The sequence below is a fragment of the Argopecten irradians genome, chromosome 5, assembly GCF_041381155.1.
Source record: "Argopecten irradians isolate NY chromosome 5, Ai_NY, whole genome shotgun sequence".
Lineage (NCBI taxonomy): Eukaryota > Metazoa > Mollusca > Bivalvia > Pectinida > Pectinidae > Argopecten > Argopecten irradians.
This window is the reverse complement of record NC_091138.1, coordinates 862929-917746: the sequence shown is the minus strand read 5'-3', so window position 1 is coordinate 917746 and position 54818 is coordinate 862929. Positions and strand designations below refer to the sequence as shown.

Below are 54818 nucleotides of genomic sequence, written 5' to 3'. Positions count from 1 at the left end.
CATAATGCCATCTTGTGGAAAGGGTACACTAGAACAGGCCCTGCCCACAAGTGGCTAGGTGTTCGTGTAATGCCATCTTGTGGAAAGGGTACACTAGAACAGGCCCCTGCCCACAAGTGGCTAGGTGTTCATGTAATGCCATCTTGTGGAAAGGGTACACTAGAACAGGCCCTGCCCACAAGTGGTTAGGTGTTCGTGTAATGCCATCTTGTGGAAAGGGTACACTAGAACAGGCCCCAGCCCACAAGTGGCTAGGTGTTCGCTTAATGCCATCTTGTGGAAAGGGTACACTAGAACAGGCCCCTGCCCACAAGTGGCTAGGTGTTCGTGTAATGCCATTTGTGGAAAGGGTACACTAGAACAGGCCCCTGCCCACAAGTGGCTAGGTGTTCGTGTAATGCCATCTTGTGGAAAGGGTACACTAGAACAGGCCCCTGCCCACAAGTGGCTAGGTGTTCGTGTAATGCCATCTTGTGGAAAGGGTACACTAGAACAGGCCCCTGCCCACAAGTGGCTAGGTGTTCGCTTAATGCCATCTTGTGGAAAGGGTACACTAGAACAGGCCCTGCCCACAAGTGGCTAGGTGTTCGCTTAATGCCATCTTGTGGAAAGGGTACACTAGAACAGGCCCCAGCCCACAAGTGGCTAGGTGTTCGCTTAATGCCATCTTGTGGAAAGGGTACACTAGAACAGGCCCCTGCCCACAAGTGGCTAGTGTCGTTAATCCATCTTGTGGAAAGGGTGAACAGCCCGCCACAAGTGGCTAGGTGTCGTTAATGCCATCTTGTGGAAAGGGTACACTAGAACAGGCCCTGCCCACAAGTGGCTAGGTGTTCGTTAATGCCATCTTGTGGAAAGGGTACACTAGAACAGGCCCTGCCCACAAGTGGCTAGGTGTTCGTGTAATGCCATCTTGTGGAAAGGGTACACTAGAACAGGCCCCTGCCCACAAGTGGCTAGGTGTTCGTGTAATGCCATCTTGTGGAAAGGGTACACTAGAACAGGCCCTGCCCACAAGTGGCTAGGTGTCCGCTTAATGCCATCTTGTGGAAAGGGTACACTAGAACAGGCCCTGCCCACAAGTGGCTAGGTGTTCGTGTAATGCCATCTTGTGGAAAGGGTACACTAGAACAGGCCCCTGCCCACAAGTGGCTAGGTGTTCGTGTAATGCCATCTTGTGGAAAGGGTACACTAGAACAGGCCCTGCCCACAAGTGGCTAGGTGTCCGCTTAATGCCATCTTGTGGAAAGGGTACACTAGAACAGGCCCTGCCCACAAGTGGCTAGGTGTTCGTGTAATGCCATCTTGTGGAAAGGGTACACTAGAACAGGCCCTGCCCACAAGTGGCTAGGTGTTCGTGTAATGCCATCTTGTGGAAAGGGTACACTAGAACAGGCCCTGCCCACAAGTGGCTAGGTGTTCGCTTAATGCCATCTTGTGGAAAGGGTACACTAGAACAGGCCCTGCCCACAAGTGGCTAGGTGTCCGCTTAATGCCATCTTGTGGAAAGGGTACACTAGAACAGGCCCTGCCCACAAGTGCACTGTACAAAAACTCATCGCAGTTTTTTATCATCAGATCTTGAAAAATCATATCTTTCTTGTAAATACATAATTTTGACATTTGCTATTTTACCATCTACAGTTGAAACTTGTCAATCTGCATTAATTACATCTCCTATTTATTTGGTTCCTGACCAACATAACACCGAACACTCGGACACTTCAGATTTGTCAAAGTCCTAAAGAATAAATCATACCAACTTAAAAAGGTTCAATTGCATATATTTACTTTTATACATATAAATAAACATAACAATATTTAGCACTTTCTTAAATACCAGCTTGTATCAAATGCTTATTGCTGACAAGAGACTTCTTCATTTTAACATCTCTTTTCTTTCACTACGTGTTAACATTGATCTTTCACTACCTGTTAACATTAATCTTTTACCTTGATCTTTCACTACCTGTTAACTTTGATCTTTCACTACCTGTTAACATTAATCTTTTACCTTGATCTTTCACTACCTGTTAACATTGATCTTTCACTACCTGTTAACATTAATCTTTTACCTTGATCTTTCACTACCTGTTAACTTTGATCTTTCACTACCTGTTAACATTAATCTTTTACCTTGATCTTTCACTACCTGTTAACATTAATCTTTTACTTTGATCTTTCACTACCTGTTAACATTGATCTTTCACTACCTGTTAACATTAATCTTTTACCTTGATCTTTCACTACCTGTTAACATTAATCTTTTACCTTGATCTTTCACTACCTGTTAACATTGATCTTTCACTACCTGTTAACATTGATCTTTTACCTTGATCTTTCACTACCTGTTAACATTAATCTTTCACTACCTGTTAACATTGATCTTTTACCTTGATCTTTCACTACCTGTTAACATTGATCTTTCACTACCTGTTAACATTGATCTTTTACCTTGATCTTTCACTACCTGTTAACATTGATCTTTTACCTTGATCTTTCACTACCTGTTAACATTGATCTTTCACTACCTGTTAACATTGATCTTTTACCTTGATCTTTCACTACCTGTTAACATTAATCTTTTACCTTGATCTTTCACTACCTGTTAACATTGATCTTTCACTACCTGTTAACATTGATCTTTCACTACCTGTTAACTTTGATCTTTTACCTTGATCTTTCACTACCTGTTAACATTAATCTTTTACCTTGATCTTTCACTACCTGTTAACATTGATCTTTCACTACCTGTTAACATTGATCTTTCACTACCTGTTAACATTGATCTTTCACTACCTGTTAACATTAATCTTTTACCTTGATCTTTCACTACCTGTTAACTTTGATCTTTTACCTTGATCTTTCACTACCTGTTAACATTAATCTTTTACCTTGATCTTTCACTACCTGTTAACTTTGATTTTTCACTACCTGTTAACCTTCATCATTCACTACCTGTTAACTTTGATTTTTCACTACCTGTTAACCTTCATCATTCACTACCTGTTAACATTAATCTTTTACCTTGATCTTTCACTACCTGTTAACTTTGATCTTTCACTACCTGTTAACCTTCATCATTCACTACCTGTTAACTTTGATCTTTCACTACCTGTTAACCTTCATCTTTCCCCAACTTTTTAACCTTCATCTTTCACTACCTGTTAACTTTAATCTTTCACTACCTGTTAACCTTCATCTTTCCCCAACTTTTTAACCTTCATCTTTCACTACCTGTTAACTTTCATCTTTCACTACCTGTTAACCTTCATCTTTCACTACCTGTTAACTTTCATCTTTCACTACCTGTTAACCTTCATCTTTCACTACCTGTTAACTTTCATCTTCCACTACCTGTTAACCTTCATCTTTCACTACCTGTTAACTTTCATCTTTCACTACCTGTTAACCTTCATCTTTCACTACCTGTTAACTTTCATCTTCCACTACCTGTTAACCTTCATCTTTCACTACCTGTTAACTTTCATCTTTCACTACCTGTTAACCTTCATCTTTCACTACCTGTTAACCTTCATCTTTCACTACCTGTTAACTTTCATCTTTCACTACCTGTTAACCTTCATCTTTCACTACCTGTTAACTTTCATCTTTCACTACCTGTTAACCTTCATCTTTCACTACATGTTAACATTTATCTTTCCTATTCCGGTTTATTGTGTTAGTATAATGACAAGTATGAAGCAAGCATAAAAAGAGATTCCAGTGGATATGATACATATTTAAATTGTGCTACACAATAAAAAAGGACAGAGATATTGTCTAGCATCTCATTCAGTTAGCATTTTTATAAAAATTAGTGGTTTTTTTTTATATTTATTTTGTAGGTAGCAACAAATAGCATATTTTTTAAGACAAATACAGGGTACTAAATTTTATACTTAACTAAGAAAACAAAACAAAAAGAAAAGACATCACACATTAATTTTAAATGTGAAATGTTTAACAGTATTTTTTTAAAATCAAACAAAAATAACCTATTAATTTAAACCCTGGAGTATTCAATGTTAGATATCTTAAATTGATAGTATTAATGAAGATATATTTGGCTCAGTACTTACAATAATCTGAATACGCTATGTTGATTAATCACAATACATGTATGTAGAAAGGAGCCAACTTTGCCTTATTCAATACGACAGTTCTTCTATACACCTTGGTAAGATTACTCTATATTTAAGCATTGAATGTCTTTCAGTTATACATTTGATAAGAATTTTATGATGAAATCTGAAGAGATTTTTTTTTATAATGAATACATAATTTATTATCGTCAAAGACGGAACAACCATCTTCAGTGATCACTGGCACGACAATTGTGACGTCACGATGATAATGACGTCATAATAAGTCGATTGCAGTATATAGACTGATCAAAGCCAACTGAGCTTGGTAAGGTGACATAGTGGGACTGCAATGAAAATGTAAATATATTGCCATGAATGTACATAATACCAAAAAGAAAATGGCTATAAGATAAGATTTTGCAGCAATTTGTTTCTAAATATGACCTATATTCTAGAACAGAAAATAAAAATATAGTCTAAAAAAAGGACATAAAAGTTATGATATGTTATGCTAAACAAACCCTCATGTGTAGCTTACAGTTAGATATCCAGATTTTAGACCGAATAAACATCGCCCGAAATCTTTCATTCGACAGGTGAATATGATGCTGTTGTTTTGTTCTTATTTTTTCTTTAGAACAGTATTGAGAACTTCTTCGTATGGACAGTCATCTTCATCACGAATGTTGATGCTCACATCATTCCCCATGTCAACAGAAGTCTTTATTGCTTTCTCTGACGAGGAGTGTAACATCTTCGCCTTCACATTAAATTTATCCAGACACCTGCAACAGATAAAAAGACAAGCTCTCAGTTCTATCTTGTTACAGAAATTCAGTCATCCTAAAATCGGCTAACAGCTTCAATCAAGTGATCATCTCAAAAACATGTACTTCAATTGTGATTGGTTCTTTTATTGTTAAATGGATTAGGGACAATATCTCAATAGGGGACATTTTTCGTCCTCCATGTTTTTATCTTTAATTAAGTAAATCACACAATTAATCAATTAAGTAAAACTTTAAGATCAGTTTCAATAGTTAAGTCACACTAAATAATACAAGTTTTATTAAAAGAAGAAAACAACAAATTTATAAAAAGAGCCAAAAATCTGTAAAAGTAAAATGTCCAAAACTAATATACCAATTTCTCACAGGAAATATTTATAGAGATATTTCTTAAAATACTTGTGTAGAACATTTTTTGTTAGAAATATCTTTTAAGTTAACTATCTAATCTACATATTAAATTAATGTAATTTTTGCCCTTTTACATAGAAATAGTATATAGAGATTGCATGTCCGTTATCGTCAGTGAGCGCTAAAAATCCGGATATTTTCATTCCACCCACCAATTTTTGTATTTCGCACCTTTCAAACTTTTTAAAGATTTTGTTTTTAAATGCACAATATTAATGTAGAACATTGCAATACTGTATTAATTTTAGGAAATACAGCACTAGTGCTGTTCACATTCAGTATTTGTAAAGCTATCCTTGGTCCCAGGTGTTCATCACACTATCGCCTACTAACCCCTAGGACCATAGGCAGCATCCTCGTCCCAGGTGTTCGTCACACTATCACTTACTAACCCCTGGGACAATAGGCAGCATCCTCATCCAAGGTGTTCGTCACACTATAACTTACTAACCCATGGGACCATAGGCAGCATCCTCGTCCCAGGTGTTCGTCACACTATCGCTTACTAACCCCTGGGACCATAGGCAGATTCCTCATCCCAGGTGTTCGTCACACTATCACTTACTAACCCCTGGGACAATAGGCAGCATCCTCATCCCAGGTGTTCATCACACTATAACTTACTAACAGCTGGGACCATAGGCAGCATCCTCGTCCCAGGTGTTCGTCACACTATCACTTACTTACCCCTGGGACCATAGGCAGCATCCTCGTCCCAGGTGTTCGTCACACTATCACTTACTAACCCCTGGGACCATAGGCAGCATCCTCGTCCCAGGTGTTCGTCACACTATCACTTACTAACCCCTGGGACCATAGGCAGCATCCTCGTCCCAGGTGTTCGTCACACTATCACTTACTTACCCCGGACCATAGGCAGCATCCTCGTCCCAGGTGTTCGTCACACTATCACTTACTAACCCCTGGGACCATAGGCAGCATCCTCGTCCCAGATGTTCGTCACACTATCACTTACTAACCCCTAGGACCATAGGCAGCATCCTCGTCCCAGGTGTTCGTCACACTATCACTTACTAACCCCTACCATAGGCAGCATCCTCGTCCCAGGTGTTCGTCACACTATCACTTACTAACCCTGGACCATAGGCAGCATCCTCGTCCCAGGTGTTCGTCACACTATCACTTACTAACCCCTAGGACCATAGGCAGCATCCTCGTCCCAGGTGTTCGTCACACTATCACTTACTAACCCGGACCATAGCGCATCTCCCGGTGTTCGTCACACTATCACTTACTAACCCCTGGGACCATAGGCAGCATCCTCGTCCCAGGTGTTCGTCACACTATCACTTACTAACCCCTGGGACCATAGGCAGCATCCTCGTCCCAGGTGTTCGTCACACTATCACTTACTAACCCCTGGGACCATAGGCAGCATCCTCTTCCCTGGTGTTCGTCACACTATCACTTACTTACCCCTAGGACCATAGGCAGCATCCTCGTCCCAGGTGTTCGTCACACTATCACTTACTAACCCCTAGGACCATAGGCAGCATCCTTGTCCCAGGTGTTCGTCACACTATCACTTACTTACCCCTGGGACCATAGGCAGCATCCTCGTCCCAGGTGTTCGTTACACTATAACTTACTAACCCCTAGGACCATAGGCAGCATCCTCGTTCCAGGTGTTCGTCACACTATCACTTACTTACCCCTGGGACCATAGGCAGCATCCTCGTCCTAGGTGTTCGTCACACTATCACTTACTTACCCCTGGGACCATAGGCAGCATCCTCGTCCCAGGTGTTCGTCACACTATCACTTACTAACCCCTGGGACCATAGGCAGCATCCCTTTCCCAGGTGTTCGTCACACTATCACTTACTAACCCCTGGGACCATAGGCAGCATCCTCGTCCCAGGTGTTCGTCACACTATCACTTACTAACCCCAGGGACCATAGGCAGCATCCTCGTCCAAGGTGTTCATCACACTATCGCTTACTAACCCCTGGGACCATAGGCAGCATCCTCGTCTCAGGTGTTTGTCACACTATCACTTACTAACCCCTGGGACCATAGGCAGCATCCTCGTCCCAGGTGTTCGTCACACTATCACTTACTAACCCCTGGGACCATAGGCAGCATCCTCGTCCCAGGTGTTCGTCACACTATAACTTACTTACCCCTGGGACCATAGGCAGCATCCTCGTCCCAGGTGTTCATCACACTATCACTTACTAACCCCTGGGACCATAGGCAGCATCCCTTTCCCAGGTGTTCATCACACTATCACTTACTAACCCCTGGGACCATAGGCAGCATCCTCGTCCCAGGTGTTCGTCACACTATCAATTACTAACCCCTGGGACCATAGGCAGCATCCTTGTCCCAGGTGTTCGTCACACTATCACTTACTAACCCCTGGGACCATAGGCAGATTCCTCGTCCCAGGTGTTCGTCACACTATCACTTACTAACCCCTGGGACCATAGGCAGCATCCTCGTCCCAGGTGTTCGTCACACTATCACTTACTAACCCCTGGGACCATAGGCAGCATCCTCGTCCCAGGTGTTCGTCACACTATCACTTACTAACCCCTGGGACCATAGGCAGCATCCTCGTCCCAGGTGTTCGTCACACTATCACTTACTAACCCCTGGGACCATAGGCAGCATCCTCGTCCCAGGTGTTCGTCACACTATCACTTACTAACCCCTGGGACCATAGGCAGCATCCTCGTCCCAGGTGTTCGTCACACAACTATCACTTACTAACCCCTGGGACCATAGGCAGCATCCTCGTCCCAGGTGTTCGTCACACTATCACTTACTAACCCCTGGGACCATAGGCAGCATCCTCGTCCAAGGTGTTCGTCACACTATCACTTACTAACCCCTGGGACCATAGGCAGCATCCTCGTCCCAGGTGTTCATCACACTATCACTTACTAACCCCTGGGACCATAGGCAGCATCCTCGTCTCAAGTGTTCGTCACACTATCACTTACTAACCCCTGGGACCATAGGCAGCATCCTCGTCCCAGGTGTTCGTCACACTATCACTTACTAACCCCTGGGACCATAGGCAGCATCCTCGTCCCAGGTGTTCGTCACACTATCACTTACTAACCCCTGGGACCATAGGCAGCATCCTCGTCCCAGGTGTTCGTCACACTATCACTTACTAACCCCTGGGACCATAGGCAGCATCCTCGTCCCAGGTGTTCGTCACACTATCACTTACTAACCCCTGGGACCATAGGCAGCATCCTCGTCCAAGGTGTTCGTCACACTATCACTTACTAACCCCTGGGACCATAGGCAGATTCCTCGTCCCAGGTGTTCGTCACACTATCACTTACTAACCTCTGGGACCATAGGCAGCATCCTCGTCCTAGGTGTTCATCACACTATAACTTACTAACCCCTGGGACAATAGGCAGCATCCTTGTCCCAGGTGTTCGTCACACTATCGCTTACTAACCCCTGGGACCATAGGCAGCATCCTCGTCCCAGGTGTTCATCACACTATCGCTTACTAACCCCTGGGACCATAGGCAGCATCCTCGTCCCAGGTGTTCGTCACACTATCACTTACTAACCCCTGGGACCATAGGCAGCATCCTCGTCCCAGGTGTTCGTCACACTATCACTTACTAACCCCTGGGACCATAGGCAGCATCCTCGTCCCAGGTGTTCGTCACACTATCACTTACTAACCCCTAGGACCATAGGCAGCATCCTCGTCCCAGGTGTTCGTCACACTATTGCCTACTAACCCCTAGGACCATAGGCAGCATCCTCGTCCCAGGTGTTCGTCACATTATCGCTTACTAACCCCTGGGACCATAGGCAGCATCCTCATCCCAGGTGTTCATCACACTATAACTTACTAACCCCTAGGACCATAGGCAGCATCCTCGTCCCAGGTGTTCGTCACATTATCGCTTACTAACCCCTGGGACCATAGGCAGCATCCTCGTCCCAGGTGTTTGTCACACTATCACTTACTAACCCCTGGGACCATAGGCAGCATCCTCGTCCCAGGTGTTCGTCACATTATCGCTTACTAACCCCTGGGACAATAGGCCACATTTGTCATAGTTCTAATATGAATTCAAAAAATTGGCCACCAACGAACAAGCATATTCAAGTTATCTGTACACTTGTGTAAGTGGAACAATCAAACTAAAACGAAATGCAGCCTATGATCCCAGAGGTTAGTAAGCGATAGTGCGACGTACACCTGGGACCAAGAATGTTGCAATTCATATTTGGTCTTTACTGTTCATAGTTCGCTCCTTTCCTTTTATACCTGATTTTTGAAATAAAAATATTTTCTGATTTTTGAAATAAAAATATTTTCTCTATGTTCAGATTAATTAAGTAAATGAAAAGTTTAGATCTGCAAGGTTACATAGTGCTGTCAAATGTTTTAAGCCTATTAGAGATTAGAGAATTAACTCAGAATTAAGATATTAACAGTATGGTATGAATGAAGTGTGTCGAATGGATCCCCTCCTGTTAGAGGGCACAGTTGTGTAAGCCCGTTTTTGGAATAAAAAAAAAATAAAAAATTTCCTTGGATGAAGATGAGAAATGGTCACCATAGTATACATATAAAGTTAAATTTATGGGATAAACAAGTTCCTCAATGTGAGACTGTTCTTTGTCATGCTTATCTAAACTCTCATGAGTTAATTTTCAATATTTTAAAAGACACTCACTAAAGCTCATGTCTTTTCAAAATTTGAAAATTAACTCATTCGAGTTTGATACACATGATAAACAACATTCATGCGTTAGGGAAATTGAGCACAACTAGAGCTCTAGAATAACCAGCATAAAAAAGCTGAGACAGATTCCTTCAGTAATTTCAGAGAAATATTGGTGACAAACTTACACTGTCAAAATACAAGATGGAAGCCTGTCCCAAAATACAATATGCACAACTAGGGCCCTATGGGACCCTGCCTATGAAATTTGTAGTTTCTGAGAAATAGTGGTAACAAGAATTATGAATGGACGGAAGGACAAAATTGATCTCTGCAAAAATGTTTGAAATGGAAATCAAGAAATTTAATAGCTGTGAAAGAAAGATAGTTTACACTAGTCTACTTCCTCCCATAAAATTGTGCCAGGAGAAACACACACAGACAGACAACCTAATTAGTATAGGGCACCTGCATCTCCATGTATGGCCCTAATAATATCTTATAAATCTTACCAGTTCATTGTTACTATCTTATCTGGTATACAATATTGTATAAATCTTACCAGTTCATTGTAACTATCTTATTTGGTATACAATATCGTATAAATCTTACCAGTTCATTGTAACTATCTTATCTGGTATACAATATTGTATAAATCTTACCAGTTCATTGTTACTATCTTATCTGGTATACAATATCGTATAAATCTTACCAGTTCATTGTTACTATCTTATCTGGTATACAATATCGTATAAATCTTACCAGTTCATTGTTACTATCTTATCTGGTATACAATATCGTATAAATCTTACCAGTTCATTGTAACTATCTTATCTGGTATACAATATCATATAAATCTTACCAGTTCATTGTTACTATCTTATCTGGTATACAATATCGTATAAATCTTACCAGTTCATTGTAACTATCTTATCTGGTATACAATATCGTATAAATCTTACCAGTTCATTGTTACTATCTTATCTGGTATACAATATCGTATAAATCTTACCAGTTCATTGTTACAATCTTATCAGTATACTTGTCTCCTTTTTTGGACCTGACTTTGTAGTGAACTAAATGAGGCTTTTGGCAGGTTTTCAGCTTTGATCTGAAGGCATTATAATCTTCCTTTTCTAAATCTTCATCAACTGAAATAAAAGAACCATGAATAACTGTTATACTCTAGTCAAAAGAACCTGTAAAGCTCTTCAAAAGGTATTTACAATTATAAATGAGGCTGTATGACTCTCCTGGATTGTTACTACCAAAATTACACGTAATTATCTGTCCTGCATTTCCTGCTTTATATATGATATCAAATTCGGCAAAAAAAAAAAAAAAAAGAGGCCCATGGGCCTTAAGGGTCATCTGGTATTTGATACAAATTAGTTATGTAATTTACCAGCCAACTGATGTTTTTTTGTTCACGAAATAGGTGCACACATGTACATCTAATAGGTCATTAAGCTTGGTGCATATTTACTCACATTACTGGGTTCATAAGATTCAATATTTCTTATTGCAAAGGGCAATAATTCCGTGAATAAGTTAGAGTTGAATCAAGCTTATTTTCGAAAATGTTCGAGATATTTCCAATGTTAGTCTATATGCAAAGTTTCATTAAACTCGGATCATATTTACTCACATTACCGTGTTCACAAGGTTCATTATTCATTATTGCAAAGGGCAATCACTCCGTTAATAAGTTAGAGTTGAATCAAGCTTACTTTCAAAATTGTTTGACATATTTCCAATGTTAGTCTGCAAGAAAAGTTTCATTAAGCACGGTGCATATTTTCTCAAGTTATCATGCCCCAAAATTCAATAATTATAATTGCAAAGGGCAATAACTTTGTAAGTTACCATCTAAGCGGGTTGCTTTTCGAACCTGTTTGAGATCTTTCCAATTGTAGTCTAAATACAAAGTTTCATGAAGCTGGGTGCATATTTATTCAAGTTATTTTATTCACAAGGTCCAATAATAATTATTAGTGCAAAGGGCAATAACTCTGTAAATATATCGTCGAATCAAGCTGATTTTTTAACTTGTCCAAGATATTTCTAATGTTCATCTACATACAAAATTTAAAATCATCTCTTCATTCTTTGTCTCTATAGTGTTTTAATGGGTACATTGTGTATCTTAACCATGATTTAGTATAATATTGAATTGTTTTTCACTAAAATTGATATTTTTAGCCTAAAAGACATCAAATGGTTTAAATATTTCCTAAGTCCATGTATTCTCTTCAGATGCAAAGACCATGTTTCGATGCAAATGAATGAGATTAAACTTTGTCAAAGTCGACTTTAATACAAAATACTCAAAATTCTGGGTTTTAAACCTCAAGATACAAGAATCGGTTTAAATATTTGATGCAAAGACCATGTTTCAATTCATTATTAGTCTATACTTTTTCAAAGTCAATACTCAAGTTTTTAACCCCAAAATACCAGAATCAGTTTAGATATTTTTTCTCAATCTTTGTGAATATGTTGTAACTGAGGCAAGGTGTATTTTGGCCAAATTTCAGTTCAATAGTAGACTCACCTTCACTGAATATCGTCAAAGACAACACAAACATCTGTACATATGTACTTACCATCTTGTGGAAGCTCCTTACTTTCACAGTTCAATTCTTTGTCAAGGCAAAATGTTTTTTCATCATCAGCTATTTGTACAGCAATAAATCTTTTCTTGTCCTTCTTAAAGGATAACAATGAAGTTTTCACCTCTTCTTCCACTTTTACACCAGACTGAAATGAAATATTCAGAATATTTAAACAATCTTGATGAACTGTATCAAGACATATCGGTCTAGGTTAAAACATGGTGAAAATTCTAGGCAGACATGTTACCAATTTACTTCCAAGTCTTCCGCTTTTAACGCTGATCTATCGCCTACCACTTTCATATCCAAATATCCCCTATACGCAAAACATCATTTTCTAATTGTTAGTCTTACATTGACAATTGTTAGTCTTAAATTGACAATTGTTAGTCTTACATTGACAACAAGTACTCATTGTAATGGACACCATTACATAGTCCCCCAAACGCATCCCCAATTGCAACAAATCAAGAATGCAGTTGCACAGTGTATATGAACATCTTGGGAAAATTTTGATGTACTTTTATATAGGAATTCAGGTTCTCCTAAAATGTACATAACTACATAACCCGGTGATCATGACCCAGGACCTGGCCATGCCTTGTACCTGCGTATAGTGCGCACCAAAACTTTTCACTTGATAATTTATGAAAAAAAGTGTGCAGTATACGGTAATACATGCAAGGCTATTTTCAGAGGAATTAATTTGGCAGTTATCATGACTGTATGGCATCCCTTAAACTTTAAGTTAAAACTCCCATTTGTAATAGGACGGCTGTATGTAGTAATGTTTCATCCACGGTTCTTTTATGGATCTGAGGTTCCGTGTTGGTTTACTAATCATACAAATACGACTAAAACCGAAATACAAATTCAATAATTTTATTATAATTCAACAGATCTATATCCAAACAAAAAACAAATATTTTGAGGCAACGAAACAATTTACAGAGTTAATAAAAGCCACCCGTCCTTCCCGCTAGATAGCATAAATTCATTTAACCTCTAGAACATACTTTTATACTTTAATACTACATGGCTACAAGGCCTTATATCCAGCTATAGCTACCTAGGAAGTGACCCGGCCGACAATACCTTGTCTCAGTGCCAAAGTGACCGATACAGGCTAAAACACGGTCTTTTATACCTGTATCGGTAACTTGAATGGTTTACGCCGCTGCATTATAACAAAAAGTGGTACTGTCCTGGTACCCGTATGTCGTAAACAATATGACAGCAGACGAAATATTGATAATATTAACAACAAAATAATAACCAGTTATATACCCCATACATAAATTAACCACTCCTGCCACACATTTACCAATTTTCAATGAATTGCTGACGAAAAATTGAAAACAGGAAGTTGGCCCAGCGACAATCTTTCAAATTTTTATCATATTGATCAGCATCCCTTAATACCCCTATACGTTAATTTTTATTGAAATCAGAGACCAAAATATAACAAGAGGCCCATGGGCCTTAACGGTCATCTGACACATGGCAAAAAACAACAAAGTCACAGTTTAAAGTATTGGTTAACGATTAATATAAACAATACAAGGAACTCCTTTGTTGAATATGTAAGTTTCTGAAATAGGTAAATGTCATTTGTTGAACAAACTTGGTAGCCCTTCATCCATATATGGTTGTAACCCATTCAATGATTAATATGAAGAGGAGTCAGATTTTAAAGCCAAATTTCAGCAAAGCTCCCATTTTGGACCTCCGCCGTACTATCCCCAAGGGTCTTAGCTCGGTCCTTTATAAAATATGATTGTCCTCACCTAAAGTTCCCCCTTCTGAATCAATCAAAACCCATATAGACCAATTTTCATTGAGATCGGAGACTGAAACCTGAAAACAGGAAGTGGGCCAGTGGCCATCTTGGAATACCAAAATCTTTACGAAAATGTTTTCATGTTGTTCGGCATCAATTAAAACCCCTATAGACCAATTTTCATTGAGATCGGAGACTGAAACCTTAAAACAGGAAGTGGGCCAGCGGCCATCTTGGAATACCAAAAATCTTTACGAAAATGTTTGCATGTTGTTCGGCATCAATTAAAACCCTATAGACAAATTTTTCATTGAAATCAAAGACCGAAACCTGAAAACAGGAAGTGGGCCAGCTAAAATTAAGAAAATTTGCAATTTTGGGGCCCCACCCCTCTGCCCCTAGGGGTCGGACCAGACTCATTTATATAAAATAGATTGTCCTTCCCCGATGATGTTTCACACCAAATATGGATGAAATTCATCCAAGGATGAAGGAGGAGTAGGATTTTAAAGCTAAAATTAAGAAAATTTACCTTTTGGGGCCCCACCCCTAAGCCCCTAGGGGTCGGACCAGGCTCATTTATATGAAATATGATTGTCCATCACCAATGATGTTTCACACCAAATATGGATGAAATCCATCCAAGGATGAAGGAGGAGTAGGATTTTAAAGATAAAATTAAGAAAATTTGCACTTTTGGGGCCCCACCCCTCTGCCCCTAGGGGTCGGACCAGGCTCATTTATATAAAATATGATTATCCGTCCCCAATGAAGTTTCACACCAAATATGGATGAAATCCATCCAAGATGAAGGAGGAGTAGGATTTAAAAGCTTAAATTAAGAAAATTTGCCCTTTTTGGGCCCCGCCCCTCTGCCCCTAGGGGTCGGACCTATCTCATTTATATAAAATATGATTGTCCTTCCCCAAGGATGTTTCACACCAAATATGGATGTAATTCACTCAAGGGTTTAGGAGGAGTAGGCTTTTGTATAAATAGTTTTACGCACGACGGACGGCGGACGGCGCACGACGTCGGACAAAACATGATGACAATAGGTCATCCTGACCTTCGGTCCGATGACCTAAAAACAGGTAGTTAGCCCAGCGGCCATCTTGGAATACCAAAAATCTTTACGAAAATGTTTGCATGTTGTTCACCATCCCTTAAAACCCCTGTAGACCAATTTTCATTGAGATCGAAACCTGAAGAACAGGAAATGAGCCAGCAGCCATCTTGGAATACCGAAATCTTTACAAAAATGTTTGCATGTTGTTCACCATCCCTTACAACCTCTAAAGACCAATTTACTTTGAGATCGGAGACCGAAATCTGAAAACAGGAAATGGGCCCTGGTGGCCATCTTGGACTTCCGGTCCCAGAAAAAAAGCCTTTATGCACCACCCCACACCCTATAGAGTCTGTCTACCAAGTTTCATGATCATCGGCCCAGTAGTTTCCGAGAAAAGTGTCGGAAACCATTCCGGAGGAAGAAAGTGGAAGAAATAAGAATATAATATATAATAATAATAATAAAAATACTGTTAGAAGATTCAACCTTGCAAGCTGGCGTTTTGAAGGAATAAGCATTCATTTGTGGTATTATGGTGGCAATTTGCACTCATATACAGCATAACATAGTTTAAAATAATAGTAGAAGTTTATCTTGAAACATTTCATTATTTAAACGTCACTTTGACAAAATGAAAAAGAAATACATTGTATATCTTACTTTTTTTGGTTTGATTAGTTTAACGTCCTATTAACAGCCAGGGTCATTTAAGGACGTGCCAGGTTTGTTGGTGGAGGAAAGCCGGAGTACCCGGAGAAAAACCACCAACAAGCGGCCAGTACCTGGCAACTGCCCCACATGGGATTCGAACTCGCGACCCAGAGGTGGAGGGCATGTGGTAATATATTGCACAAAAAGATCATTTACATGCTTCTGAAACATATAATTATTGATTTAAATTGACGATGTTTGACATTGTGTGTAAAAAATCTATTTTGGTCTTTTGCCGTCGAAAACTGATGAAACCGCGGTACTGGGTTGCGATCAGCTATCGTGATTTTTTTGTGTTTTTTTTCTCTTATTCATTAAAAAAAAAAGCGTTCTTTGAAGACTTAAACATTCACATGAACTATCTTTAGTCCAAAAAGTTTTGGCAATAGCATTGTTTTTTTTTTATATTTGAGTTGAATGCATCAAATTGGATCTGTTCCCGACATCGACTGTATAGGCCTACCTGCAGTTATCGTGATTTTTCATGCAACTTAGTAGAATTTTAGGATGCATACGCAGTAGGCTCGATCAAAAGATATAATCTAAAAAAGATAGTATTGTACAATTTCTCACTGCATATAACTTTGATATTCAATGGTAATGTTATAAAATATAAACTGTCATTTTATCCGTATCAACGTAACACAAGCCTGTGCTTCGTCTCGGCAAAATCTAACTCATTCCTCTCAGGGGTGTCTTCACCGACGTTTGAGCATTTCAACAAAAAAATCAATAAAATAACAAATAAACAAAGATTATCGTATACCAGGTAATTTAAGAACAACAAAAAACTTTGTGATTTGTAATCAATGTGTTATCATTTTTTTCACTTTTCTTCATGCTGAAACAACAGCTACACGCACATTACATTTACAAAAGTTTTTTTCCTATAGATAAGGAAATACTAAATCATACATCATCAAATATTTGCTATTAAAGATGGGTGATTAAAATAACAGTGTTATCTGCTTCTTATAAAAAAAATCACTGTATATATAAACAAGAGGCCCAGAGGGCCTGTATCGCTCACCTGGTTTTTTGTTAGTAATTATCACAAGACTCTGACAATTAGAAAAATAAGCAAAATTGACTCCCAAAGTTTAATTTTGAATCACAACCATACAATGATGCTATTGATACCATACAAATATGCTATCCAATACATAGGTTCAGAGACAAAGTAATTTATATGAAAGTAGTAGCCTAATTGACCTTTTTGACCTCGCATCTATTGCCGTCTAAGGCCCCGGGGGTCAGCCCTATCATTTGTACAATTTTGAATCCCCACACTATAAGGATGCTACCATTGTATTATGGGTGCTATCCCATGCTTGGTTTCAGAGAAGAAGTTGTTTATATGGAAATAGCCAAATTGACCCCATTTGACCCTGCCCCTCAGGCCCCCGGGGGGTCAGCCCTATCATTTGCACAATTTTGAATCCCCACACTATAAGGATGCTACCATTGTATTATGGGTGCTATCCCATGCTTGGTTTCAGAGAAGAAGTTGTTTATATGGAAATAGCCAAATTGATCTCATTTGACCCCGCCCCTCAGGCCCCCAGGGGGTCAGCCCCATCATTTGTACAATTTTGAATCCCCACCCTATAAGGATGCTACCATTGCATTATGGGTGCTATCCCATGCTTGGTTTCAGAGAAGAAGTTGTTTATATGGAAATAGCCAAATTGATCTCATTTGACCCCGCCCCTCAGGCCCCCAGGGGGTCAGCCCCATCATTTGTACAATTTTGAATCCCCACCCTATAAGGATGCTACCATTGCATTATGGGTGCTATCCCATGCTTGGTTTCAGAGAAGAAGTCGTTTATATGGAAATAGCCAAATTGACCCCATTTGACCCCGCCCCTCAGGCCCCCGGGGGTCAGCCCCATCATTTGTACAATTTTGAATCCCCACCCTATAAGGATGCTACCATTGCATTATGAGTGCTATCCCATGCTTGGTTTCAGAGAAGAAGTCGTTTATATGGAAATAACCAAATTGACCCCTTTTGGCCCTGCCCCTCAGGCCCCCGGGGGTCAGCCCCATCATTTGTACAATTTTGAATCCCCACCCTATAAGGATGCTACCATTGCATTATGAGTGCTATCCCATGCTTGGTTTCAGAGAAGAAGTCGTTTATATGGAAATAACCAAATTCACCCCTTTTGGCCCTGCCCCTCAGGCCCCCTGGGGATCAGCCCCATCATTTGTACAATTTTCAGTTAGTAGCCCATAAGGATACTACCAGTCAAATTTTGTTGAAATCCGACCATTGGTTATGGAGAAGAAGTCGATTGTTGATTCGGACCAGGTGAGCTAATAAGCAGGAATATGTCTTAGTGTGAACGTGCAGATCTTCTGATCTTTCTATTCTCACCACCGGCAGCAATTTTTTTTATTTTTTTTTTATCATGCATACATGCCTATTCAAACTATTTACAAAATCTGGTGAGGGCTTCATGTACATGTAGCTATTACTACAAAATCTATAATTATATATCTGAGGATTTACATCGGATACACGGTCAGTATCTTACAGTAGGCCAAGGACTTATCCTTGAATAGGCCTTTTAGTTTTATTTTGGAGTTGACATGGAAAGACGAGATGACTCCTGTCTCCTGGACATTAACACAAATCATTTATTTCATCTAGGCAAATAATAATTTGAATATTCCATTTACCAACTGCAAAAAGATGTCCTAGGCCTATCACTACCAACAATTCACTCGATCGTGGTCTTATATTATGTAACTTTTCATCGACAATTTGATCCAGATATATCTGTCTTCGACAGTTATATTTTGAATTATGAATATGTGGAAGGAACATGTGTACAAGATAAAAACTACCCATCTCAACTGCTATTCCGGGACTGTGAAATGTAATATTGGTCACCTCAGCCCAAGCACAGGGGCACGTAAATTATTCATCATGTAAAATAATTGCTATGTACATGTACGTCATGTCCACATGACTGAAAATTTGCGAAAAATGAATTATATATTATGTAAATATCGGTTAGTCTTACATTGACAATGATAAGTCTTACATTGACAACAAGAGGCCCAGAGGGCCTGTATTGCTCACCTGGTTTGTAATGCCAAGTAATGTTCTGAATACAGGTTCATTGTTTCTTTTCTGAAGGAATCTTAATATTAACCTCTAAATCCCCTATTGGGCCCCACCCCTCCTGCCCCCAGAGCCAAAATTTATACAAGTTCTGTTCCCCTTCCCCCAAGGATGTTTATGGCCAAATTTGGTCACAATCCAAGCAAAACTCTAGGACAAGTAGTGATTTATAGGATTTACCTCTATTTCCCCTATTGGGCCCCACCCGTCCTGCCCCGTGGGGGCCAGAGCCAAAATTTATACAAGTTCTGTTCCCCTTCCAAAAAGGATGTTTGTGGCCAAATTTGGTTACAATCCATGCAGAACTCTATGACGAGTAGGGATTTAAAGGATTTACCTCTTTTTCCCCATATTGGGCCCCGCCCCTCCTGCCCCCGGGGGATCAGAGCCAAAATTTATACAAGTTCTGTTCCCCTTCCCCAAAGGATGTTTGTGGCCAAATTTGGTTACAATCCATGCAAAACTCTAGGACAAGTAGCGATTTAAAGGATTTACCTCTATTTCCCCTATTGGGCCCCGCCCCTCCTGCCCCTGGGGGATCAGAACCAAAATTTATACAAGTTCTGTTCCCCTTCCCCAAAGGATGTTTGTGGCATATTTTGGTTACAATCCATGCAGAACTCTATGACTAGTAGCGATTTAACGGATTTACCTTTATTTCTCCTATTGGGCCCCGCCCCTCCTGCCCCTGGGGGACCAGAGCCAAAATTTATACAAGTTCTCTTCCCCTTCCCAAAAGAATGTTTGTGGTCAAATTTGGTTACATTCCATTCAGAACTCTATGACTAGTAGCGATTTAAAGGATTTACCTCTATTTCCCCTATTGGGCCCCGCCCCTCCTGCCCCTGGGGGATCAGAGCCAAAATTTATACAAGTTCTGTTCCCCTTCCCCCAAGGATGTTTGTGGCTAATTTTGGTTACAATCCATGCAGAACTCTAGGACTAGTAGTGATTTAAAGGATTTACCTCTATTTCCCCTATTGGGCCCCGCCCCTCCTGCCCCCGGAGGGTCAGAGCCAAAATTTATACAAGTTCTGTTCCCCCTCCCCAAGGATGTTTGTGGCCAAATTTGGTTACAATTCATGCAGAACTCTAGGACAAGTAGCGATTTATAGGATTTACCTCTATTTCCCCTAATGGGCCCCACCCCTCCTGCCCCAGGGGGGTCAGAGCCAAAATTTATACCAGTTCTGTTCACCCTCCCCCAAGGATGTTTGTGGCCAAATTTGGTTACAATCCATGCAGAACTCTATGACTAGTAGCAATTTAAAGAAAATGTTGACGGACGGACGGACAGACGACGGACGACAGACGACGGACACCGCGCCATGACATAAGCTCACCGGCCCTTCGGGCCAGGTGAGCTAATAATTAGTCCTACATTGACAATGATTAGTCCTACATTGACAATGATTTAGTCCTACATTCACAATGATTAAGTCCTACATTGACAGTGATTAGTCCGACATTGACAATGATTAAGTCTTACAATGACAATGATTAGTCTTACATTGACAATGATTAGTCTTACATTGACAATGATGAGTCCTACATTGACAATGATTAGTCTTACATTGACAATGTTTAGTCTTACATTGGCAATGATTAAGTCTTACATTGACAATGATTAGTCCTACATTGACAATGATTAAGTCTTACATTGACAATGATTAGTCTTACAATGACAATGATTAGTCTTACATTGACAATGATTAGTCTTACATTGACAATGTTTAGTCTTACATTGCAATGACTAGTCTTACATTGACAATGATTAAGTCTTACATTGACAATGATTAGTCTTACATTGACAATGATTAGTCTTACAATGACAACGATTAATCTTACATTGACAATGATTAGTCTTACAATGACAATAATTAGTCTTACATTGACAATGATTAAGTCTTACATTGACAATGATTAGTCTTACATTGACAATGATAAGTCTTACATTGACAATGATTAGTCTTACATTGTCTTACATTACAATTGTCTTACAATGATTAGTCTTACATGACAATGATTAGTCTTACATTGACAATGATTAGTCTTACATTGACAATGATTAGTCTTACATTGACAATGATTAGTCTTACATTGACAATGATTAGTCTTACATTGACAATGATTAGTCTTACATTGACAATGATTAGTCTTACATTGACAATGATTAGTCTTACATTGACAATGATTAAGTCTTACATTGACAATGATTAGTCTTACATTGACAATGATTATTAGTCTTACATTGACAATGATTATCTACATTGTCTTACTTACATTGACAATGATTAGTCTTACATTGACAATGATTAGTCTTACATTGACAATGATTAGTCTTACATTGACAATGATTAGTCTTACATTGACAATGATTAGTCACATTGACAATGATTAGTCTTACATTGACAATGATTAGTCTTACATTGACAATGATTAGTCTTACATTGACAATGATTAGTCTACATTGACAATGATAGTCTTACATGACAATGATTAGTCTTACATTGACAATGATTAGTCTACATTGACAATGATTAGTCTTACATTGACAATGATTAGTCTACATTGACAATGATTAGTCTTACATTGACAATGATTAGTCTTACATGACAATGATTAGTCTTACATTGACAATGATAGTCTACATTGACAATATTAGTCTTACATGACAATGATGATTAGTCTTACATTGACAATGATTAGTCCTACATTGACAATGATTAGTCTTACATTGACAATGATTAGTCTTACATTGACAATGATTAGTCTTACATTGACAATGATTAGTCTTACATTGACAATGATTAGTCCTACATTGACAATGATTAGTCTTACATTGACAATGATTAGTCTTACATTGACAATGATTAGTCTTACATTGACAATGATTAGTCTTACATTGACAATGATTAGTCTTACATTGACAATGATTAGTCTTACATTGACAATGATTAGTCTTACATTGACAATGATTAGTCTTACATTGACAATGATTAGTCTTACACATTGACAATGATTAGTCTACATTGACAATGATTAGTTTACATTGACAATGATTAGTCTTACAATTGACAATGATTAGTCTTACATTGACAATGATTAGTCTTACATTGACAATGATTAGTCTTACATTGACAATGATTAGTCTTACATTGACAATGATTAGTCTTACATTGACAATGATTAGTCTTACATTGACAATGATTAGTCTTACATTGACAATGATTAGTCCTACATTGACAATGATTAGTCTTACAATGACAATGATTAGTCTTACATTGACAATGATTAGTCTTACATTGACAATGATTAGTCTTACATTGACAATGATTAGTCTTACATTGACAATGATTAGTCTTACATTGACAATGATTAAGTCTTACATTGACAATGATTAGTCTTACATTGACAATGATTAGTCTTACATTGACAATGATTAGTCTTACATTGACAATGATTAGTCTTACATTGACAATGATTAGTCTTACATTGACAATGATTAGTCTTACATTGACAATGATTAAGTCTTACATTGACAATGATTAGTCTTACATTGACAAATGATTAGTCTTGACATTGACTGACAATGATTAGTCTTACATTGACAATGATTAGTCTTACATTGACAATGATTAGTCTTACATTGACAATGATTAGTCCTTACATTGACAATGATTAGTCTTACATTGACAATGATTAGTCTTACATTGACAATGATTAGTCTACAATTGACAACAATGATTAGTCTTACATTGACATGATTAGTCTTACATTGACAATGATTAGTCCTACATTGACAATGATTAGTCTTACATGACAATGATTAGTCTTACATTGATGATTAGTCTTACATTGACAATGATTAGTCTTACATTGACAATGATTAGTCTTACATTGACAATGATTAGTCTTACATTGACAATGATTAGTCTTACATTGACAATATACATTACAAGTCTTACATTGACAATGATTAGTCTTACATTGACAATGATTAGTCTTACATGACAATGATTAGTCTTACATTGACAATGATTAGTCTTACATTGACAATGATTAGTCTTACATGACAATTGATTAGTCTTACATTGACAATGATTAGTCTTACATTGACAATGATTAGTCTTACATTGACAATGATTAGTCTTACATTGACAATGATTAGTCTTACATTGACAATGATTAGTCTTACATTGACAATGATTAGTCTTACATTGACAATGATTAGTCTTACATTGACAATGATTAGTCTTACATTGACAATGATTAGTCTTACATTGACAATGATTAGTCTTACATGATTGACAATGATTAGTCTACATTGACAATGATTAGTCTACATTGACAATGATTAGTCTTACATTGACAATGATTAGTCTTACATTGACAATGATTAGTCTACATTGACAATGATTAGTCTTACATTGACAATGATTAGTCTTACATTGACAATGATTAGTCTTACATTGACAATGATTAGTCTTACATTGACAATGATTAGTCTTACATTGACAATGATTAGTCTTACATTGACAATGATTAGTCTTACATTGACAATGATTAGTCTTACATTGACAATGACAATAGTCTTACATTGACAATGATTAGTTCATTGACAATGATTAGTCTTACATTGACAATGATTAAGTCTTACATTGACAATGATTAGTCCTACATTGACAATGATTAGTCTTACATTGACAATGATTAGTCTTACATTGACAATGATTAGTCTTACATTGACAATGATTAGTCTTACATTGACAATGATTAGTCCTACATTGACAATGATTAGTCTTACATTGACAATGATTAGTCTTACATTGACAATGATTAGTCTTACATTGACAATGATTAGTCTTACATTGACAATGATTAGTCTTACATTGACAATGATTAGTCTTACATTGACAATGATTAGTCTTACATTGACAATGATTAGTCTTACATTGACAATGATTAGTCTTACATTGACAATGATTAGTCTTACATTGACAATGATTAGTCTTACATTGACAATGATTAGTCTTACATTGACAATGATTAGTCTTACATTGACAATGATTAGTCTTACATTGACAATGATTAGTCTTACATTGACAATGATTAGTCTTACATTGACAATGATTAGTCCTACATTGACAATGATTAGTCTTACATTGACAATGATTAGTCTTACATTGACAATGATTAGTCTTACATTGACAATGATTAGTCCTACATTGACAATGATTAGTCTTACATTGACAATGATTAGTCTTACATTGACAATGATTAAGTCTTACATTGACATTGACAATGATTAGTCTTACATTGACAATGATTAGTCTTACATTGACAATGATTAGTCTTACATTGACAATGATTAAGTCTTACATTGACAATGATTAGTCTTACATTGACAATGATTAAGTCTTACATTGACAATGATTAGTCTTACATTGACAATGATTAGTCTTACATTGACAATGATTAAGTCTTACATTGACAATGATTAGTCTTACATTGACAATGATTAGTCTTACATTGACAATGATTAAGTCTTACATTGACAATGATTAGTCTTACATTGCAATGATTAGTCTTACATTGACAATGATTAGTCTACATTGACAATGATTAGTCTTACATTGACAATGATTAGTCTTACATGACAATGATTAGTCTTACATTGACAATGATTAGTCTTACATTGACAATGATTAGTCTTACATTGACAATGATTAGTCTTACATTGACAATGATTAGTCTTACATTGACAATGATTAGTCTTACATTGACAATGATTAGTCTTACATTGACAATGATTAGTCTTACATTGACAATGATTAGTCTTACATTGACAATGATTAGTCTTACATTGACAATGATTAGTCTTACATTGACAATGATTAGTCTACTTGACAATGATATTAGTCTTACATTGACAATGATTAGTCTTACATTGACAATGATTAGTCTTACATTGACAATGATTAGTCTACACATTGACATGATGATTAGTCTTACATTGACAATGATTAGTCTTACATTGACAATGATTAGTCTACATTGACAATGATTAGTCTTACATTGACAATGATTAGTCTTACATTGACAATGATTAGTCTTACATTGACAATGATTAGTCCTACATTGACAATGATTAGTCTTACATTGACAATGATTAGTCTTACATTGACAATGATTAGTCTTACATTGACAATGATTAGTCTTACATTGACAATGATTAGTCTTACATTGACAATGATTAGTCTTACATTGAATACAATGATTAGTCTTACATTGACAATGATTAGTCTTACATTGACAATGATTAGTCTTACATTGACAATGATTAGTCTTACATATTGACAATGATTAGTCTTACATTGACAATGATAGTCTTACATTGACAATGATTAGTCTTACATTACAATGATTAGTCTTACATTACAATGATAAGTCTTACATTGACAATGATTAGTCTTACATTGACAATGATTAGTCTTACATTGACAATGATTAGTCTTACATTGACAATGATTAGTCTTACATTGACAATGATTAGTCTTACATTGACAACGATTAGTCTTACATTGACAATGTTTAGTCTTACATTGACAATGATTAAGTCTTAATTGACAATGATTAAGTCTTACATTGACAATGATTAGTCTTACATTGACAATGATTAGTCTTACATTGACAATGATTAGTCTTACAATGACAACGATTAGTCTTACATTGACAACGATTAGTCTTACATTGACAATGTTAGTCTTACATTGACAATGATTAAGTCTTACATTGACAATGATTAAGTCTTACATTGACAATGATTAGTCTTACATTGACAATGATTAGTCTTACATTGACAATGATTAAGTCTTACATTGACAATGATTAAGTCTTACATTGACAATGATTAAGTCTTACATTGACAATGATTAGTCTTACATTGACAATGATTAGTCTTACATTGACAATGATTAAGTCTTACATTGACAATGATTAAGTCTTACATTGACAATGATTAAGTCTTACATTGACAATGATTAGTCTTACATTGACAATGATTAAGTCTTACATTGACAATGATTAAGTCTTACATTGACAATGATTAAGTCTTACATTGACAATGATTAGTCTTATTAGTAAAAGGCTCCACATTAACTTTTTTGAAGACTTGCCTTGTTGACATTTTGTTCTGCTTTTAACTGAATTTTACGTATACACAGACATATGTCAGAATGTTACCTATATTGACTGGTACCTGAGTACACATTTTCGGATCTGGTTATGTCCCTATATAAATATCTGGGTAATAAGTTACAATTTCTGAGTCCCCTGGGTGCTTTTTGTATTGATTTAAAGTTGAAAAATTGTGACCTAGGTACGTTCTGATAACCAATCATTGCCGTGTATAGACACATGTAATCCAATTATACGCAGAGAGGATAATCTGCATTCATGGGATGAACATTTTTCAATAAAAACAATGGTATATCCCTGTCTAAAGTATCACTTTGTTTCATTTCTATGTTTATTATTTAACTGACTTAATTAGTACTTAACCTGCATAATACGAAAGGATTTGAAGGGTCCCAAGAAATTTGTAATAGCGCTTGGACTATAATTATTAAATAAGGGAGATAACTCACATGGCCATATTTAGTTAAAATTTAACCCGTGAACAACTATTGGATATGTCACAATTTTGTTTTTAAAGGGAATAGTTAGGCAAAGGAAGGCTAAAGTCAATATGGGAGTTTCGAGATCCCAAAACGACGTGGGTAAGGTACAATTTATTGTCGATTAGTCCCACCTTCTGATGATTATGACATCGCAAAAATCACTGCAAATGATGACGTCATAATCACCAGATGGTGGGACTACTCGACGGTAAATTGTACTTTTTCCACGTCGTTTTGGGATCTAGAAACCCCCACATTAAAATTGCTTTGCATTCAAAGAAATTAATTTGTATCATAGGAATCCTAGAACTTCCTCCACGCAGCCTGGCTTTCATAGAGTTTATTTTAAGAACTGGTCTAAATCTACATGGGATTTTTCCATAATTTTTAATTATTGATCAACACAGTGACACAATAAATTCATCTGGACACACATTATGGGCGAAATGTCCCGCACGCACCAGTTTGGGACGAAGCGACTTCTACAACCAGACAGGCGTGTATTTTTATTTATAGGCATATAACATAACCATATATGGTCACATATTTAAAATTCCATGTACTCATTTAGCATGAAATAAAGACATCATTTTGTTCACCAGCATCTTATAATATTGCGCTAGCATCTTATATATTCGAGTAAAGAAAACGTTTCTATGATTCTAGGCCCCCTAATAATTGATACAAATTAGAGACATTTTCGGGACTGCAAACATGGAAGTTGGAACACTTCACGTTAATCTACGTTTTCTACATTTTCATAAGGCTTTTTCCGTTATTGTCAAGTGTTGATACCAATTGTACACTTCGTGTGAGCATTATACTTTATCTTTGATAGACATTTGATCTAATTTTTCGGTATGAAACACTAGGTGACGCCTAGACTTCCGGAGTCGCACAGCCATTAGCGTCATTGTCACGTAAAAGTCATGAATGTGGGACAGTGAACAATAAGTATTCCCAACCAAAGAAACCTTTCGAATATAGAAGTCTGAACTTACCATCGCCATCTTAACAGGTTTTAGGCGGTATTATCCAACAGGAATATTAAAGTTTGGGGTAATCCGCAGAAAGTCGACCTAATCGAGACGAAACGGATCAGGAATGTATACGTCAAGCTCCACTGAACGAGAAGAGGGGACAAAACTCAATCTTGGGCCTATATATACACATGCACAATACCTGTCTGGTATGCCCATTTAAGGGTGTCGGAATGACGCCATCTTAATGATATCTTTGTTTGGATGGCCAAAATATCAAAATTATTTGTCACGATTACATCAGAGAGTACACATTTACGTATACCCGGAAAGACATTTATAAATACCCTATACACATGTATCATTCCGTATATGGTAAGTCGTTTCAACTTTACGTAGGTATTTACTTTGTTTTCTTCACTTAACAATTGATCAAATTTCTCTTTTTTTACAGTGTTTGAAAGTATATTTTTTTGTAATCAAAATATATTGCTTTTTGAAAATTATATTTAATACCAACAAGTTTAGATATACCTTGATGGTTACATACAAAAATAATGTAGTAATTTGAAAAAAAGTCTTCTCTAAAAAAAACCAACTATTAAATGACCAATCTTTTAGTAATTTTTTTTTCATTGTAATTATCTTCATAGGTGTATAATTAATTTTTCTTTGTTTTCATACCAAATCTGGCTTTCTGATTGGCCAATATTTTTTTTGCATACCACTATGAAAAAAAAATCCGAGAATGGCGCGAAACCCCGACGTTAACGTGACGTCACAATAGAGACATTGACGTTGCGTATTGATTCGGAATTAAGAATCCCTTGAAAAACCACTATAATGTTACATTTAAACATACTTCATTTTATCAAATAGATTATAAAATTAATTATAAGTATTGATGTCACTATTTTTTAATTTTATCGGGTTATGAAAAAAAAATTGTTTGCAAACTTTTGTGAGAATCCGCTACGCGGATTCACACAGTTTGCAAACAATTTTTTTTTCATACCCCGATAAAATTAAAAAATAGTGACATCAATGCTTAATTGATTTTTGAAAATCATATTATAAGTTTAAATATACCTTCTTCTTGCCCCAATCCATATTGCTTAAGTATTCTGAGTCTCGATACTTTTGCAAAGTCCTCCAAAATGTTTAACGTTGTTTCAAGAGAAACTGGATCATCCGATAATATAAGTGATGTGACATCCGCAAATTGGTTTACCAAGTACTCTGAATTGTTTATTGTAATACCATTCACTGTACCCAACCGGATGTGGGTAACTGTAGTTACGCTTTACAAAAGGATCTCATATATGTCCTTGGACAAACACTAGGAAAATGAAATTAAACACAAAGAAATTAATGTAAACATATGAACATTGGCAAACACAATCGATCTGTCACATTTACTCTCAAATCACAACAAGGGCAATAACTATATCCAAGGTACAAAATGAAAAAGATTTAGGAGTGGTATTTGATGAAAAACTCTCGTTCAGTGAACATGTTGATCAATCTATGAAAAAAGCCAATCTTGGCCTTATTTTCAGAACATTTACTTATATGAATATATAGCCATGTTTATGTTTTTGTACACAAGTCTTGTTAGACTCATGGTCGAATATGCAACTCAGGTATGGTCCTCAGTTATGAAAAAAGGACCAAATGGCTCTTTAAAACATACAAAGGAGAGCCACTAAGAGGGTCTCAGGCCTAGAGCATTATCTTATCAAGAAAGACTAATAAGACTGTTTCGACGATTTACAGGATCGGGCAGAAACGGGCAGAATCGGACAGGATCGGGCAGAATCGGAGTACAAAATAGTCTTTAAAATATTAAATATGTATTAAATTATAGTGTAGATATCGTGTTTTATTAATTTGTTAACCGATTTGACAAAAAAAGTATAAAAAATTATATTTTTCTTGCATGGTCGGACAGAAAATTACCGAGCAGAATCGGTCAATTTTAAAACTGATAGCTAATTTAAATCAGAGAAAAAATATTCAAAATAGTTAATATGACTATGATCTTGATAAATAAATGTGAAATATATAGGTATTTTCACAAAATCCACGTAATACTAACGGCGCAAAGATCAATTGCAATTTGCAGTTCCGATAAAATGGACTCATCGCCCAGGTAGGATAGGTCTTTCGTAAATATAAACATTCATAAATCGTGCTCTACTTTTAATTAGATTTGATGTACAGCGACGAAAATTACGACACGAGACCTGGTCTTGTTAAGATGTAATTTAATGCTGAACGAATCAAGTAAGGCTGAAATACAGAAACAAAATCTGTATCAGCAACGATATCATGATATTGACATATCTTTAGAATTACACAATTATTAGCTATTAGATCGATTAAACATTACATGTACATACATATGCATCATATAATACCAATATATCTTTAGAATCAACCTAATATTATCTAAACTTACATCATATGGGGCTATGCACTTTAACCGTGGTCGTCCATGTTTCGGATCGTTGTATCAACGTTTTACAAAAGAGTGAACACAAGGGAGATCACTCTGAAGAATAATTATAAAATACAAGCAAGGGAAGTAACTCTAAGCAACTATCCTATTTTAAAGTTGCACACTAATATTTGAGGCAACACACTCCCCGTCTGATATTCAAAATATCACAAACAATAATCCACATCTTACATATGTATATGATGACAATTACTTGAAAGTCCTCATGTAAACTAACATTTAACTAAACTTTAAATTCGAATATGGTTCAAACACATAAATGAATTCGAAATGTCATCAAGGCGGTTGTCTCATACCGCGAATGTTCGCGTTTTAACATTTACACTCGCAAGTCACTGTTGCACGTCAATAAGCTTGACTAGATCAACCACTGGACGAATAAAGTTTGAAATCTTATCGTCGCGACTGATACGAACTTCCACTTTCCTGACCAAGCCGTCATCTCCTGGAAAGACGCGCGAGACAACTCCTAGGGGCCAATGATTACGTGGTAAGTCTTTGTCTTCCATCAAGACGACATCACCTTCCTTAAGGTTGGGGCGCTCCTTGTGCCATTTACGTCTTTGTTGAAGAGTTGGCAGAAACTCCTTCTGCCATCGTTTCCAAAACTGTTCTGAAAGAACTTGGACGTGCTTCCAGTGTGACTTATATACTTCTCTCACATCCAGGTTAGCAAATGGTTCCACAGAGGCGTCTGTCTTCTGAGTTAAGAGTATGTTTGGTGTCAATATAAATGGTGACTCTGGGTCTGATGAAACTGGTGTGATTGGCCTAGAGTTCACGATTGCCATCACTTCGCACATAAATGTAGACAATACCTCGTGTGTGAGGTTTTTCCTTCCCTCTTCCAGGAGCAGAGAATCCAATACTCGTCTGATCACTCCAATCATCCTTTCCCAGCTGCCGCCCATGTGTGATGAACATGGCGGATTGAATTTCCAGACTGTTCCTGAAGCATACAGATGTTTCCGCAAGGGTATGTCCCCGACATTTATGGCATTAATATGGAGGTCATCGGAAGCACCGACAAAGTTAGTTCCCCTGTCGGATCTGAATTCCGTTACTTTCCCGCGTATAGACTGAAATCTTCTGAGGCTGTTTATGAAGGAAGATGAACTCATATCTTCAACAAGTTCTATGTGGACTGCACGGCATGTCAAACATGTAAACATGACAGCCCAGCGCTTGGAATTTGATACTCCTCCTCGTGTGTTCTTCTAGCTACAATGTTCCATGGCCCGAAAATGTCAACCCCTACATAGGTAAAGGGTGGAGCAGGTGTAAGACGAGCATCTGGTAGATCACTCATTTGTTGTTGACACATCCTTCCACGGAGTCTCTGGCATTTAACGCAACGGCTGATTAATTGGTAAATCAAGCGTTTTCCTCCTGAAATCCAATAACCCATCTGTCTTACCATACCTTCAGTGAAATGGCGGCCCTGGTGGCTGACTTTTTCATGACAGTCTGTAATGATTAGCTTTGCAAGGTAGGCTTTGCCAGGTATCAGTAAGGGATTCTTCTGTGACGAAGGTAGTTGAGCCTTGCGTAATCGACCACCGACATGTAGTAATCCATCGCCATCCAAGATAGGAGACAGAGAAAGAATATTGCTGTCCTTTGGTATAGGTTTTCCTGCTTTCAAACGCTCTATCTCTGTGCCATAGAACTTGCTTTGTACCTCCTTGATTATGAGATGGGTAGCACGTTTCCCATTGTCAACGCTGAGGAATGAGGAACAACGGTGCCAGCCACGACAGTTCCTGGTAGGAGTCTGAAAACTATCAGCTATATGGATGATCCACGCGATAGCCCTTACTAGACTCTGAAGACTAGAGAATCTCTCAAATGTTTCTATCCCGAGACTAGACTGACAAACTTGTGTTTTGGCAACTGTAACCTGAGAGACGACCTTGACTTGTGGACGTACTTCTGCATCCTCGTCAGGGTTGACTAATTCAAAATCTGTGCTGACTGGTTGGACTTGATCCTTCAATACTGATGGTCCCATTAGCCACATGCTTTCTTGTAAGAGTTCTGCTTTGAGACACCTGGTGCCTTGGTCAGCTGGGTTGAAATTTGTTGGTATGTACGTCCATTGGTCAGGCTGTGAGAACGCAAGGATTTTGTCGACGCGGTTTGAAACATAAATGTAGAATCGACGAACGCGATTATGCAGGTATCCGAGTACGACCTTGCTGTCCGTATAAAAGTTCATGTCCTTTGCAGGAATGCCAAGCTCATCCTCTATTGTTTGACCTAGTTGAACTCCTAAAACGGCTGCACAAAGCTCTAATCTCGGCACGGTATGACCATGCTTGGGTGCAACTTTTGCCTTGCCAATGACAAAACCAACATTGGAGATATTTCCATCACACACTTTCATGTATGCTACAGCAGCTATAGCTTCCTGAGAAGCGTCGCTGAATATGTGGATTTGACCAGTAATTGTAGATGATGACATCTTGACGTACTGCCGTGGAACTTGTACTTGATTGAGACAAGAAAGAGAGTTTCTCCAGGTTTCCCATTCTTCACGACGATCTTCAGGTAGGGGATCATCCCAGTCCAGCGTACAGGCTACATGGTCCCGAAGAAGCAGTTTTCCTTTCAAACTGACAGGTGCAGCAAAGCCTAGAGGGTCATATAGACTGTTAATGGTGGCTAATACTCCCCGCCGTGAATACGGTTTGGGTTCTGCAGTAGAGTGGAATGTGAAATAGTCTGCTGCTATATTCCAACAGAGACCAAGACTTCTATGGACAGGAGGGGTATCGACATCGAGGTCGAGATCCTTGATACTGCTGGAAAGATCATTGTTTTCGAAGGCCTTTAACACTGCTGTGCTGTTAGACGCAATCTTATGGAGGCGCAACTTTCCGACGTGTGAGAGTGCCTTTTGAGTTCTTTGCACAAGACTGATGATTTCCTCTGCCGACTGAAGAGAGACAAGTCCGTCGTCGACATAAAAGTTGTTGTTGACGAAGTCCTCAATATCCTTCCCATAAAGTGACGATGCACACTCAGCTGTCTTACGTAGACCGTATGTCGCTACAGCAGGGGAGGGACTATTCCCAAATACGTGGACTTTCATTCTGTACTCAATTAGATCTCCATCTATATTGTTGTTCCTATACCAAAGAAACCTCAAAAAGTCTCTGTGTTTCTCATGCACGTAGAATTGGTAAAACATTTGTTGTATGTCTGCCGTCACTGCAATGGTGCCTTTACGGAACCTTAGTAGGACGCCGATAAGGGTGTTGTTCAGATCTGGCCCAGAGAGAAGAACGTCATTGAGTGAAACACCGTTAAACTTCGCTGAAGAGTCGAATACTGCACGTATTTGGTCTCTTTTCTGTGGATGATAGACCCCGAACACTGGGAGGTACCAGCACTCATCACTCGTTTGTATGGGAGGGGCTTCCTCTGCATGACCATTCTCAAGAAGTTTATCCATAAACTGGAAGAAGTGTTGTCTCTTAACTGGGTCCTTCTTAAGTGACGTGTCCAAGATACGGGCACGCTTTAGGGCTTGTGGTTTGTTGTTCGGTAACCTTGGTCGTGATTTCCGAAATGGCAAAGGTGCGGTCCAATGATCGCTCTTATCCTTCTGGAACTCCTGGTCCATAATACACAGAAACTCCTTATCCTCTATAGACAGACCAATTTTGTCATCATGTGCTGTTCTCTCAAACAAACCGGTTTCGTAGCTTGGTTGGTCCTTGACCGTGAGACTGTTGTCACATTCTTGGAGGGTAGTGGGGCGACCGTTATGCATCACGGTAGTCTTAAGGACTTTCAGTGAGCTAGGTGTAGATGGTGGCAAGTGTTGACCATCAAGGCATACCTCTCCAATTATAGTCCAGCCTAAGCCAAGTTTTTGAGCAAATGGAGTACCCTTGGGACCGGTGCGCTGTTCTATGATATGGTGAGCCTCTGGTACGTCTCTACCAACGAGAAGGAGAATGGAGGCATCGTCATTTAAGGGTGGAATCTCTACATCAGCTAGATGATCAAAGTAGTTCTTAACTTCAGGGGTAGGTATTTCTTCCCTCGAACTAGGGATATATGCACATTCAGTAATCGTAGGAAGAACAAGACTAAAACTACCATCAAGCGACGAAATAATAACATCTGTAGCTTTCCGTCCCTGCATATCAAGACCACCTGCACACGAGATAAGTTTGTAAGGAAACATGTCTCTGTCCGAAATGTCTAATATTTTGAACAAATCAGGGTGTCCTAATGTCCGATTACTCTGGTCATCCATGATTACATAAACTTGATGTTTTTCGTCCGGCTTTCCAGCTAAGTGAATATTAACTAACACTGTCTTTGCGCAAGATCGCCCTGTAAAACCTTGTCCACATAACTTTGTACACCTTGTAGAGACGCTGACCGTATTGTCCTCGGTTTCCGTTTTTTCTCGTAGTTCCTCCTTATTATGTAATGCACCTGGATGTTTATCGCTACCACAAACACTACACTGCAACTTTGCAGTACAGTTCTTGTAAATATGAGCAGAAGTCTCACAGCACCTGAAGCACAGGTTGTTTTCCCTCAGAAACTGTTTTCGTTGGGTGATGGTTTTCTTCCTGAATCCTCTACAATCATTCAAGGAATGCTTAGTTTCGTGGATTGGACACAGAGGAGTTGATGATGTGTTTGCAGATGTGTTGCAATTGTCTATCTGTGTTTTTCTGACTGTGACAGACGAAATCTGTTTTGTTCCTGCAGGCTTATGACTGTTCTGTTTGTTGTAGGAAGTATTATTTGTAGTATCTAACCTACTAACAGATGCTGGGGTACACACTAGACCTGGGTCGTTCATCATGGTGCTCTGTTCTCTAATGAAGTCACAGAACTCTGTAAATGGGGGAAAGGAGACTGTATGACGCTTTTTGTACTTTGACGCTCTGCTAGTCCATTTGTTCTGAAGACTGGTCGGTAGTTTGTTTACAATTGGGAGTACCCCCATTGAAGAATTGAAGTAACTCAACAAGGTTTCATACTTTGGATCCTCCATAACCGATTCTATCTCTGATAATATATCAGACAGTTCATAAAGTTTCTTCATATCTTTTCCCACTCTCTGAAAGTTTGCTAGTTTTTCTTGTAAAGCTCTTTCAATAATCTCTGGGCTTCCGTATCTTTCGTCCAATCGCTGCCACAGTCTAAGTATGCCTCTAGTAGGGTTCGTTGGATTAGATGCCCGAAGACTTTTTGCATGTTTCACAGACTCAGGCCCAAGGTACTTAATCAGCAGATCAAACTCTTCAGAAGGGCATAGGTTTAGTTCAGATTTTATTCTAACAAAGCTGGTTTTCCACACAGAATAATGTTCAGGTTTGTCATCAAAACTGCTCAATCTCTGTAGAATTAGTTCCTTTTTCATTAGAAACTGAGTGAATTCTGTGAACCCTGTGGACGTATGGCGTTCAGGTTCATGAAAGGTGGGGCGCAATGGTTCAAAGCCGGCATGATTTTGAATGTCTGGTGATACGTGTGCTGGCTGTTGATGTTCAAAGCTACCTGTGATATCCAATGAACGGCTAGCTGGTTCATGAAATGGGCGAGCTGTTTGATGAAGTTGTATGGAAGGTTCACGATTTGGTTCAGAGAATGTAGGATATCTGTGTTGATTATAAGATTCATGAGTAGCACTATTCTGTTCAGGATGTGTAGAGTTGACTTGTCCCTTAGGCATGATGTAGCCCTGTGTCGACAACAGAGTTTGTTCATGTTCAGGTGTATGGTAACTATAGGCTGGTTCGTGTAGCACAGGTTGAACTTTACCATAATTTCTACTTTGAGGGATTTCAGTAGAATAGTTGTCTGGTTTGTTAGACATAAGTCTATCAGATTCATGATGTGATAGATGAACTGGTTCACAAATCTGTTCATGGGAAAATGACTGAACAAGTTCTCCCTGCCTCGATTTGTAAGTGTGAGGTTCGGGTTGACTAGGCCTTGCTAGCTCAGTATTTTGAAGTGGTTCTGGAGTCAAATAATTATCTTGTTCAGTAGTGTGAACTAGTTCAGGTTCATGATGGTCTGATCTGGCATGATCCGGTGAACGACTTCTCGTGTTCTGATCTAAGACATATTCTTTAGTCCTCTTAGACTTATAATTAGTTGATTCAATGTCTGTAGGAAAGTCTGAGTCGTAGGCTTGAAATTCAGCTTCTGCTTTAATAACATTCTTTTCCTTTTCTAATAAATCAAGATCTGCATCGATTTCAGACCTTTTACGTTCATTTTCAGCACGTAATATTGCATTATCTTCATTGAGTCTAGCCCTTTCTTTCTTTAATTCATTTTCACGTCGTTCAAACTCTAGTCCAGCTCTTGCTGCTACAGCCTTAGCTCGTATCTGTATTAGATCTGATGACCTACTAGACCTATAGGATTGTTTACTACTGGTACTCCTTGCTGACCCCTTATAATTACTGTCGTTTGGATCCCGAGCAGAAACATGTGGTGACCCTTCATGGTCGGGGTGAGCTACTACGCTCGATGGCTTGGACATGGTTTATATGCTCATAGCTGATGAAATGATCCTTTACTGTACAGCGACGAAAATTACGACACGAGACCTGGTCTTGTTAAGATGTAATTTAATGCTGAACGAATCAAGTAAGGCTGAAATACAGAAACAAAATCTGTATCAGCAACGATATCATGATATTGACATATCTTTAGAATTACACAATTATTAGCTATTAGATCGATTAAACATTACATGTACATACATATGCATCATATAATACCAATATATCTTTAGAATCAACCTAATATTATCTAAACTTACATCATATGGGGCTATGCACTTTAACCGTGGTCGTCCATGTTTCGGATCGTTGTATCAACGTTTTACAAAAGAGTGAACAACAAGGGAGATCACTCTGAAGAATAATTATAAAATACAAGCAAGGGAAGTAACTCTAAGCAACTATCCTATTTTAAAGTTGCACACTAATATTTGAGGCAACACAGATTTGATAAGAATAACTATATCATTATAATCAAACTAATTGATATATGCATGAACTGAAAAGGGAAAATTTATCAATGTACATTTCGCTAGCTTAGATAAGTGTTAAATGATCCTCGGGCAGAAACAGCCAATACCGGTATGTATGGACTATGACGAGAAGATTAATGTACTGCACAAGGTAAAAGTAACGTGGCTTGAGCAAAAAAAAATACGGTATACAAATTTGCGCAGAAACGGACTTTGTTTCGCCAGGATCATTTATTTGTACTATATTTTCTACGTTTATATATCAATTATAATTAATATTATTATAATGTCTTTTACTCAATAGGTTCCATTATAGTTAAGCAGGACAGTGTGAGATGTAATTTGTTTCCTTTATATGCAGGATCGGACTTTATTTCGGCATAAGGCAAGATCGGACTTTAATAAGGCAGGATCGGACTCTGAAAAGGCAGGATCAACCTCTTAAAAGGCAGGATCGGACTTTAAAAAGGCAGGACCGGCCTTTAAAAAGGCAGGATCGGACTCTAAAAAGGCAGGATCGGACTCTAATAAGGCAGGATCAGACTTTTAAAAGGCAAGATCGGACTGTAAAAAGGCAGGATCGGATTTTAAAAGGGCAGGATCGGACTCTAAAAAGGCAGGATCGAACTTTAAAAAGCCAGGATCGGACTTTAGGCAGGATCGGACTCTAAAAAGGCAGGATCGGCCTGATATTAAAATCCCTGTGTAATACTAATCATTGTCAATGTAAGATTAACAATTATTAATGTCAGACTAAAAATTGTCAATATAAGACTAAAAAAGGTAAACATAAAATTAACAATTGTCAATGTAAGACTAACAATTGTCAATTTAAGATTAACAATTGTCAATGTAAGACTAACAATTGTCAATTTATGATTAACAATTGTCAATATAAGATTAACAATTGTCACTATAAGACTAACAATTGACAATGTATGACTAATAATTGTCAATGTAAGACTAACAATTGTCAATTTAATTTCTCAAGGTGGATCTCCAGGTACGAAGAATTATAGGTACCTGTACATATTAACAATAATGAATACTTTTATAAGACATACCGTTACCATAATCTACATTTACAAGGCTACATATACCGGAATAATACATGTTTTATTTACACAAATGAATCAAATTTTTAATCTTTTTTGATTTAGCTATATAATTAGACACGTGCTTTAGTATATTTCTATTTTCAGTATCATTACAAGGAGAACATCCCTGTAACAGGACATTTATACACATATGGTTAGGATGATGATGATTCAGATGCTGTTCCAGCACCAGACGATAATTTCGGTATAGATTACATTAAAAGAAATAGTGGTATACAGTTTCAAAAGATTGTTTACATTCACACATTGGGGATTCTATAAGGTGATCCATGAATTTCACAATTTAAATTACTTGCATTATTTGTTAATTGGCACAAAATAATATTTACATTACGATTACCGAGGTATTTGAACACATCACTTATTTCAGTTGAAGTTTGGCTATTTTTATTTAGAATTTTCGTTAATTTGACGGATCGCCAGCTGTCAATCAAACCGCACGTGACTTTGTATTTTGTATTGTGTGTGCTACGATGTTTGCTCCGACATTGAATAGAAACACGTGCGTTTGTGAGCATGAGGCGTGGCTATATTACACATGGCGATCGGTCACATTTGGAAAAACCTCCGAAATAGCTTACTGTGCGACATAAGGGAGGATCAAATAATCTGTTTGTGCGAAGGGAATACCTAGTGTCTCATCATGTATAAAAGGTTCAATAATATCTCTTAGATAATCTGGTGTTTCATTGTTCATAATCGATGCATTAAAATGAGTTTATGTTTATATCTTCTGTATTCTCATGTTTCCCATCCTGATTCTTTGTATAATTTATCATGAAGTGTGCCTTTACGTAGGCCTGTTATTAATCTTGCAGACTCTAGTTGTATTGATTCTAATAGATCTTTTTGAACTCGTGTGCATTCTATTACTGGTCTAATGTATGATATATATATTTCTTTCGATACCTACGGGTGTAATACTGACTGGTCTTGGGCAATACTCACAGGTCGCCTGAGGCTGTATTGCATTGTTAACAAAAATACTACTTCTTCTGTAAAATTTTCACATTTTTTTCACAAACTTGACTGGTTTTACTATTAAAGATGCAAACAGCAAAATTTGTGACGAAAATATCACGTAATTTTTCATATATGGAAAATTGACTCGTGGTTTTCTTCGAATTTATTTCAAAATGGCTGGATATAATAGTTGTAAAATTGCAATAAAACGTCGAGGTATGAAAGAAAAATACTCTTTCATAAGTGGATATGAAGGATAGGAATATTCTACCCTCGGGATCACAAAATGTTGCAAAACCCTCGACAAGCCTCGGTTTTTACTACATTTTATGACCCTCGGGTAGAATATCCCTATCCTTCATATCCAAATATGAAAGAGTCTTATAGCATAGTATTTAGTGATTTCCAGTCAATTTTGTTCTTAATCAATCTTAATATATTTTGTCTTTTAAAAGCTTTCTCATATTCATTTGAAATGTGTAGATTCCATTTAGCATCATCACTAAGTGTAAAACCAAGGTGTGTATGTGTTTCGGTTTCAGTAATAGGATAACTATAACAATATATAACAGGATGATTTTTAACAGTTTCCCTGGAAAATATTACAGACTTTGTTTTAGCAGGGTTAGATTTGATGTCCCATTTTGTGACCCATGTTTTAATATTAAAAATCATCTGACAGATTTGGGGCTAATTCTTGAGGATTGTTAAGCAGACCATCATACCAAACTCTGTCAAATGCCTTACTTATAATTTGATATGTTGAGAGGTAGTTAGATGTATATAGGTATTTAAAAATAATCTTTTCTAAGCTTTTACTTAAGCATGAAGTGACATAGGCCTATAATTAGAAATATGATTAATTTGCCCTTTACCTTTATAAATTGCATTAATATCTGCCATCTTCCAAGTAGAAGGAACTATACCTGTTTCAATAGTCTTGTATAAAGGAGAGTGAGAGGGAAAATATAGATGGTTGTAGCTGTTATTATTATACTAATATTTTAGGAATTATGTCATCAGTCCTGCAGGTTTATTACCATTCAGTAAAAATAACTGATCTTTAACATCCTGCTAAGTTATAGTAATATTAGAAATGGAGTGGGGTAATTGGTGGGTAATTTTACACATCTTCAGAGGTAGAGGATATGGATAAAAAATACATATTTAAACACTCAGCTTTATCAAATAGAAGTTGAATGAAGGAGTTATTATTGATAAGAGGGGGTATAAGGTGGATTTATTATTGATATTTAAGTCATTACGTGCAATTTTCCACCATTTATTAGAGGGAATAGTTTTATCACATAGGGATTTTTGTAGATTTTCAACGTAAGATTTTCTTGCTTTACGTATCTTACCTGTGGTATCATTTCTTTCGATTCTATAATTTTCCCAGTGGAGTGCAGAATTAGATGATTTTGCTTTCCTATGTGCTCTATTTCTTTGTCTTATATATAATCTGATATCATTATTTATCCATTGTTTATCATTTGGCCTAATTGTAACATATTTAATTGGAATACCTTCAGTTAATAGGCTTTCTATTGTATCACATATTATGTTATTAAACTTATTTGTATCATGTCTATTTATAAGGCTTTCCCAATCTTTTCCCAAGATTGTTATATTCATTTTATCAAAATTAGCATCTGGATAATTAAGATCTTTTTTTACGATATGAGAGTTTTCTAAAAACTGTGTAAGATATATTGAAATTAATCAATGAATTATCATTACATATAGGAGGAAGTACACCTGCATTTTTTTTTATAATATTCATGTTATTGGTAAAAACAATATCAATTGAAGTTACTGTCGGAGTGATGTGAGTATGTTTACTAATTAAGTTAGACATACCAAATTTAGACATCAGTCTACCAAGATGGTATTCCTTATTTGAAAAGCGAGAACAATCCGAAATCACTTAACAGATTTTGTAATATGCATATTGTAACCTAGATGATCTTGTGTTGCACATGTTGCATGGCATTGTATATTGCATGTCGCCTCTTCTATACACGTAATTTGAATTCATTATATATCACTATAGTCAAGTGTGATACACATTTGATCATGGTAATGTATAGTGTCTGTATTGTAGTGTAAGCAAGTTTTGTCTAATGTAATTGTACAGTGTAAGTTATGAAAATCAATAAAAAAACTTGAACTTAATTCGTAAGTATGAAAAAAACCGGCACATATAACTTTGGTTTGAGTAAACTCTTGCCATTGTGTCGAAATAATATTAAAAGATAAACCTAGTAATAGAAGTCTTTACAAAACTTCCGTAAGCTCATGTAGACCTTCTAGTAGAAAAAATATATGGTTTTAAAATGGAACTGTGTCTTAGATTAAAGAAATCTCTACAAAACTTCCGTAAGCTCATGTAGGCCTTCTATAGGAAGAATATATGGTTTTAAAATGGAACTGTGTCTTCGATAAAAGAAATCTCTACAAAACTTCCGTAAGCTCATTTAGGCCTTCTATAGGAAGAATATATGGTTTAAATGATGCATGGTGGAAGAAAATTTATTACTTTTTGTTCACACAAGGTAAAAAGCTGTAATTTTACATTTACATCATATACTGTCAATTGATGTCATTACAGGACTGCGCAGGGGCATCTATCATTAGGAATAGTTTACCCCAAACTGATGATTATTTGTTAATACATTGAACTTTCAAAAGTATTATTTTATAGCTATAGAAATATTGTGTATATATATTTTTATCAGCGTTTTTAACACATTTCATTTAGATATTGATATGAGGAAAACATAATGTCGGCTTATCAATTAGCCCGCAATATATTTGAAGTCAATAATTTTTTTTAACGGCACGTATGAATTCAAAAGGGAGATTAACTTCCGGATGTTTCGGTCATCAAGCTATCATATTGTCCTAGAATATATTTTAAGCCTTTGGCACCATACTTCGGTCAAGGTGTGTGTAACCATTGTATTCGTGTCGGTTGTTAAAAATTAGCTGGAAAAGGCTGTCAGTCTTTTATTTGTACCTTTTGTCATCCATAAGCCTATATAAGTCCAGAAGGTTAAATGGTCAATACCAAATAAACTTCTGAACATCATTGATGGCTTGACTATTATTACAGGTAAGACATTCTATGTTAATGTATATATGTAACCTATTTTTACTGTTACTATTACTCATAGATTTTGCATCATCAAATCGTTAATTGTTCATTGTTTTAATTCTTATTTTGTACTTAATAACACAATGTGTTTTAGCTGGTACTGTATTATGATTGTACAATGTATTTCAAACTCTAGATGTAATTTGTAAATACAATTAGTAAATAATTCGAAATGATGTTAATTAATTTCATTATCAGTCAAATTGACTTATGTGATATAAATCTATCTTAATTATGAAAGTTAATGCTATAATTGAAATTAAGCATCTTTGATAAGGTCCTGCAAAGCGGAGTCCGCCATATTGTATTTAACCTATTGAGTTACGTCCCTTTACATTGTGTTGTGTGTCGTTAACTTTACACGTTACTTATAATGGTTTATCTATGTAAACAGAATCCTTTTAATTTTAATACTAATACTATTGGCATATGTTGATTATTGTATTAGAATATAGATTATTAGGATTTGAATAGTGAATCTTATTGAACAGAACTGATTATTTTTGAGACAATAAGCGTGTACTTTAACACTTGTTGTAAATATGGAATTATTTGTTGTTGTAGTCATGGATTTTTTTAGCCACTAGGTCATTGTCTTTAGAATTAGTATATTTACTTATAAATCGTTCTGTATTTTATGATAATTAAGAGCATCGGTGACGATGTCATCATCGGAAGTGACGTCATTACCTTACATGCTCATTGATATATTGCTTTGATTATTTTATATCAAGAAATTATCTTGTTTGCTATAATCTGTAGTTGGTCAATTTATTGAATTACTTATAATTAAGATTTTACTATTGTTAATTTCCCCGTCGGCTCCTTCTCACGCAAAGCGTGTATTATGTTATATATATTAAAATGATTATTTTTCCCATTTTATGAGCATTTCCCCAAAACAAAATAATTGCTTATTTGATATTGTAATCAGTTCATTATTTAGAAAATAACTTGTATTCTATTCAAACTACTACAATGTAAATTATGATTGATTTCGATTGTATGTTTTGAATTATGAAATATAAACCGAACCCCATCCCACCTTTTGGACGTCTACTACTTTGAAATTGTTTACTGATATGTTTAATGTACTGCTTCTATTCCAATGTATCATTTGTATTAATTTTTAATTGGACAACATCTGAAAAAATATACGTATTTAAATTGAATTATTTGGCATCAAAATCACAAACACAACAATACATGTACATTGAATCTCATACATATGTGTTTGACTCCTGAAACTCATGGGTGAATGACATGTAATCGCTATTTGCGAATGGACGTTTTTGGTCTGTATCCCATGAGTGGAAGAAGTACCTTTCGCATACACAATTTTCAACTTAAACAACCATCAAAATACATCATATAAATTACAAACTTTGGTTATCTAAATCATCATATATAAGTTGTTATAAATTTATATTTAAAATGGTATATTTTGTAAATTACATGTATATAATATTACATGCGTTATCTGGGAGAGAACCTGTATAGGCTTAGATAGTTGTTTGATTCCTTTTCATATTTTTATGAAATACAATTTGTTGAAATTGTAACTGATGTATTTTTTTATAGATAATTAAGGTTCTAGATTCTGCCATGTGAAGGAGGTGAATGAAACTTATGACGACGTGTATTTTATAAGAGTTCCTAAGTTATAATCCTGGATTCAAGCAAAAAAACTCCCCTAAAAGTTAATTTGTCTCCAATTTTATTTCTACTTGGACTGGACTGTCAGATAGACAGAATATTGCTTCAAACATGGGTTTACTTCTTTTTAAACACTATGAATACAAGTGTAGACTATAAATGTATGTTAACATTGATGTTCTAAAATCTCCTATCATATATTTATACAATGAAAGAAACAATGACCGCCTTAGCACACGGAGTGAATGGCTTCAATTGATGTATCATACACAAGCAACAAAGGAATAATGATCTTTTCCAATTCTGATAATTTTCTTTTCCACATTTTTTACTCATAATTTCTGGATGGTAACAGTATACAGTAAATGATAAAGGCAAGTGACTGCATAATGAAACCATGTCTCTAATTGTAATTTTGACAGCAAAGTGTGTATACGTACATGTATATCAAGTAGAAAAGATGATTCAGCCGAAACTGGCTTGATTTACTTTCCAATTCAAATAATTTTTGTAGTTATATTATCACAGTTATTACAAACTTAAATGAACATGAATGATCTTTTGCTTATCCACATGTATATCTGTTAATATAACTAAACCAAGCATGTATAAACATACATGTAATAATAGCAGGTATACCTACTCCTTTTTGACCATTATGTTATAACAAAATTAAAACTAATTTATATTGTTTTTTTCCTGATGTATGGACACCAAAAGTTGACAAAGGTTGGTGGCCAACTTTCTGGGAAATCCATACAGAGTTGTTATGGGGTTACCACCTATATATGGCAGTTTCCTGGGGATGGGGTAGGGGAAGGGGAACTTTAATAAGTTGGACAATAAGTGAGATAAGGCTTTGGTTTAGGTATAATTCTAACATGAATATATAATATAAGATTTTAAATAAAAATAATGTTCGTGTACAATTTTAGCTGAAGGTCACATGAAGGTCAAAGTCTAATTTTCAATTCGAAAAAGAGGGAAATTCTTAATTTGCCTTCAATTGTATTCCCCAGAAGCTTGAATATTCTTTTTTATCCTCCAAATTGTTATTTCTAGTTACTATGAACATTTCCTTACATGTTGGATCTAGCCACCATTTCTAGAATCCTACTTTTAAAGAAACTAGGTGTCATAGTCGATGGAACCTATAAAAGTGCATGCTTAGCTATAATTCGGGTAGGGGTACAAATACAGTCATGTTCTTTTGTTAGGTCAGGATGACCTATTGTCATCGTGTTTCGTCCGTCGTCGTGCGCCGTGCGCCGTCCGCCGTGCGCCCTGCGTCGTGCGTAAGACTATTCATACAAAAGCCTACTCCTCCTTAACCCTTCAGCGGATTACATCCATATTTGGTGTGAAACATCATTAGGGAAGCACAACCATATTTTATATAAATGAGCCTGGTCCGACCCCTAGGGGCTGAGGGGTGGGGCCCCAAAAGGGCAAATTTTCTTTATTTAAGCTTTAAAATCCTACTCCTCTTTCATCCTTGGATGGATTTCATCCATATTTGGTGTGAAACATGATTGGGGAAGGACAATCATATTTTATACAAATGAGCCTGGTCCAACCCCTAGGGGCTGAGGCCTGGGGCCCAAAAAAGGGCAAATTTTCTTAATTTTAGCTTTAAAATCCTACTCCTCCTTCATCCTTGAACAAATTTCATCTATATTTGGTGTTAAATATCATTGGGGAAGGACAATCATATTTTATATAAATGTGCCTGGTCCGACCCCTAGGGGCTGAGGCCTGGGGCCCAAAAAAGGGCAAATTTTCTTAAATTTAGCTTTAAAATCCTACTCCTCCTTCATCCTTAGATGGATTTCTTCCATATTTGTTGTGAAACATTATTGGGGATGGACAATCATATTTTATATAAATGAGCCTGGTCCGACCCCTAGGGGCTGAGGGGTTGGGCCCGAAAGGGCAAATTTTCTTAATTTAAGCTTTAAAATCCTACTCCTCCTTCATCCTTGAATGGATTTCATCCATATTTGGTGTGAAACATGATTGGGGAAGGACAATCATATTTTATATAAATGAGATAGATCCTATCCCTAAGGGCAGAGGGGCAGGGTTCCAAAATGTCAAATTTTCTTAATTTAAGCTAGATTCTACTCCTCCTTCATTCTTGGATGGATTTCATCCATATTTGGTATGAAGCATCATTGGGGAAGGACAATCATATTTTATATACCTAAATGAGTCTGGTCCGACCCCTAGGGACTGAGGGATGGGGCCCAAAAAAGGGCAAATTTTCTTAATTTTAGCTTTAAAATCCTACTCCTCCTTCATCCTTGAATGGATTTCATCTATATTTGGTGTAAAATATCATTGGGGAAGGACAATCATATTTTATATAAATGAGCCTGGTCCGAACCCTAGGGGCTGAGGGATGGGGCCCTAAAAGGGCAAATTTTCTTAATTTAAGCTTTAAAATCCTACTCCTCTTTCATCCTTTGATGGGTTTCATCCATATTTGGTGTGAAACATCATTGGGGAAGGACAATCATATTTTATGTAAATGAGTCTGGTCCGAACCCTAGGGGCTGAGGGCTGGGGCCCTAAAAGGGCAAATTTTCTTAATTTTAGCTTTAAAATCCTTCTCCTCCTTCATCCTTGAATGGATTTCATCTATATTTGGTGTAAAATATCATTGGGGAAGGACTATCGTATTTTATATAAATGAGCCTGGTCCGACCCCTAGGGGCTGAGGGATGGGACCCCAAATGGGAAAATTTTCTTTATTTCAGCTTTTAAATCCTACTCCTCCTTCATCCTTGGATGAATTTCATCCATATTTGGTGTGAAACATCATTGGGGAAGGACAATCGTATTTTATATAAATGAGTCTTGTCCGACCCCAAGGGGCTGAGGTGTGGGGCCCCAAAAGGGCAAATTTTCTTACCGTAATTTTAGCTGGCCCACTTCCTGTTTTCAGATTTCGGTCTCCGATCTCAATGAAAATTGGTCTATAGGGGTTTAAATTGATGCTGAACAATATGCAAACATTTTCGCAAAGATTTTGGTATTCAAAGATGGCTGCTGGCCCACTTCCTGTTTTCAGGTTTCAGTCTCAAATATCAAGGAAAATTGGTCTATAGGGGTTTTAATTGATTCAGAAGGGGGGGACTTTAGGTGATCTAGGACAATCATATTTTATAAAAAAAAACTGTGCTAAGACCCATGGGGATAGTATGGCGGATGTCCAAAATGGAAACTTTGCTGAAATTTTGCTTTAAAATCTTACTCCTCCTTATATTAATCCGTGAATGGATTATAGCCTTATATGGATGAATGGCTACCAAGTTTGTTCAACAAATGACGTTTACCTATTTCAGAAACTTACATATTCAACTAAGGAGTTCCTTGTATTGTTTATATTAATCGTTAACCAATACTTTATACTGTGACTTTGTTGTTTTGTGCAATCAGTCAGATGACCGTTAAGGCCCATGGGCCTCTTGTTTTTATTGATTGATTCATCACCTTAAGTTGTGTAACACCAGAACATGTATATATTATAAGTAAATAGCAAGCGTAATGACTTAAAAACGATTTAATACTTTAAGTAAAGTTATTTTTGTCCAATTAACAAATTGTTTTATTTCTGTTTTGAAGAATTCCGCGCCAAAATGCATTCAGAAGAGTTCTGCAGACTTTGAGCTGAAAAATGAAGATAGGAGTGCTAAAAAACCGACGAAAATCTGAGACAGACTCCACTTAAGTCTGGAGGTATGCCAGCTCAATCATATGAAGCTGTATAACGTCACCGAAGAAACGTCAAGATGATGTATGGGAGAGATTATCGGACAAAATTATGCCAATAAGATTCCTCAAAGATCAACAGCCATTGAGGCATCCACATTGCAGAAACACATATCTACTCAAAAAAATCATACGAACTGGTCCAACAGAAGAGAGTTTTGAATTCCAAAGAAAATGCAATACGTTTATCTCCCAGCATACCGAAGATCAACATCAAGTTCATACAAAAGTAATACGCAATGCATTGTGTGCTGTAAAGTATATGATAAAGACGGTAAAAAGAGTAAATTCATGATAGAAACTACTAATCGTCAACTTTGATTCATGAAGAAAGCCCAATAACTCAATGACAACGACATGCTTTTAAGGATCCAGAGATATAACAGCAATCCTATTGACATGGTAGCAAGTGACATTTGCTATCATAGGTCATGTATGAAGAGATATATGGCTAGGCGTCCCTCAATTTCGGAATCATTAACTGATGGACACAACAGTTTTCAAACACTTGTGAACCAAAATTGATGATGTACTTGAAAATATATTTGGTTTCTATCTAACCACCTTAAGAGACATGTATCGGAATTTTTAGGTCACCTGAGACGAAGTCTCAAGTGACCTATTCTAATCGCCTTTTGTCCGTCGTCGTGCGTCGTCCGTCGTGCGTCGTGCGTCGTCCGTCGTATGTCCGTAAACAATTTGCATTTTCGATTTCTTCTCCAAAACTGCTGAAGCAAATTCAATGAAATTTTGTACAAATCTTCTTAGGCATAAGGCCAATCAAAATTGTGAATTATATGGCCCCCACCTCCCAGGGGGCTGTGGGAGGGGCCAAAAGGGGTTAAATTGACTAAAATTTAAAAAAATCTTCTTCTCCACTCACAGATGTGGTAGAATCAAATACTCTTCATAGATTGAAAGGTGTCAAGGTCGCCTACAAAAATTGTGAATTTCATGGTTCTGGGGTCTCAGATTTTCCCTTGGGGAGGGGGTCAAATTTACTATAGTTTAAATAGGAAAAACATATTTATGAGTATTATTTGTTCAATTTTCATGGCAAATGATTCAAATTTGTTCAGAATTATTCGCATGGGACAGCATTTTAACATATCGTATCAATAGAAGTCCTGGCTGACCTCCAGGGGCTATAAGGGCGAGGCCAAAGGGGGTAGAATTGTCTAAAATTTCAAAAATCTTCTTCTGCACCCACAGATGTGGTAGAAACAAGTTCTCTTCATAAATTGAAAGGTTTAAAGGCCCTCTACAAAAATCGTGAATTTCATGACCCCAGGGTCTCCGATTTCCCCCTGGGGAGGGGGTGAAATTTACTTCAGTGATGATAAAAAGGAAAACAAAATTTTGTTCATTTTGTGTATTTGATATGTCACACCTGATTGGAATTATCATAGAGAGATGGCAGTTGGAACATCACTTCTAAATTAGCCATGTATGGCCCAGGGGCTTCAGGGCGGGGTCAAAAAGGTCAAAATGACAGAAATTCTTAAATTCTTCTTTTCAATTAGGAGATATGATACTATTAGATTTAGCAAACTGACAGGTCTTAAGATGCTTTGCATAAATTGTGAATTCTGTGACTCATGAGACTTAAGTTTCCCTTTTGGGAGGGGGTCAATTTTGCTATGTATGTACATTTGGATAAATATTTTTAGTTATTTGTAGAATTGCCATTGGTTCTTTTAATTTTTTTTTAAACTTTTCAATACAAAAATATTTATTTGAAAGTTATGCAGACAGAAACCAGGTGAAAAAAATAGTTAAAAATAGTTTTAAAAAATCAATTAGGCAGAATGGGATTTGAACTCAAAATATTGTCTATATATATCTCTGTAATGTAAGGGAGATAACTCTGCTAAGAAAATCCTTAACAGACCGGAAGTTGATAGAATTGTGGGATATATATATGCAACAAGGTAATTAAGGACCGAGACCACAATTAACTCTGCTATATGTTTCATTGTAACGTTAAAATTCATAATAAATTCCCAAAATTTCGTTGACAAGTTTCCATCTAACCTGGTCAAGGTCAATATCCGAGGAACAAATTCTGAAAGTTTCAACCTAGCATGACCGGCATTTTTTCAAGATATCTGTCATCAAGTGTCACCATGTGCCAATTATATACATCCGGGTCATGGGTTGGGGTCAAAACAGGACTTTTTACACAGGATCCTGGAGCAATAAAAACATAAGAAAATTCAGTATTTTACACTATAACAGTTAACTTGACATATACACTACACATCTACAGTGAATTTGTTGGCAAATACCAAGTTCATAGGGGCATGCTGCATGTTTTCATAAAATACATACATTTCTGAAGGGACTTCATTCGTGGGTACTGAAACCGGAAGTATGTAATTGTGGTCTCAGTCCTATTATAGGACACTAAATTTGTGAAAAATATAAAATAGGTATTTTCATAAACTAGAAGCTATTTGCAACAACTCTGTGAAAACAGAATTACTCTAAGACAAATAGAACATGAGTTAGAGAGACTTTAATTACCCCCCCCCCCCTTACACTGAGAATCCTTGCCCAATTTTACACACATTTACATTACATATTTCACTTAACATGTGTTAGGAAAAATGAAACAGATTTTTCAATAATTGACATATTTCAGTTCTGTAAACTGAAATCAAATCTGCAATAATTTCTGCATATAATGTTTACAGACTGGTTTTTCATATTAAGTTTTAACTTTAATTTAAAACAAACTTAAATCAATTTTTTGAAAAATTTCCCAAAGTTTTGAATTTAAATGAATATTTACAATGTTTTTAAGCACTAATAATCCTCAGATGAGACAAGAAATTATCTATAGACAACAGTAAAGACTTCCATTGACCAATCACAGCAAATGACCACCCATGGCCTCACTAACAGACACTTGTATACAGACAGCACTTAACCCTATGTGCCAAAGGCAGGAGGGGGGTGCCCTGTAGGGCTTTTATCTTAAATGACAAGGCTCTCACAGCGTCTGAAACACAACTGATGATTGTTCTGATACAGACAATGATTGTGTATATCACAATATTTACACATTACCTAAATTCATTGTCCTGAGAACTTCTGACCAGTACAGACTGACCACTGCTACTTGCAACAGTAAAAGCCAACATGAAAGGAGAAAGATTGAGAAGACAAACTTATTTCAAGCCTGGTAATGTACCAACAAATAAGGGACAGACATCAGGGAAAGAATCCAACACACCTGTACCAAGGGAAACGACACCAGTGCTTACCAGAAGACTGACTACCAAGGAAATGGAGCTGGTAACCAAGCCTAGTTCAGACGGCCTATCCCTGGTATCTGCTGACTCTGAAGACCGACCCTGTCCAACAAGGATCCTGCGTCCTGCATGCAGTCCACCAAAAGAGCCAGACTCTGAAATTCCTGAAATAGAAGGAAACCGAATTGTAGATGTTGTGCTAATGGTTGAGATGTGGAACAATGTGATAAGTCTCCATGCCTCACAGACAGACCAGAATTGCCAAGTACCAGACTTTAAACTGGACACTGAGCGTAGGAGGGCCCTGGGATGGAGCTGTGCTGTAAAATGTGAGAAGTGTCAATACAGGTCACCACTGTACAAGCTGTACAGGGAGGCGGACTCGAACAAGCGCGGACCAAAGCCAGCCTTAATCAACAAGTACCTGCCCTCAGCTTTGTGTGGCCAGGCTGTCAGCACCAAAGGAGCCCGACTGATTTTAGGGCACCTGAATATACCAGCAGGGGCCAAGAGTGGAATGCAGCGCCAAGCAAACCAAGTGTCCAGAGATATTACAGCCTTGAATAAAATAGACATGTCAGAGAAGACCAAACTGGTGGTAGAAGCCAACACCCTGAGAGGAGACGAGTCACCGAGCACCATTGGACTAGCAGTAGATGGCCGATACAACAGCACAACATTTGGCAGTGCTAAGAAGCCCGGACTGAATGCCTCTCAGGGAATCAGCCTCGGTATCGAGACATGTACACCAAAAAAGTACATACTGGGCCGTGCTCTGCACAACAAACTGTGCTGGACAGGTGCTTGGCTGAGAGGGAAAGGCTATGACGTCAAGTGTCCTGGTGGTCACCCTGACTGTACAGCCAACATCGATCGACATGACGGCCTTTCCGAGTATGCCATGGGAAAGGACATCGGAGACCAGCTTACCAGTCAGGGTGTGCTGATAAGATATGCTACGACGGATGGGGACGGAACGGGAGCCAAAGGCCTGGAGGAAGCCATGAAAGCCTTGCATCCAATGTGGAAAGTGGAGAGACTGGCTGACCCAACACACGTTGGCAGAGCACAGTTCCGGAAATGCAACAGTGCTAAGTTCAGCGAGTCCATGTTTCCAGGCCGTACCAGACAGATGAGAGCACATGTGCAGAAGATATTTTCACAAGACTTGAAAGCCAGAAGTAGTTTGGTTTTCAAGTCTTTGATGAAAACACACAAGGGAGACATAGACACTATCACAAGCCTGTTACCCTCCGTGCTAGATGCCACTGTTTCGTGCTATGCTGGTGACTGTGCTAAATGCAAACAACATTCTGTAGTGTGCTCTGGAGATGACGGCGACAACTGGTGGCTACGTTCAATGTTCCTGAGTTCGAACCAGATACATCACCTTCAGATGACACCAGAAGACCAGAGTTTACTATTAGAGCTCCTCAAAATGAGACTCAGCACAGAAGCTGTCACATCAATGAGGCTAAACACATCTACCCAGAAGAATGAAGGCTGTCACCGGAGCATAAATGTGGCTCTACCAAAGTACCAGAACTTCGGGAGAAATGCAGAGGGAAGATTGGATAACACAATATTGACACTTAACAACACCGCAGGCATAGCCATACAGCAGAAAGTTCAATATTTTGGTGGTACTCTGTGTGGGGAGGTCAAGCACAAGCTCAATCAACTCAGCACAGAGGAAATCTATTAACGGGAATACCAATACAAACCAACGGTCCGAAAGAGAAGTCTGGCATCAGTAGCTGAACAGTATAAGGAGCATGCAAAAAAGTCAAAGTCTGCTCGGAAGTCCGACTACAGGAAAGGTCAGCTGGATCCCACCATTCACCAATGCAGGGGAGATAATCAACCTCAGGATCACCAATACTGAGAAGGAGTGACAAAGAGAATTTATTAGAGACATTTTGGTTACAATAACATCTGAATTCTGAATTAACCAAAATATGTAACAAAAAATGTTACATATATATGACTACCTAAAGAGGGAACCTCCACGTGGTGGTAGTCGGACAATGTTGTGTCCTTGACACAATAGCTAATACCCTCAAATGACAAATAAATAAATAAACAATCAAATTTTCAAATCAAGCATACATTCCCTAAACCCCAAATGACCAGAACATACACCTGAATTTAAACAATGCTGTCTATTATTGTTAATATAATGTGGTTCAACACTAATATGGTCAGTGTTCACACATAAACTATTATGACACAGGTGTGAGCAATCAGCATCACTTTTCAAATTCAAATCTTTAAGAAACACAATAACTGCAAGCCTATGTGCATGCTTCTTCTTCCATTTCAAATCTACTGGGTCCTTAAATGAAATTAAGCCATATTTCCTGTTTTTTGTTAATGATCCTGTCCAAATCCTGCAGAGTCCATTTTCCTGGCTTATAGTTGAATTTTCAAACACTTTGTCCTGATACAATTTGAAAAAAATCCTCCATTTTAACTTTTAAATTATGGTGTAGGAACACATAAAATTACAATATATGCTAATTAGATCCTAAATATAGCTGCCATTTGACATGAATCAAATAAAACAAAAACATTTTAAAATTTTAATTTTAATTTTAAGTTAAATTTGTAATCATTTCTTAACTGAACTTTAACAGCTAGTAGGTCATATCTATTTGTACAAGTCTGCCAATTTTCAAGACATTTGGTTAAAAAATGTGGATCTGAGACAGAAAAATGTGAATTCTGAAGCTTTTCATTAAGGACCGAGACCACAATTAACTCTGCTATATGTTTCATTGTAACGTTAAAATTCATAATAAATTCCCAAAATTTCGTTGACAAGTTTCCATCTAACCTGGTCAAGGTCAATATCCGAGGAACAAATTCTGAAAGTTTCAACCTAGCATGACCGGCATTTTTTCAAGATATCTGTCATCAAGTGTCACCATGTGCCAATTATATACATCCGGGTCATGGGTTGGGGTCAAAACAGGACTTTTTACACAGGATCCTGGAGCAATAAAAACATAAGAAAATTCAGTATTTTACACTATAACAGTTAATTTGACATATACACTACACATCTACAGTGAATTTGTTGGCAAATACCAAGTTCATAGGGGCATGCTGCATGTTTTCATAAAATACATACATTTCTGAAGGTACTGAAACCGGAAGTATGTAATTGTGGTCTCAGTCCACATGGCAGGGATGGCATGCTTTCAAGAATAAGTCTAAAACTTTAATTCTAGATGTTTTACTGTATTTTTTTCGAGTTGATATATATTTTCAACAGTTTTTTGACATTGTACATCATTCTGCATGATAATTCTGTTGGAATTTGTGGACAAGTTGGTGAAAAACGAAATGTTGATCTTTGTCCAGGGCAAATGCCTGCTTCCTACAGACAATGATAATTCCCATTAAA

The 54818-nt window shown here is 37.2% G+C and overlaps 2 protein-coding genes, 1 long non-coding RNA gene and 1 pseudogene across 12 annotated transcripts; all 4 read right to left on the bottom strand.

Moving 5' to 3' along the window:
• Positions 1 to 1890: 1890 nt before the first annotated feature.
• LOC138322607 (uncharacterized) lies at positions 1891 to 28110 on the bottom strand. 10 transcript variants are annotated; one of them, XR_011208450.1, is made up of 6 exons: positions 27961 to 28110; positions 12571 to 12724; positions 10977 to 11115; positions 2288 to 4873; positions 2190 to 2250; positions 1891 to 2152 (listed from the first exon to the last, which is right to left on the bottom strand). XR_011208450.1 is itself a non-coding variant. In XM_069266578.1 (4 exons), the coding sequence occupies exons 1-4, from the start codon at positions 27967 to 27969 to the stop codon at positions 4711 to 4713; spliced, it is 465 nt and encodes a 154-aa protein (XP_069122679.1). In that variant the 5' UTR covers positions 27970 to 28110; the 3' UTR covers positions 1891 to 4710. The 10 variants fall into 10 exon arrangements, 1 of the variants encoding a protein (XP_069122679.1); XR_011208445.1 differs by having other exon boundaries at positions 2190 to 4873; XR_011208446.1 differs by having other exon boundaries at positions 1891 to 2250.
• Positions 28111 to 30792: 2682 nt separating this feature from the next.
• LOC138324153 (uncharacterized) lies at positions 30793 to 37340 on the bottom strand. The gene is made up of 3 exons (XM_069269237.1): positions 37272 to 37340; positions 31883 to 37102; positions 30793 to 31604 (listed from the first exon to the last, which is right to left on the bottom strand). The coding sequence occupies exons 2-3, from the start codon at positions 36987 to 36989 to the stop codon at positions 30793 to 30795; spliced, it is 5919 nt and encodes a 1972-aa protein (XP_069125338.1). The 5' UTR covers positions 36990 to 37102; positions 37272 to 37340.
• Positions 37341 to 50258: 12918 nt separating this feature from the next.
• On the bottom strand, positions 50259 to 53181 carry LOC138322606 (uncharacterized). The gene is made up of 3 exons (XR_011208442.1): positions 53134 to 53181; positions 51422 to 51573; positions 50259 to 50342 (listed from the first exon to the last, which is right to left on the bottom strand). It is a non-coding gene; the product is annotated as an uncharacterized lncRNA (long non-coding RNA).
• On the bottom strand, positions 51749 to 52427 carry LOC138324614 (uncharacterized; annotated as a pseudogene).
• Positions 53182 to 54818: the final 1637 nt, after the last annotated feature.

What these genes read in the sequence shown, in the direction of transcription:
- LOC138324153 (XM_069269237.1), bottom strand. Translation starts at nt 36,989, where the DNA reads ATGTCCAAGCCATCGAGCGTAGTAGCTCACCCCGACCATGAAGGGTCA. An exon ending in GGGCCGCCATTTCACTGAAG is followed by an intron (nt 31,605 to 31,882) that starts GTATGGTAAGAC and finishes CATGCCGTGCAG; the next exon opens with TCCACATAGAACTTGTTGAA.
- LOC138322607 (XM_069266578.1), bottom strand. An exon ending in TAAGGAGCTTCCACAAGATG is followed by an intron (nt 11,116 to 12,570) that starts GTAAGTACATAT and finishes CTTTTATTTCAG; the next exon opens with TTGATGAAGATTTAGAAAAG. An exon ending in AAGATTGTAACAATGAACTG is followed by an intron (nt 4,874 to 10,976) that starts GTAAGATTTATA and finishes TATCTGTTGCAG; the next exon opens with GTGTCTGGATAAATTTAATG.